General features: G+C 39.4%; 2 protein-coding genes and 2 pseudogenes across 2 annotated transcripts; 3 read left to right on the forward strand and 1 right to left on the reverse strand.

Annotated features, from left to right (window-relative positions):
• The first annotated feature begins 43,563 nt into the window (after positions 1–43,563).
• On the forward strand, positions 43,564–44,217 carry LOC130933336 (photosystem II CP47 reaction center protein-like). The gene has a single exon (XM_057862926.1). The coding sequence runs from the start codon at positions 43,663–43,665 to the stop codon at positions 44,200–44,202; it is 540 nt and encodes a 179-aa protein (XP_057718909.1). The 5' UTR covers positions 43,564–43,662; the 3' UTR covers positions 44,203–44,217.
• A 1,728-nt stretch (positions 44,218–45,945) lies between these two features.
• LOC130933333 (cytochrome b6-like) lies at positions 45,946–46,863 on the forward strand (annotated as a pseudogene).
• A 575-nt stretch (positions 46,864–47,438) lies between these two features.
• On the forward strand, positions 47,439–48,216 carry LOC130933335 (cytochrome b6-f complex subunit 4-like). Its single transcript, XM_057862925.1, has one exon. It carries the CDS (start codon positions 47,519–47,521, stop codon positions 48,041–48,043), a length of 525 nt encoding a protein of 174 aa, XP_057718908.1. The 5' UTR covers positions 47,439–47,518; the 3' UTR covers positions 48,044–48,216.
• Positions 48,217–48,601: 385 nt separating this feature from the next.
• LOC130933334 (DNA-directed RNA polymerase subunit alpha-like) lies at positions 48,602–49,277 on the reverse strand (annotated as a pseudogene).
• Between the last annotated feature and the right edge of the window lie 22,812 nt (positions 49,278–72,089).

The raw sequence follows: 72,089 nt of genomic DNA on the forward strand, positions 1-72,089 counted from the left end.
ACAAACCTTGTATTAAATTTTGAAAAATGTCATTTTATGGTAAAACAAGGGATTGCATTAGGACATGTGGTATCTAATAATGGCATTTCTGTAGACCCAGCAAAGGTGAATGTTATTTCTAGTTTACCTTACCCCTCTTCTGTGAGGGAAGTCCGTTCGTTCCTTGGCCATGCAGGTTTTTATAGGAGATTTATTAAGGACTTTAGTAAGGTAGTGATGAGCAGATAATTTGTACGCTTTTTGGCATTGTTTTTAGTATGTTTTAGTTAGTCTTTAGTATATTTTTATTAGTTTTTAGTCAAAATTCACTTTTCTGGACTTTACTATGAGTTTTTGTGTTTTTCTGTGATTTCAGGTATTTTTTGGCTGAAATTGAGGGACCTGAGCAAAAATCTGATTCAGAGACTGAAAAGGACTGCAGATGCTATTGGATTCTGATCTCCCTACACTCGAAGTGGATTTTCTAGAGCTACAGAAGCCCAATTGGCGCGATCTCAACGGTTTTCGAAAGTAGACATCCTGGGCTTTCCAGCAATGTATAATAGTCCATACTTTGCCTAAGATTTGATGGCCCAAACTGGCGTTCCAAATCAGCTCAAAACTGCCCGGCGTTAAACGCCGGAACTGGCACAGCAATGGGAGTTAAACGCCCAAACTGGCACAAAAGCTGGCGTTTAACTCCAAGAAGAGTCTCTACACGAAAATGCTTCAATGCTCAGCCCAAGCACACACCAAGTGGGCCCAGAAGTGGATTTTTCTGTCATTTACTCATCTTTGTAAACCCTAGGCTACTAGTTCTCTATAAGTAGGACCTTTTACTATTGTATTTTCATCTTTTGATCTTTATATCTTTTGATCTTTATATCTTTTGATCTTTATACCTTTGGATCATTTTCGATCTTAGGATCATCTTTGGACATCTAGTTCTTAGATCATTGGGAGGCTGGCCATTCGGCCATGCCTAGACCTTGTTCTTATGTATTTTCAACGGTGGAGTTTCTACACACCATAGATTAAGGTGTGGAGCTCTGCTGTACCTCGAGTATTAATGCAATTACTATTGTTCTTCTATTCAATTTAGCTTGTTCTTATTCCAAGATATTCATTCGCACTCAAGAACTTGATGAATGTGATGATTATGTGACGCTCATCATCATTCTCACTTATGAATGCGTGCCTGACAACCACTCCCTTTCTACAAGCAAACAAGGCTTGAATGTTTATCTCTTGGATTCTTTAACCGGAATCTTCTTGGTATAAGCTATAATTGATGGTGGCATTCAAGAGAATCCGGAAGGTCTAAACCTTGTCTGTGGTATTCTGAGTAGGATTCAATGATTGAATGACTGTGACGAGCTTCAAACTCCTGAAGGCTGGGCGTTAGTGACAGACGCAAAAGAATCAATGGATTCTATTGCATCCTGATTGAGAACCGATAGATGATTAGCCGTGCTGTGACAGGGTGCGTTGAACATTTTCACTGAGAGGACGGGATTGTAGCCACTGACAACGGTGATGCCCAACATACAACTTGCCATGGAAAGGAGTAAGAAGGATTGGATGAAGACAGTAGGAAAGCAGAGAGACGGAAGGGACAAAGCATCTCCATTCGCTTATCTGAAATTCTCACCAATGAATTACATAAGTCTCTCTATCTTTATCTTTATGTTTTATTCATATATCATCCATGACCATTTGAATCTGCCTGACTAAGATTTACAAGGTGACCATAGCTTGCTTCATACCAACAATCTCCGTGGGATCGACCCTTACTCGCGTAAGGTTTATTACTTGGACGACCTAGTGCACTTGCTGGTTAGTTGTGCGAAGTTGTGTTTATGCCATGGTATTGAGCACTAAGTTTTTGGATTCATTACCGGGGATTATTTGAGTTGTGAAAAGTAGTGATCACAATTTTGTGCACCAAGTTTTTGGCGCCGTTACCGGGGAATTAAATGTCCTAACTACGGTTTCGCATTTGTTCCCTGCAATAACAGTGCCAAGTTTTGATCCGGCAACAGCACCAAGTTTTTGGCGCCGTTGCCGGGGATTGTTTCGAGTATGGACAACTAACGGTTCATCTTGTTGCTTAGATTAGGTATTTATCTTCAGAGTTCTTAAGAATGAATTCTAGTGTTTCAAGGTGATGTTCTTATCATCACCAAAGCTGATTGATTCTCATCAATTTAGCTCTTGAATGCAATGTCTTGCTGAAGCTTGGCTAGCCATGTCTAATTCCTTTAGACTAAAGCTTTAGACTAACATTGCATGATTCCTGAAATTCTCATTAAGAATTTTGATATCTTTATTTTCTTCTTCCACTTAATTTTCGAAAAATCCAAAAAATTTACAAAATCATAAAAAAACCAAAAATATTTTATGTTTCTTGTTGAGTCTAGTGTCTCATTTTAAGTTTGGTGTCAATTGCATGTTTCTGTTCTTCTTGTATTTTTCATGTGTCTTTATCTTCAAGTTGTTCTTGATGATTTCCTTGCTTTGATCTTTAAATTCTCTTGACTTGAGTGTTTTGTTGTTTCTCATATGCATTCTCATTTTGTTAGTGTTAGTAGTATACAAACTGCTAAGTTTGGTGTCTTGCATGCATTGTTATTTGATTCTAGTTGCATTTTGATTATTCCTCATCATTAAAAATCCAAAAAAATTTTAATTTGTGTCTTTTCAAGTCAATAATACAGAGAATTGAAGATTCAGAACATACAGCAGAGGAATTACATAGAAAAAGCTGGGCGTTCAAAACGCCCAGTGAGGAAGGCAAACTGGTGTTTAAACGCCAGCTAGGGTGCCTAGCTGGGCGTTTAACGCCCAAAAGGGTAGTGCTTTGGGCGTTAAACGCCAGAATGTGCACCATTATGGGCGTTTAACGCCAGGATGGCACAAGAGGGAAGATTCTGTTTTCAATTCAGATTTTTTTTCAAGTTTTCAAAATTTTTCAAAATCAAATCTTTTTCAAATCATATCTTTTCAATCAAATCTTTTTCAAAATCAATTTCTTTCCATTTTCAAAAATACTTGCTATCAATTAATGATTTGATTCAACATTTCAAGTATGTTGCCTTTTCTGTTGAGAAAGGTTTAATGTTTGAATCATATCTTTCCTTGTTAGCCAAGTCATTATTTTTTTTAAAATCAAATCTTTTTAAATTGTTTTTCAAATCATATCTTCTCAATCACATCTTTTTAAAACCATAACTTTTCAATCATATCTTCTTAATCATATCTTTTTCATAATAGTTTTCAATCATATCTTTTTTATTTCTAATTTCAAAATCTTTTTCAAAAATCACTTGATTTTTTTTCAATCTTAGTTTTCGAAAATCAATTTGTGTTTTTCAAAATGTTTTTAAAATCTTTTACTTAATTTTCAAAAATTTCTTCCCCTCTTCTCACATCCTTCTATTTATGGACTAACACTATTCCTTAATGCACAATTCGAACTCCATCTTTCTTGATAAGTTCGAATTCTCTACTTCTTCCTTCTATTTTTCTTTTCCTCTGACACCTCAAGGAATCTCTATATTGTGACATAGAGGATTCCATATTTTCTTGTTCTCTTCTCTTTCATATGAGCAGGAGCAAAGACAAAAGCATTCTTGTTGAGGCTGACCCTGAACCTGAAAGGACCTTGAAGTGAAAGCTAAGAGAAGCTAAGGCACAACTCTCTGTAGAGGACCTAACAGAAATCTTCAAAGAAGAAGAACCCATGGCAGCCGAAAACAACAACAATGCCAACAATGCAAGGAAGTTGCTGGGTGACTTTACTGCACTTACTCCCGACTTCTATGGGAGAAGCATCTCTATCCCTGCCATTGGAGCAAACAACTTTGAGCTTAAGCCTCAATTAGTTTCTCTAATGCAACAGAATTGCAAGTTCCATGGACTTCCATTGGAAGATCCTCATCAGTTTTTAGCTGAATTCTTGCAAATCTGTGACACTGTCAAGACTAATGGGGTTGACCCTGAGGTCTACAGACTTATGCTATTCCCTTTTGCTGTAAGAGACAGAGCTAGGATATGGTTGGATTCACAGCCTAAAGAAAGCCTTAACTCTTGGGAAAAGCTAGTCAATGCCTTCTTGGCAAAGTTCTTTCCACCTCAAAAATTGAGTAAGCTTAGAGTGGAAGTCCAAACCTTCAGACAGAAGGAAGGAGAATCCCTCTATGAAGCTTGGGAAAAATACAAACAATTGATCAGAAAGTGTCCCTCTGACATGCTTTCTGAATGGAGCATCATAGGTATTTTCTGTGATGGTCTGTCTGAACTGTCCAAGATGTCTTTGGATAGCTCTGCTGGAGGATCTCTTCATCTGAAGAAGACGCCAGCAGAAGCTCAAGAACTAATTGAAATGGTTGCAAATAACCAATTCATGTACACTTCTGAAAGGAATCCTGTGAACAATGGGACAAATCAGAAGAAAGGAGTTCTTGAGATTGATACTCTGAAGGCCATATTGGCTCAGAACAAGATATTGACTCAGCAAGTCAATTTGATTTCTCAAAGTCTGTCTGGAATGCAAAATGCACCAGGCAGTACTAAGGATGCTTCATCTGAAGAAGAAGCTTATGATCCTGAGAACCCTTCAATGGAAGAGGTGAATTACATGGGAGAACCCTATGGAAACACCTATAATTCTTCATGGAGAAATCATCCAAATCTCTCATGGAAGGATCAATAGAGACCTCAACAAGGTTTCAACAACAATAATGGTGGAAGAAATAGGTTTAGCAATGGCAAGCCTTTTCCATCATCTTCTCAGCAACAGACAGAGAATTCTAAGCAGAACCACTCTGACTTAGCAACCATGGTCTCTGATCTAATCAAAACCACTCAAAGTTTCATGATTGAAACAAGGTCCTCCGTTAGAAACTTGGAGGCACAAGTGGGTCAGCTGAGCAAGAAAATTACTGAAATCCCTCCTAGTACTCTTCCAAGCAATACAGAAGAAAATCCAAAAGGAGAGTGCAAGGCCATCAACATGCCCGAATTTGGAGAGGAGGAAGAGGCAGTGAACGCCACTGAGGAAGACCTCAATGGACGTCCACTGGCCTCCAATGAGTTCCCTAATGAGGAACCATGGGAATCTGAGGCTCACATTGAGACCATAGAGATTCCAATGGATTTACTTTTGCCATTCATGAGCTCTGATGAGTATTCTTCCTCTGAAGAGGATGAGTATGTCACTGAAGAGCAAGTTGCTAAATACCTTGGAGCAATCATGAAGCTAAATGACAAGTTATTTGGTAATAAGACTTGGGAGAACGAACCTCCTTTGCTCACCAAAGTACTGGATGACTTGTCTAGGCAGAGATTACCTCAAAAGAGACAAGATCCTGGGAAGTTCTCAATACCTTGCGCCATAGGCACCATGACCTTCAAGAAGGCTCTGTGTGACCTAGGGTCAAGCATAAACCTCATGCCTCTCTCTGTAATAGAGAAGCTAGGGATCTTTGAGGTGCAAGCTGCAAGAATCTCACTAGAGATGGCAGACAATTCAAGAAAACAAGCTTATGGACTTGTAGAGGATGTTCTGGTAAAGATTAAAGACCATTACATCCCTGCTGATTTCATAGTCCTAGAGACTGGGAAGTGCATGGATGAATCCATCATCCTTGGTAAACCCTTCCTAGCCACAGCAAAGGCTGTGATTGATGTGGACAGAGGAGAATTGATCATTCAAGTGAATGAAGAATCCTTTGTGTTTACAGCTCAAGGATATCCCTCTGTCACCATGGAGAGGAAGCATGAAGAGCTTCTCTCAAAACAGAGTCAAACAGAGCCCCCACAGTCAAACTCTAAGTTTGGTGTTGGGAGGCCACAACCAAATTCTAAGTTTGGTGTTGAACCCCCACATTCAAACTCTAAGTTTGGTGTTGGGAGGTTCCAACATTGCTCTGAGCATTTGTGAGGTTCCATGAGAGCCCTCTGTCAAGCTACTGACATTAAAGAAGCGCTTGTTGGGAGGCAACCCAATATTATATTTTTTCTATTTTCCTTTGTTATTTTATGTTTTCTGTAGGTTGATGATCATAAGAAGTCACAAAATCAATTGAAAAAGCAAAAACAGAATGAAAAATAGAAAGAAAAACAGCACACCCTGGAGGAAAATTTGCTGGCGTTTAAACGCCAGTAAAGCTAGCAAATGGGCGTTTAACGCCCAGTATGGCACCATTCTGGGCGTTTAACGCCAGAAAGGGGCACCAGACTGGCGTTAAACGCCAGGAAAGGGCAAGAAGCTGGCGTTAAAAGCCAGAAATGGGCACCAGCCCGGCGTTTAACGCCAGAATTGGCACAGAGAGCAATTTTGCTCGCCACTTGGTGCAGGGATGACTTTTCCTTGACACCTCAGGATCTGTAGACCCCACAGGATCCCCACCTACCCCACCACCCTCTCTTTTCTTCTTCACCCATTCACCAATCACCTCAACACCTCTTCCCCAAAAACCCTTCACCTATCAAATCTCATCTTTCTCTTCACCACTCACATCCATCCTTCATAAAACCCCACCTACCTCACCATTCAAATTTAAACCACTTTCCCTCCCAAACTCACCCTCCCAAAGCCGAACCCCATCCCTCTCTTCACCCTATATAAACCCATCTTCACTCCTTCATTTTCACACAACCTAAACACTACTTCTCCCCCTTTGGCTGAACCACAAAGCCATCTCCATCTCCTCTATTTCTTCTTCTTCTACTCTCTTATTTATTTTTTTGCTCGAGGACGAGCAAACCTTTTAAGTTTGGTGTGGTAAAAGCATTGCTTTTTGTTTTTCCATAACCATTTATGGCATCCAAGGCCGGAGAAATCTCTAGAAAGAGGAAAGTGTGATGACAAGTCATCATATACCCATTTTTCAAGCTAATTTCACTTGTTTTATTAGTCTTTAAGCACTTTCTTGCATCCTAAGTAAGTGATTTGGAATGAAAATGCATAACTTCTTTAAATCAAGCAACTACCATTAAATTGATACTAATTCATGAGGTTTAAGCTAAATTTAATTGATTTTTAATTGATTTATAAGCCTTGTGAATTTAGTGATACTTTGAGTGGTTGTTTTGGTTTATTGTAGGTGAAGAAAGAAAGAAAAAAGGAAAAATGTGGCTTAAGAGAGCGTGGCCCAAGGAGAAAAGAGCGTGGCGCATGGAAGGGGGGAAGCAAACATTGCCCTCCACAAGGGCACACTGCCCTCTAGGAGGGCAACATAAGGAAACAAGCTTGAGAAGCAACACTGCCCTGCCCTCCTCAAGGACGGAGCACAAATTGATGCCAAGGATCAAGGAGAGCAAAAACTCTGCCCTGCCCTCCTCAAGGGCAATATCGGGCTCATCAAAGGAATAAATTCAAGGAAAAAGCTTACCAATGCTTGCCACAAGGATCGAACACGGCACCATGAGGAAGCAAGGAACTAGGCCTTAATTTGGTGCCAAGAAAACCAAGGAAAAGAAGTAGCGTGTGCATCCACCAAGTTTCGAACTTGGAACTTCACTTTTGGAAACACTGCCCTGCCCTCCGCGAGGGCAGGGTAGAATTTTGTGGTGCACAGCCAGCGCACCAGATTGGCACGCACCAAGGACTCTCGGCAGCATCCTGCAGCACCCAAACGCGCACGCAAGCACCAACACGCACCATTTTCTGCCCTACCCACCACAAGGGCAGGGCAGCCTCCTGGAAGCAATTTTTCATGGGCCAAAAATTGAATTAAAAATCCAATTTAATTCATTTCTTCACCAAATCAAAAGCCCATCCAAATCCCAAGATCCAAGAATTGAAAGTGTATAAATAGGAGCTAGTTTGATGTAATTAGGACCATTTACTTGACTTTTGAATTTTGCACTTTTGGCTTTGAGCTTTGAATATTCATTTTGCAATTTTTTTCTTTGAGAGACCTCACCGAGATTTCTGAGAATTTGGGAGGAGAATTGATCTCTCTTCTTCCTGGTTCTTGCTTGGGCATTTTCACTTTTCTTGTTTGAGTCTTGGGTGTTAAGAATTGAGGAAATTCTGTCTCAATCTCCACTCAAGAGCTCTTTAATTTCTTCTCTGCATAATTAAGTTCAAACACATTTCCTTTACTGCTTCTTCTTTAATTTCTTGCTAATTGCTTTGAGAATTTAGATCTGGGAAGGCAATTGAGATCTAGGCTTTGCTACCTAGTCTCTGGAGTCCTGAGATCACATTTTTCCTTTTGGTTCTTCTGTGAACCTCTGCTGCAATTAATTTCCTTCCTGTTTAAGTTCTAATTACTTCTAATTCAATTTCTGCTCTGTCAATTGTTGCAATTTAATTTCTCTTTGCTTAGATTCTGATATCCCAATCCTCAAATCCCTTTTTCATTCAAGCAATTTATATTCCTTGCACTTTAAGTTACTGCAATTTACATTTCTTGCACTTTAAGTTTCAGTCATTTAATTTCTTGTTCTTTAAGATTCGGTCCTTTTACTTTCAGTTCCTTTTAATTTCTGCAATTCTTCCCTTCCCCCTTTACATTTTCTGTTATTTACTTCCTGTTAAATACAAATCACTCAACCAAAACTTGATTCGCTTGACTAAATCAACCACTAAACTAAAATTGCTCAATCCTTCAATCCCTGTGGGATCGACCTCACTCATGTGAGTTATTATTACTTGATGCGACCCGGTACACTTGCCGGTGAGTTTTGTGTCGGATCGTTTTCCGCAACATCATGTTTTTGGCGCCGTTGCCGGGGATTGAATTAGATTGACAATGATTAAGTAAGGTGGTGGTCTAGATTAAGCATTTTTTTTCTTTTTAACTAAGCACATTAACTGTTTGACACATTGTTTCACCTAACCCTCTAACCACATTCTAGCATAGAATGTCCATGTTTCATTTGGTTTGTTTGTGATTCTTGCAAGTCATGGAGGCTGAGGTGTGTGAAGAGGGAGTGAGCAACAATACCCAGCCTGCAAGAAGGGTGTTGGCCTCTTACACTATCCCCAATGCAAGAAACTGCGGGAGTAGCATACTTACTCCCAACGTTCATGCAAATAATTTTGAGTTGAAGCCTCAACTTATCACTCTGGTGCAGAACAATTGCTCCTATAGAGGAAGTCCACTTGAAGATCTAAACCAACACTTATCCATCTTCCTCAAGATTTGTGAAACTGTCAAAACAAGCGGTGTGCATCCAGACATCTACAAGCTACTGTTGTTTCCATTCTCTCTGAAGGATAAGGCCCTTCAATGGCTAGAAACATTTCCAAAGGAAAGCATCAATAATTGGGAAGACTTAGTGAGCAAATTCCTTGCCAAGTTCTATCCTCCCCAAAGGATTATCAAGCTGAAAATAGAGGTGCAAACATTCATTCAAAGGGATGGAGAGTCGCTGTATGATGCATGGGAAAGATACAAAGCTTTACTCAGGAAGTGTCCACCAGAAATGTTCAAAGAATGGGATAAACTTCAAAACTTCTATGAAGGATTGACTCTGAAAGCTCAGGAAGCACTAGACCATTCAGCAGGAGGTTCTTTGCAATTAATGAAGACAGCAGAGGAAGCCCAAAACCACATAGACATGGTGTCAAACAATCAATACTTCTATGGTCATCAAAGGCAACGCCAACCAGCCCAGAGAAAGGATGTGCTGGAGCTTGAAGGTGTTGATGTTCTCTTGGCACAAAACAAACAGATGCATCAACAACTTCAGCAACAAATAGAAATGATGGCCAAGAAAATTGAAGGACTGCAAGGTGCTGCAGTAAACACACAACGCCAATCTCAAACCTCACATGGGTGGAATCAATCTGAAGAAAGTTTTAGGACATTCAATTATGAGCAACAAAGCCCTGAGCAAGTGCAATGCATGAATAACACTTCAAGTTCATTACAACACAATTTTCATGGTGATGCACACAAGACACCCTGGAAGACTCATTCTAATTTAAGGTGGGGTGAGCATCAGAATCAAGGACAAAGGGACTTCAACTCTGGCAGCCTCAGCAACACAAGCAACCATAACCATTCATCCAATAATACTAACCAATTAAAAAATTCACAAAACACATATCACCAACCCCATAATAACTCACAAAACCACCAGAATAACTTTTCCACATCCACATCCCACCCACAAAGTACCCCCACAATTAATTCAAACAACTTCCAACAATAACCCTCTCATTGCACACAACCACAACCAAATCCAGACTCTCAAAGAATCTCAAGTCTAGAGAAAATGATGGAGAAACTCATGAAAAATCAAGAGATGGCAAGACAAGATCAGGAAGCTGCAAGGAAAGATCAGACCCTGGCATTCAAAAACCAAGAGACCTCAATCAGAAACCTTGAGAGACACATGGGGCAAATGGCTAAGCAAATTTCAGAAATGGATGAGAAGAGAGCAAATGCCTTCCCCAATGTCACTGAAGAACACCCAAAAGACAAAGGAAAAGCCACAAAATGGGAGGAGTGCAAAGCAATCACAGTGGGAAGTGAGAAGATTATGAAGAAGGAAGCCATCAATCAGGACAATTACAACAGAGAAGTTCCACAAGAAGAGACAAAAGGGAAAAGTAAATAGGATCAAGAAACCAAAAATGTACAAATTTCAAAGGGATACAAGAACACCCTTGAATCACAACTACAAGAGAAGAGGAAAGGAGTGAATCCTTGTGTCCCCAAACTTCTATACCCTCAGAGGTTTAAAAAAGAAAATGAGAATAAGCAATACTCAAAATTCCTGGACATATTCAAAACACTCAGCATCAATATTCCTTTCTTGGAAGCACTTGAACAGATGCCACTATATGCCAAATTCATGAAGGAAGTGCTGACAAAGAAAAGATCCCTGAAGGAAGGACAGATTGTTGAGATGACAAAGGAATGTAGTGCTATCCTCCAAAGAGAGTTGCCAGAGAAGAAAGATGATCCTGGGACTTTTTACATACCTTGCACCATAGGAAACATAACAATTGAGAAGTCATTCTGTGACCTCGGTGCAAGCATAAACTTGATGCCTTTGTCTCTAATGAGGAAACTTCAAATTTCTGAGATGAAGTCCACACAAATAGTTCTCCGAATGGCTGACAAATCCACTAAGCAAGCACTGGGAGTTGTGGAGAATGTGTTGGTAAAAGTGGGAAAATTCTTTCTCCCTGCTGACTTTGTTATCTCAGATATAGAAGAGGACCCTGACACTCCCATCATCCTGGGAAGGCCTTTCCTAGCTACGGACAGAGCATTGATAGATGTGGAAAAAGGGGAATTATTGCTAAGAGTGCATGATGAACATCTAGCATTCCATGTTTTTAAAACCTTGTATGAACCCATTCAAGAAGAAGATTTTATGAAGGATAAGGCCAGAGATCAAAGTTTGAAGGAGGCAGTCAATGAGTTAACTCTAAGACTTCTAAATCCATGCTTGAAAGTAGTAGAAATGGTGCAACAAACCAAAGAAGTCAAGGAGGAACTAGATCCAAAACCCCCAGATGAGAAATTCAGCATCCCAGATAAAGAATCACCAAGGCAGGGAGTATCTCTTGAGAAAGAAAAGAAGAAGAGGCCAAGAGGGTGGAGAAATAAGAAGATTCCTACTGAAGGCTTTTCACCAGGGGATAAAGTGGCGTTAAACACCTAACCAATGAAGGTGTCTCCACAATTATCTGAATACTACACTATGAACCGGGTCCTTTTACTTGAACACCTAGAGATCATCAAAGAGGAGACTGGAAGGAAGTTCACAATAAGAGGTGAAAAGCTGAGGCACTATGATTTTCAGCCTCCATGATCAAAGAATGGAGGATGTCAAGCTAATGACAATAAAGAAGCGCTTGTTGGGAGGCAACCCAACCTGAGGTAGTTTCCTTTTTCTAGCTTATTTCAATAAGAAGGTTGAATAATTGGTCTGTAATGCAAGGAGCTAAGTTTGGTGTTGCACACCAAAACAATTTAAGGGAGAATGAAGCATTCTAAGTTTGGTGTTCCACCAAAATCTCATTTAAAAGAACATTCTCACTTCCTACACAATGCTAGCTCCAAGCAATCAGACAAATTATTCAACTATTTAATTTTTTTTTTAGCTTTAATTCCATAACCTTTAGCAAGGATACAAGGTTTCACATATGGTTAACATGTTGCATCAGAGGCAGTGGCAAGCAATTAAGTTTGGTGTTCCCACACCAAAATAAATCCAAAAGACACACTCAATCTATGCATACTAACCATTTATTTAAGGGCTTGAGAAGCAAGCAACTTTTGAGAATTACGCAGGAAATTAGCCAACAATTGAAGACAATTTGATTGTGACTCAAAAGGGATACAACAGAAGGAAGAATCAAAGGGCTGCAACTTCAAAGGTTGTATCTAAACTTACTCCTTGCTGCTATAAATTGCTTTGAATTTGGGAACCCTTATATATCTTGCTAAAGTGTTTATCTAGTTGCAAGTGAAGTTGTTTGTTAAGAATGCTTATTTGCATAAGAGCTTGTCATTCATCACTTAGCTTGAATTCTGTTTTGTTTCCCATCTGCTTGAAAAAAAAAAGAGAAATATTTGAATTAGAAAGTAAATATCCAATGTTGCATAAGTTAGAATGGAAGTTAATGGTGGTATATGTGTTTGATTAAATGAATAACTCATGAAATAATTGCTGCATGATGTCATTTTCATTGAAGTGTGAGCTAGCTTGCTATTATAAAGGTTCTTATCAGTAAAAAAGCCCTTGAGAACAAAAATAAAACAGAAAGAAAAGGAAGAAGAAAAAGCCAATGTGGCAAGAAAAACAAAGAATAAAGGCTGGACACCAATAGCTTGGACCCTAGGACATATGCCTGTGGTGTTCTTGTACTAGGATATGCTTGGACAAGTAAATTTTGAGGGGTATTTCAAAACCAGGTCACTTAGATCAACTGATTTGGGATGGCCAATTGAAAGTCCACAATAAAGAGCAACCTAGATACAGAACATTTAGTTATCCAAAGAGATGCTGGGCATCAATGATCCTAGGAAGAAATAGTGAGCCATGTGTCTGTGGTGGAAAGATGTTGAGTAAAAATAAAGCCAAAGGCTACTACTGCAACATTAGACACCAAGCCTCTAAAAGAATAATAAGCTTGTTAAGCAACATGAGAAAAGAAAAGTTAGCAAGGGAGCAAATAAAGAGTAAACCTTATAACAGCAAGTTTAGTAAGCCTTTGAGGAAAAATGTATATTATGTAACAGCAATAATAATTGAGTTATCATTGTCTGCATAAAAACTCCATAAATCAAGTTCTGCTATATGCCTAATAAGGATATGTTTTCTTTTCTTGTTCATTTCATTTTCTCTTAGTTTTGATGCTTGCTTGGGGACAAGCAAGATTTAACTTTGGTGTTGTGATGACAAGTCATCATATAACCATTTTTCAAGCTAATTTCACTTGTTTTATTAGTCTTTATGCACTTTCTTGCATCCTAAGTAAGTGATTTGGAATGAAAATGCATAACTTCTTTAAATCAAGCAACTACCATTAAATTGATACTAATTCATGAGGTTTAAGCTAAATTTAATTGATTTTTAATTGATTTATAAGCCTTGTGAATTTAGTGATACTTTGAGTGGTTGTTTTGGTTTATTGTAGGTGAAGAAAGAAAGAAAAAAGGAAAAACGTGGCTTAAGAGAGCGTGGCCCAAGGAGAAAAGAGCGTGGAGCATGGAAAGGGGGGAAGCAAACATTGCCCTCCACAAGGGCACACTGCCCTCTAAGAGGGCAACATAAGGAAACAAGCTTGAGAAGCAACACTGCCCTGCCCTCCTGATGAGCGGATAATTTATACGCTTTTTGGCATTGTTTTTAGATAGTTTTTAATGAGTTTAAGCTACCTTTAGGGATGTTTTCCTTAGTTTTTATGTTAAATTCACATTTCTGGACTTTACTATGAGTTTGTGTGTTTTTCTGTGATTTCAGGTAAATTCTGACTGAAATTGAAGGATTTGAGCAAAACTCTGAAAAAGGCTGACAAAAGGACTGCTGATGCTGTTGGATTCTGACCTCCCTGCACTCGAAATGGATTTTCTGGAGCTACAGAATTCCAATTGGCGCGCTCTCAACGGCGTTGGAAAGTAGACATCCAGGGCTTTCCAGCAATATATAATAGTCCATACTTTATTCGAAGAATGACGACGTAACTTGGCGTTGAACGCCAAGTACATGCTGCTGTCTGGAGTTAAACGCCAGAAAAACGTCATGATCCGGAGTTGAACGCCCAAAACACGTCATAACTCGAAGTTCAACTCCAAGAGAAGCCTCAGCTCGTGGAATGATCAAGCTCAGCCCAAACATACACCAAGTGGGCCCCGGAAGTGGATTTATGCATCAATTACTTACTCATGTAAACCCTAGTAGCTAGTCTAGTATATATAGGACACTTATCTATTGTATTAGACATCTTTGGTCTCAGTTTTGTTTTATTCTTCATCTTAGGAGATCATTGATCACGTTTTAGGGGGCTGGCCATTCGGCCATGCCTGAACCCTTTGCTTATGTATTTTCAACGGTGGAGTTTCTGCACACCATAGATTAAGGGTGTGGAGCTCTGCTGTACCTCAAGTATTAATGAAGTTCTATTTTCTTTTATTCGGTCTCTATCTTATTCTTATTCCAAGATATTCATTCGTACCCAAGAACATGATGAATCTAATGAGTTAGATAACCCTCATTATTATTCTCACTTATGAACGCGCGTGATTGACAACCACTTCCGTTCTACATGCAACCGAGCTTGAATGTGTATCTCTTAGATTCCCCAACAGAATCTTCGTGGTATAAGCTAGATAGATGGCGGCATTTATGAGGATCCGGAAAGTCCAACCTTGTCTGTGGTGTTCCGAGTAGGATCCTGGGAATCCGGAAAGTCTCACCTTGTCTGTGGTATTCCGAGTAGGATTCCGGTAATGAATGACTGTGACGTGCTTCAAACTTGCAACCTGCTGGGCGTTAGTGACAGACGCAAAAGAATCAAGGGATTCTATTCCAGTAGGAGCGGGAACCAACCGGTGATTGGCCGTACTGTGACAGAGTGCGTGAGCATTAGCTTTCACTGCGAGGATGGGATGTAGCCATCAACCATGGGTGATGCCTCCAGACTGATTAGCTGTGCGAGTGACAGCCGCATAGGATATTTTCCCGAGTGGAATGAAAGTAGCCACAGCTGATGGTGAACCCCTATACAAAGCTTGCCATGGAAAGGAGTAAGAAGGATTGAGTAGAAGCAGTGGGAGAGCAGGCGTCCTTGAGTCATACAGCATCTTCATATACTTAACTGATACCTCTACTAATGAATCTGCATAAGTATTCTATCCCTTTTTATTATTCCCTTTTTATTTATTTATTCCAATAATCACAATTCCGCTTTGATCTCCCTAACTGAGATTTACAAGGTGACCATAGCTTGCTTCATACCAACAATCTCTGTGGATTCGACCCTTACTCACGTAAGGTTTATTACTTGGACGACCCAGTACACTTGCTGGCTAGTTGAACGGAGTTGTGAAAATAAACAGTGCCCTAAGAGTAAACATCATTAAAGTATAAAGAACATGTGATCACAATTTCGTCCACCACCTCCTCAAGGGAAGAGCACAAATTGATGCCAAGGATCAAGGAGAGCAAAAACTCTGCCCTGCCCTCCTCAAGGGCAATATCAGGCTCATCAAAGGAATAAATTCAAGGAAAAAGCTTACCAATGCTTGCCACAAGGATCGAACACGGCACCATGAGGAAGCAAGGAACTAGGCCTTAATTTGGTGCCAAGAAAACTAAGGAAAAGCAGTAGCGTGTGCATCCACCAAGTTTCGAACTTGGAACTTCACTTTTGGAAACACCGCCCTGCCTTCCACGAGGGCAGGGCATCATTTTGTGGTGCACAGCCAGCGCACCAGATTGGCACGCACCAAGGACTCTCGGCAGCATCCTGCAGCACCCAAACGCGCACGCAAGCACCAACACGCACCATTTTCTGCCCTGCCCTCCACAAGGGCAGGGCAGCCTCCTGGAAGCAATTTTTCATGGGCCAAAAATTGAATTAAAAATCTAATTTAATTCATTTCTTCACCAAATCAAAAGCCCATCCAAATCCCAAGATCCAAGAATAGAAAGTGTATAAATAGGAGCTAGTTTGATGTAATTAGGACCTTTTACTTGACTTTTGAATTTTGCACTTTTGGCTTTGAGCTTTGAATATTCATTTTGCAATTTTTTTCTTTGAGAGACCTCACCGAGATTTCTGAGAATTTGGGAGGAGAATTGATCTCTCTTCTTCCTGGTTCTTGCTTGGGCATTTTCACTTTTCTTGTTTGAGTCTTGGGTGTTAAGAATTGAGGAAATTCTGTCTCAATCTCCACTCAAGAGCTCTTTAATTTCTTCTCTGCATAATTAAGTTCAAACACATTTCCTTTACTGCTTCTTCTTTAATTTCTTGCTAATTGCTTTGAGAATTTAGATCTGGGAAGGCAATTGAGATCTAGGCTTTGCTACCTAGTCTCTGGAGTCCTGAGATCACATTTTTCCTTTTGGTTCTTCTGTGAACCTCTGCTGCAATTAATTTCCTTCCTGTTTAAGTTCTAATTACTTCTAATTCAATTTCTGCTCTGTCAATTGTTGCAATTTAATTTCTCTTTGCTTAGATTCTGATATCCCAGTCCTCAAATCCCTTTTTCATTCAAGCAATTTATATTCCTTGCACTTTAAGTTACTGCAATTTACATTTCTTGCACTTTAAGTTTCAGTCATTTAATTTCTTGTTCTTTAAGATTCAGTCCTTTTTCTTTCAGTTCCTTTTAATTTCTGCAATTCTTCCCTTCCCCCTTTACATTTTCTGTTATTTACTTCCTCTTAAATACAAATCACTCAACCAAAACTTGATTCGCTTGACTAAATCAACCACTAAACTAAAATTGCTCAATCCTTCAATCCCTGTGGGATAGACCTCACTCATGTGAGTTATTATTACTTGATGCGACCTGGTACACTTGCCGGTGAGTTTTGTGTCGGATCGTTTTCCGCAACATCAAAGAGAAGGCAAAAGCTTCCACCTCCGAGTCATGGAAGATGGAGAGATTCATCTCAAGGGTGCATCAAGACCACTTCTATGAAGTTGTGGCCTTGAAGAAGGTGATCCCCGAGGTCCCTTTCAAACTCAAAAAGAGTGAATATCCGGAGATCCGACATGAGATTCAAAGAAGAGGTTGGGAAGTTCTTACCAACCCCATTCAACAAGTCGGAATCTTAATGGTTCAAGAGTTCTATGCCAATGCATGGATCACCAAGAACCATGATCAAAGTGTGAACCCGGACCCAAAGAATTGGCTTACAATGGTTCGGGGGAAATACTTAGATTTTAGTCCGGAAAATGTAAGGTTGGCATTCAACTTGCCCATGATGCAAGGAGATGAACACCCTTACACTAGAAGGGTCAACTTTGATCAAAGGTTGGACCAAGTCCTCATAGACATCTGTGAAGAGGGCGCTCAATGGAAGAGAGATTCAAGAGGGAAGCCGGTTCAATTGAGAAGGCATGACCTCAAACCCGTGGCTAGGGGATGGTTGGAGTTTATTCAATGCTCAATCATTCCCACTAGCAACCGGTCCGAAGTTACTCTAGACCGGGCCATCAAGATCCATAGCATCATGATTGGAGAAGAAGTAGAAGTCCATGAGGTCATAGCCCAAGAACTTTATAAGGTGGCGGACAAGTCCTCTACCTTGGCAAGGTTAGCCTTTCCTCATCTCATTTGTCACCTCTGTTATTCAGTTGGAGTTGACATAGAGGGAGATATCCCTATTGATGAGGACAAGCCCATCACTAAGAAAAGGATGGAGCAAATAAGAGATCCCACTCATCATGAAATCCCTGAGATGCCTCAAGGGATGCACTTTCCTCCACAAAACTATTGGGAGCAAATCAACACCTCCCTAGGAGAATTGAGTTCCAACATGGGACAACTAAGGGTGGAGCACCAAGAACATTCCATCCTCCTCCATGAAATTAGAGAAGATCAAAGAATCATGAGAGAGGAGCAACAAAGGCAAGGAAGAGACGTTGAGGAGCTCAAGCACTCCATAAGACCTTCAAGAGGAAGAACAAGCCACCATCACTAAGGTGGACCCGTTCTTTAATTTCCATGTTCTTTATTTCCCTGTTTTTCAAAATTTTATGCTTATGTTTATCTATGTTTGTGTCTTGTGATCATTAGTGTCTTAGTGTCTATGCCTTAAAGTTATGAATGTCCTATGAATCCATCACCTCTCTTAAATGAAAAATGTTCTTAATTGAAAAAGAGAAGAATTGCATGAATTTTAAATTTTATAACAGATTAATTATTTTGATGTGGTGGCATTACTTTTGTCTTCTGAATGTATGCTTAAACAGTGCATATGTCTTTTGAATTTGTGGTTCATGAATGTTGGCTCTTGAAAGAATGATGAAAAAGGAGACATGTTACTGAGAATCTGAAAAATCATAAAAATGATTCTTGAAGCAAGAAAAAGCAGTGAATACAAAAAAAAAAGAGAGAAAAAACGAAAAATAAAGGGGAGAAAGAGAAAAAGAAAGAAATAAAGTTGTGATCCAAGGCAAAAAGAGTGTGCTTAAGAACCCTGGACACCTCTAATTGGGGACTCTAGCAAAGCTGAGTCACAATCTGAAAAGGTTCACCCAATTATGTGTCTGTGGCATGTATGTATCCAGTGGTAATACTGGAAGACAGAGTGCTTTGGACCACGGCCAAGACTCATAAAGTAGCTGTGTTCAAGAATCATCATACTTAACTAGGAGAATCAATAACACTATCTGGATTCTGAGTTCCTATAGAAGCCAATTATTCTGAATTTCAAAGGATAGAGTGAGATGCCAAAACTGTTCAGAGGCAAAAAGCTAAAAGCCCAGCTCATCTAATTAATACTGATCTTCATAGATGTTTTTGGAATTCATTGCATATTCTCTTCTTTTTATCTTACTTGATTTTCAGTTGCTTGCGGACAAGCAACAATTTAAGTTTGGTGTTGTGATGAGCGGATAATTTGTACGCTTTTTGGCATTGTTTTTAGTATGTTTTCAGTATGTTTTAGTTAGTCTTTAGTATATTTTTATTAGTTTTTAGTCAAAATTCACTTTTCTGGACTTTACTATGAGTTTGTGTGTTTTTCTGTGATTTCAGGTATTTTCTGGCTGAAATTGAGGGACCTGAGCAAAAATTTGATTCAGAGACTGAAAAGGACTGCAGATGCTGTTGGATTCTGACCTCCTTGCACTCGAAGTGGATTTTCTGGAGCTACAGAAGCCCAATTGGCGCGCTCTCAACGGTTTTGGAAAGTAGACATCCTGGGCTTTCCAGCAATGTATAATAGTCCATCTTTGCCCAAGATTTGATGGCCCAAACTGGCGTTCCAAATCAGCTCAAAACTGTCAGGCGTTAAACGCCGGAACTGGCACAAGAATGGGAGTTAAACGCCCAAACTGGCACAAAAGCTGGCGTTTAACTCCAAGAAGAGTCTCTACACGAAAATGCTTCAATTCTCAGCCCAAGCACACACCAAGTGGGCTCGGAAGCGGTTTTTTCTGTCATTTACTCATCTTTGTAAACCCTAGGCTACTAGTTCTCTATAAGTAGGACCTTTTACTATTGTATTTTCATCTTTTGATCTTTATATCTTTTGATCTTTATATCATTTGATCTTTATATCTTTTGATCTTTATACCTTTAGATCATTTTCGATCTTAGGATCATCTTTGGACATCTAGTTCTTAGATCATTGGGAGGCTGGCCATTCGGCCATGCCTAGACCTTGTTCTTATGTATTTTCAACGGTGGAGTTTCTACACACCATAGATTAAGGTGTGGAGCTCTGCTGTACCTCGAGTATTAATGCAATTACTATTGTTCTTCTATTCAATTCAGCTTGTTCTTATTCCAAGATATTCATTCGCACTCAAGAACTTGATGAATGTGATGATTATGTGACGCTCATCATCATTCTCACTTATGAACGCGTGCCTGACAACCACTCCCGTTCTACAAGCAAACAAGGCTTGAATGTTTATCTCTTAGATTCTTTAACCGGAATCTTCGTGGTATAAGCTAAAATTGATGGCGGCATTCAATAGAATCCGGAAGGTCTAAACCTTATCTGTGGTATTCTGAGTAGGATTCAATGATTGAATGACTGTGACGAGCTTCAAACTCCTGAAGGCTGGGCGTTAGTGACAGACGCAAAAGAATCAATGGATTCTATTGCAACCTGATTGAGAACCGATAGATGATTAGCCGTGCCGTGACAGGGTGCGTTGAACATTTTCACTGAGAGGACGGGATTGTAGCCACTGACAACGGTGATGCCCAACATACAGCTTGCCATGGAAAGGAGTAAGAAGGATTGGATGAAGACAGTAGGAAAGCAGAGAGACGGAAGGGACAAAGCATCTCCATTCGCTTATCTGAAATTCTCACCAATGAATTACATAAGTATCTCTATCTTTATCTTTATGTTTTATTCATATATCATCCATGACCATTTGAATCTGCCTGACTAAGATTTACAAGGTGACCATAGCTTGCTTCATACCAACAATCTCCGTGGGATCGACCCTTACTCGCGTAAGGTTTATTACTTGGACGACCCAGTGCACTTGCTGGTTAGTTGTGCGAAGTTGTGTTTATGCCATGGTATTGAGCACCAAGTTTTTGGATTCATTACCGGAGATTATTTGAGTTGTGAAAAGTAGTGATCACAATTTCGTGCACCAGGTAGCACTTCCTTTATCCAGATTACAAGCGTTTGATAAGCTGAAGACTGCTCTGACTCAAGCTCCAATTGTGAGAGGACCAGACTGGAGCCAGCTGTTTGAAATCATGTGCGATGCTTCCAACCATGCAGTAGGAGTAGCGCTGGCTCAGCGTGAAGGTAAGTATCCTTTTGTTATTGCTTATGCATCTAAGACTTTAGACACTGCCCAGTCCAATTATACTACTACTGAGAAAGAGCTTCTTGCTATTGTTTTTGCTTTGGATAAATTCCGGGCTTATTTACTTGGTACTAGAGTAGTAGTGTATTCGGACCATGTAGCTTTAAAGTATCTATTAGCTAAAAAGGAGTCCAAACCAAGACTTATGCGTTGGATACTGCTGTTACAAGAATTTGATTTAGAAATAAAGAATAGGAGTGGTAATCAGAATTTAGTAGCAGACCACCTGAGTCGCCTTGAGCATATTAAGGATGATTCTACTCCTATAGATGATAATTTTCCTTTTGATAACCTGCAAGCAGTATCTGAGGTAGTCCCTTGGTATGCAGCTGTTGCTAATTATTTAGTTAGCCGCACATTTCCTCCAAATTTTTCTAAGCATCAAAGAGACAAGCTGAAAAGCGAGTCTAAATATTATATATGGGATGACCCATATTTATGGAGATGTGGCGCTGACCAAGTAATTAGATGTTGTGTGCCTGAATCAGAATTCCAGTCCATTTTAGAGGCCTGTCACTCATCCGAGAGTGGAGGACATTTTGGCCCTCAGAGAATGGCTAGAAAAATTTTAGACTGTGGATTCTGGTGGCCTACTCTTTTTAGAGACGCTGCTGAGTTTTGTAAATCCTGTCTCCCATGCCAGAAATTTGGTAATATATCCAGGAGGGATGAGATGCCTCAACAAATTATGCTTTTCTGTGAAATTTTTGATGTTTGGGGCATTGACTTCATGTGTCCATTTCTAAATTCTAATGGATATTTTTATATATTGTTAGCTGTGGATTATGTTTCCAAATGGGTGGAAGCAATTCCTACCCGTACTGATGATGCTAACACTGTTGTTTCCTTTGTGAGAAACCACATTATTTGTCGCTTTGGATCACCACGAGCAATCGTGAGCGATCAAGGCACCCATTTTTGTAACAGGAGACTAACAAGATTAATGAAGAAGCATGCGATAATTCATAAAGTTGCAACAGCTTACCATCCCCAAACTAATGGGCAAGCCGAGGTGTCAAACAGAGAAATTAAGCATATCTTGCAAAAGATAGTAAAGCCACATAGAAAAGACTAGAGCACCAGGCTACAAGATGCACTTTGGGCATATAGAACAGCTTACAAGACACCCATTGGGATGAGTCCTTTCCGCTTGGTTTATGGAAAAGCTTGTCATCTCCTAGTTGAAGTAGAACACAGAGCCTTTTGGGCAGTTAAGGAGTGCAACATGGGAATTGAGAAAGCCGGAGCTAAAAGGAAGTTGCAACTGCAAGAACTGGAGAGCCTTCGCCTAGAAGCTTATGAGAACTCAAGAATATACAAGGAAAAGATGAAGGCTGTACATGATCAAAACATCAAGAAGAAAGAGTTCCAACCTGGTCCTCCTTTACAAATCTCGACTAAGGCTCATGCCAGGTAAGTTGAGATCAAGATGGGAAGGTCCATACAGAGTAGAGAAGGCCGAACCGTACGGAGTTTATCACCTAAGCCATCCTTCAAGCTCTAAACTTATTAAGGTTAATGGACAACGTCTGAAGCTATACCATGGCGAGAAGATGCAGAGAAACAAGGAGCTTGAGATCTTCCTCTTGGAAGATCCCCACATAGCAGAAGATTGAGCTAGTGGTGCGTCCAACTTACGGACGTTAAAGCAAAGTGCTAGGTGGGAGACAACCCACCATGGTATGATCGCGTCACCCTATTTTGGCAAATAAATTAATTTAAACAGAGAGTTATGCTGGCGCGAGGCTGCACTCGCGCCAGAAGCATAACATGGGTCACGCGACCGCGTGACCGACGCGATCGCGTGACCACACTTAAAGCGCATCCACGCAAACGCGTGCCCCACGCGGCCGCGTCGCATGCGCCGCACAGCTCAACCTAAAATTGCCACATATCTCATCTTTCTCTCCTCCAAATCCTAATTTTTCTTTTCCCTCCTTATTTCTTCTTTCTCCCTTCTTCCTTCTTTCTCACCTATCACTTTCTCTCCCCCACCTCCATTACCAAGGTTCTATTTTCTTCCTCCTTCTTTTCTTTTCTATCATTATTGTTATTTTATATGTTATTTTCTTTTTCTTTTCTTCTTCTTTTCATTATTCTTATTTTCTTTTTTTTTTCTTCTTTTCCTTTTTACATGGTGTTAGAAATTTATTTGAGTCATTATTCCTCATTATATGCTTGTGGATTGTTCAAATTGTGTGACAATTATTATTATTATTTTTAAGGGATTGCTTGCATGTTCACCTTCATACTTTCTATATCTTATTTACCATGCATGCCATGTGTTTGTGAAAAAGCCCATATAGCATTATGCACTTTTCTACATTACTTTACTCTACTATTCAATGCTTGCTTTTCACAAATTCTCTTTACTATTGTTTTAATTGAATTTAATTGTCAATACAAACATTTTGGCTTGTTACAACTGATGCTTGGTCTATGCTACTCATGCCCTTTTCCGGCATGCTAATAAACACCTTGCATCCACTTATGTTTCGATGCACTCACTATTTTTCATTGATGGCTTCTCATATGTACTCGAAAGCATGTGTTAATGTCAATTACATCTTAATGTGCATCCATCACCACTCTTCCGTTCTCTTCCTTGCTATATATCTATTTGAACTTAATTTACTTTCCCCTCCCTTTTTCTGGATGGCCACCAAGAAAGGAAAGGAGAAAGCAACTCCTAAACCCCTAGCAAGAAGAGGAACTAAAAGAGCATTAGTGGCAGAGCCCCCTTCAACCGCAGTCAAGCCCTCAACAAAGAGAGTTAAGAGGATAATAAAGGTTGATGAAAAGGAGAAAGCCTTTCCAGCAAAGGACACTGCGCGATTTCCCAATCGCTAATGTGAGCAGATGTTCCCTATCCTGGCAGAAAGGAACTATAACAATGAATACCTTCTTATCCTCCCGTCCAATATTGCTACCTTTGTTGAGCCGCAAATTGAACGAAGACAATGGGGTTTTCTACGGAGACAGGTCAATCTTTCTTGGGTAGTTGAGTTCTACTCTAACTTCTACATGCCAACCCTTGGTGCACGAATTTGTGATCCGCACAACTAACCAGCAAGTGCACTGGGTCGTCCAAGTAATACCTTACGTGAGTAAGGGTCGATCCCACGGAGATTATTGGTTTGAAGCAAGCTATGTTTATCTTATTATTTTTAGTCAGGATATTAATTAAAATTATCAGTTGGAATTATTAGATTGGAGAAATAAAAGAGAATAAAAGCGTTACTTGTTGTGCAGTAATGAGAAATATGTTGGAGTTTTGGAGATGCTTTGTGCTCTGAACTTCAACTCTTCCTTGAAATCCTTTTCCACACGCAAGGTCCCTTCCATGGCAAGCTCTATGTAGGGTGTCACCGTTGTCAATGGCTACTTCCCATCCTCTCAGTAAAAACGTTCCTATGCTCTGTCACAGCACGGCTAATCATCTGTCGGTTCTCAATCAGGTTGGAATAGAATCCATTGATTCTTTTGCGTCTGTCACTAACGCCCAGCCTTCAGGAGTTTGAAGCTCGTCACAGTCATTCAATCCCAGAATCCTACTCGGAATACCACAGACAAGGTTTACACTTTCCGGATTCTCATGAATGCCGCCATCAATCCGGCTTATACCACGAAGATTCTGAGTAACGAATCTAAGAGATACTCATTCAATCTGATGTAGAACGGAGGTGGTTGTCAGGCACACGTTCATGGATTGAGGAAGGTGATGAGCGTCACGGATCATCACCTTCTCCATAATTAAGCGCGAATGAACATCTTAGATAAGAACAAGCATGTTTGAATGGAAAATAAAGGAATTGTATTAATTCATCGAGACGCTGCAGAGTTCCTCACCCCCAACAATGGAGTTTAGAGACTCATGCCGTCAAAAAGTATGTAATTCAGATCTGAAAATGTCATGAGGTACAAAATAAGTCTCTAAAAGTTGTTTAAATAGTAAACTAGTAACCTAAGTTTACAGAAAATGAGTAAACTAAGATAATTGGTGCAGAAATCCACTTCTGGGGCCCACTTGGTGTGTGCTGGGGCTGAGACTAAAGCTATCCACGAACTGAGGCTTTTCTTGGAGTTGAACTCCAAGTTATAACGTGTTTTGAGCGTTCAACTCCGGATCATGACGTGTTTCTGGCGTTTAACTCCAGACAGCAGCATGTACTTGGCCTTCAACTCCAAGTTGCTAGAAAGCCCTGGATGTCTACTTTCCAACGCCGTTGAGAGCGCGCCAATTGGACTCCTGTAGCTCCAGAAAATACGTTTCGAGTGCAGGGAGGTCAGAATCCAACAGCATCAGCAGTCCTTTTTCAGCGTAACTCAGATTTTTGCTCAGCTCCCTCAATTTCAGCCAGAAAATACCTGAAATCACAGAAAAACACACAAACTCATAGTAAAGTCCAGAAATATGATTTTTGCCTAAAAACTAATAAGATTTAACTAAAAACTAATTAAAACATGCTAAAATCTACATGAAATTACCCCCAAAAAGCGTATAAAATATCTGCTCATCACAACACCAAACTTAAACTGTTGCTTGTCCCCAAGCAATTAGATAAATAAAATAGGATGAAAGAAATTAAGAAGTAATAATATTTGAGAGTTTTAAATGGAGCTCAGATTCTTATTTAGATGAGCGGGGCTTGTAGCTTTTTTTTCTGAACAGTTTTGGCATCTCCCTTTATCCTTTGAAATTCAGAATGATTGGCATCCATAGGAACTCAGAATTCAGATAGTATTATTGATTCTCCTAGTGTAGTATGTTGATTCTTGAACACAGTTATTTTATGAGTCTTGGCCGTGGCCCTAAGCACTTTGTTTTCCAGTATTACCACCAGATACATAAATGCCACAGACACATGACTAGGTGAACCTTTTCAGATTGTGACTCAGCTTTGCTGGAGTCCCCAGTCAGAGGTGTCCAGAGCTCTTGAGCACACTCTTTTTGCCTTGGATCACGACTTTAACCACTCAGTTTCAAGTTTTTAACTTGGACCTGCATGCCACAAGCACATGGTTAGGGACAGCTTGATTTAGCCGCTTAGGCCTGGAACTATTTCCTTAGGCCCTCCTATCCACTGATGCTCAAAGCCTTGGATCCTTTTCACCCTTGCCTTTTGGTTTTAAGGGCTGTTGGCTTTTATTCCTTTTGATCAAAAAAAAATTTTTTTTTTGGACTGCTTTTTCTTGCTTCAAGAATCAATTTCATTGATTTTTCAGATCATCAATAATATTTTTCGTGTTCCTCATTCTTTCAGGAGCCAATATTCATAAAATTCAAGATAAAAATTATGCACTACTCAAGCATTCATTCAGAGAACAAAAAGTATTGCCACCACATGTAATTAATTATAATTTTTATTATTAAGAACTCGAAAAATATAAATTACTTCTTTATTCTAAAAATCTACTACTTTATTCATGCCTGATGATGATGAGAAGAATAAATTATAATTTAATTGGAAATAAAATCAAAATAGATATACTAATTACTACTACTATATATCTCCTAAGGTAAATTTCTATAATAACACTATCACAGAGTTAAAGCTAAAAAAATTGGAACTCAACAACCTGTTGTTTTGAGGAGTAGATGTTTCTCTAATCTGTGGGGTGCTTTTCAAGGATTAATTTTTGGCGCTTCAGCTCCCTTAGATCACGCCCTTGCTCTTCCTGTTCCTTAAGCAGTTTGCAAAGCATGCTACTTTGATTGTTCTGTTCTTCCTTTATTTGGTCCATAGCTTCTTGTAATTTGGAAATAGAAGCCTCAAGATGTCCCCAATATTCGAATTGAGGGAGTTCTGGGAGGGCTTCCTGTGCTCTCCTCTTGACTGAATCATCCTACAGCTGTTGTCTGTCCATTGATATTCTAGTGATTGGCCTCTCAACTGAGATATACTCTATTATTCCCATCTTCACTCCGGCATCTTTGCAGAGCATAGAAATTAAGCTTGGATAGGCCAATCTGGCATCCTTGGAATTCCTGTTTGCTATTTTGTATAGCTCACATGAGATCAGTTGATGGATTTATACTTCTTTTCCCAACATGATGCAGTGAATCATTACTGCTCTTTTAATGGTAACTTCAGAACGGTTGCTGGTGGGCAATATGGAACACCCAATGAAATCCAGCCAGCCTCTGGCTACTGGTTTTAGATCTTCTCTTTTGAGTTGATTTGGGATGCCAGTCGTGCTGGTGGTCCACCTGGCTTCAGGGATGCATATATCCTCTAGAATCTTGTCCAGACCTTTATTTACCCTCATCATTCTCCTATTAAAGGAGTCTGGGTCATCTTTCAGTTGAGGAAGCTTAAATATCTCCCTGATCTTGTCAGGATGGGTATGAACAATCTTTCCTCTGACTAAGGTCCGATGGTCATAGAGAGCAGCTCCAATTATTCTTTGCTTGTCTGTCTGCCATAGATTAGCATAGAACTCCTGAACCATGTTCCTTCCCACTTTCGTTTCAGGATTGGCCAGAATTTCCCAGTTCCTGTTTCGAATTTCCTCTTGGATCTCCGGATATTCATCTTCTTTCAGAACAAATTTGACTTCCGGGATCACTGATCTGTGACTCATTATTTTGTAGTAATGGTCTGAATGTTCTTTAGTTAAGAACTTCCCTTGATTCCAAAGTGGCTTTGGAGTATTCTCTTTCTTGCCTCTTGGGGTGGGTTGTTTTCCTTTAGGAGCCATGATCTTAATGAGTATGTTTTTGTGATCACAGATAAACACACCAAACTTAGAGCTTTACTTGTCCTCAAGCAAAAGAGAAGAAAGAAGAGGGATAGGAGGAGAGCAAGTGTGGCATGGTGATGATGAGAGGGGCACCAAATTCAATATATAGGGAGGGGGTGGGAATTTTCGAAAATAAGAAAAAGATAAGATAGAAGATATGATTTATAAAAGATAGATATGATAAGAAAAAGATATAGTTTAAAAAAGAGAAAGATATGAATAATAATTAAAAAGATAAATCTGAATTTTTAATTTTGAAAAAGATTTTAAAAAGATAATTGAGTTTTGAAAACAAACTTAAAAGAGTTGGATTGGATTGGAAAACAATTTGTCTTTATGGATTAAGATATATTTGAAATTTTTGAAAAAGGGAGTTTAGAAATTAGGGTTCTTAGAAAACTAATTTGATTTGAAGGATGACATTTTGAAACATGTTGATGCAAGAAATTATGAATTGAAACATAAAAATTTAGAAAATTTGTAAAGAAAAATGAATTTTACCTCCTCCCCACCATCCTGGCGTTAAACGCCCAAACGCTGAATGTTTTTGGGCGTTTAACGCCCAAATGTTGCTTCTCCTGGGCGTTCAACGCCCAGATGATGCATCTTTCTGGCGTTGAACGCCAGGAAGTCCTTTCTCACTAGACGTTTTTCTGAACGCCCAGGATGCTGTCAATCCGGCGTTAAACGCCCAGAAGGTGCTTCTTTCTGGCGTTTAACGCCCAGAAGATGCTCCTTTCTGGCGTTTAACGCCCAGATGGCTACCCTTACTGGCGTTGAACGCCCAGTGGGTGCTTCTTTTGGGCGTTCAATGCCCAAAATGTTTCTTACTGGCTTTTTTTCGCCAGTGAACTTCCAAATTCCCCTGTAACTCTGTGAATTCAATCAATTGCTTTTTTACCTTGAAGATATTTTGACCTATACCTGTAAAAATTAACAGAAACAAATAAAATTAAATTTTGTGATTGGCTGGGTTGCCTCCCAGCAAGTGCTTCTTTAATGTTGTTAGCTGGACTATTACTGACCTTTTAATTAAGTCTCAGTTTTGAGCATTCTTGCTCAAAATTGCCTTCAAGATAATGTTTAACTAATGTTTAACTCTTTGTCCATTAACAATGAACTTTTTGTTAGAGTCATTATCTTGAAGCTCTATGTATCCATATGGTGATACGCTTGTAATTACATATGGACCTTTCCACCGGGATTTTAATTTCCCGGGGAATAATTTGAGCCTGGAATTAAATAGCAGAACTTTCTGCCCCGGCTCAAAGACTTTGGATGACAATTTCTTATCATGCCATCTTTTTGCTTTCTCTTTGTAAATTTTTGCATTCTCGAAAGCATTGAGTCTAAATTCCTCTAGCTCATTTAACTAGAGCAATCGTTTTTCTCCAGCTAACTTGGCATCAAGGTTTAGGAATCTGGTTGCCCAGTAGGCCTTGTGTTCCAGTTCCACTGGCAAGTGACATGCCTTTCCATACACAAGCTGGTATGGAGAGGTCCCTATAGGGGTCTTGAATGCTGTTCTGTATGCCCACAAAGCATCATCCAAGCTCCTTGCCCAATCCCTTCTACGGTTAATTACAGTCCGTTCCAGGATTCTTTTGAGTTCTCTATTTGAGACTTCAGCTTGCCCATTAGTCTGTGGGTGATATGGAGTAGCTACCCTGTGGCTAACTCCATAACGAACCAAAGCAGAGTAAAGCTGTTTATTGCAGAAATGACTGCCCCCATCACTGATTAATACTCTAGGGGTACCAAATCTGCTGAAGATGTGTTTCTGGAGGAATTTTAACACTGTTTTAGTGTCATTAGTGGGTGTTGCAATAGCCTCCACCCATTTGGATACATAATCCACTGCCACCAGAATATAAGTGTTTGAGTATGATGGTGGGAAAGGTCCCATGAAGTCAATGCCCCATACATCAAACAACTCAATCTCCAAGATCCCTTGTTGAGGCATGGCATAACTGTGAGGTAGATTGCCAGATCTTTGGCAACTGTCACAATTAAGTACAAACACTCGGGAGTCTTTATAGAGAGTAGGCCAGTAGAAGCCACATTGGAGGACTCTTGTGGCTGTTCGCTCACTTCCAAAATATCCTCCATACTGTGATCCATGGCAGTGCCATAGGATCTTCTGTGCTTCTTCCTTAGGCACACATCTACGGATTACTCCGTCTGCACATCTCTTGAAGAGATATGGTTCATCCCAAAGATAGTACTTTGCATCTGTGATTAATTTCTTTGATTGCTGCCTACTGTATTCTTTGGGTATGAACCTCACTGCCTTGTAGTTTGCAATGTCTACAACCCATGGCACTTCCTAGACGGTAAAGAGTTGCTCATCCGAAAAAGTTTCAGAGATCTCAGTGAGAGGGAGGGACGCCCCTTCTACTGGTTCTATTCGGGACAGGTGATCTGCTACTTGGTTTTCTGTCCCTTTTCTGTCTCTTATTTCTATATCAAACTCTTGTAGAAGCAACACCCATCTTATAAGTCTGGGTTTTGAATCCTGCTTTGTGAGTAGATATTTGAGAGCAGCATGATCAGTGTACACAATCACTTTTGATCCTACTAAATAGGATCTGAATTTGTCAATGGCGTAAACCACTGCAAGTAGCTCTTTTTCTGTGGTTGTGTAATTCCTCTGTGCGTCATTTAGAACACGGCTGGCATAGTAAATGACGTGCAGAAGCTTGTCATGCCTTTGTCCTAACACTGCACCAATGGCATGGTCATTGGCATCACACATTAATTCAAATGGCAATGTCCAGTTTGGTGCAGTGACCAATTTAGCTTTCAGAGTCTCAAATGCCTGCAGACACTCTTTATCAAAGATAAATGGCATGTCAGCAGCTAGTAGGTTGCTCAGAGGTTTGGTGATTTTTGAAAAATCTTTTATAAACCTCCTATAGAATCTTGTATGCCCCAGAAAGCTTCTGATTGCCTTAACATTGGCAGGTGGTGGTAATTTTTCAATTACCTCTACCTTAGCTTGATCTACCTCTATCCCCTTGTTCGAGATTTTGTGCCCAAGGACAATTCCTTCAGTCACCATAAAGTGACACTTCTCCCAGTTTAAAACCAGGTTAGTCTCTTGGCATCTCTTTAGAACAAGTGCTAAATGGTTAAGGCAGGAGCTGAATGAGTCTCCAAACACTAAAAATTCATCCATGAAGACTTCCAGAAATTTTTCCACCATATCAGAGAAGATTGAAAGCATGCACCTCTGAAAGGTTGCAGGTGCATTGCACATGCCAAATGGCATCCTTCTGTATGCAAAAACTCCAGATGGACATGTGAATGCTGTTTTCTCTTGATCTTTTGGATCTACTGCAATTTGATTATAACCTGAATATCCATCCAGGAAGTAGTAGTATTCATGACCTGCGAGTCTTTCCAGCATCTGGTCTATGAATGGTAAAGGAAAATGATCCTTTCTGGTAGCTGTATTGAGCCTTCTGTAATCAATACACATACGCCACCCAGTAACTGTTCTTGTAGGAACCAGTTCATTTTTTTCATTATGAACCACTGTCATGCCACCTTTCTTAGGGACGACTTGGACAGGGCTCACCCAGGGGCTATCAAAAATAGGATAAATAATCCCAGCCTCTAGTAACTTAGTGACCTCTTTCTGCACTATTCCTTCATGGCTGGATTCAGCCGCCTTTGTGGTTGAACCACTGGCTTGGCGTCACCCTCCTGTAAGATCTTGTGCATGCATCTAGCTGGGCTAATGCCCTTAAGATCACTGATGGACCACCCAAGAGCTGTCTTGTGTGTCCTTAGCACTTGAATTAGTGCTTCCTCTTCCTGTGGCTCTAAGGTAGAGCTTATGATCACAGGAAAGGTATTACCTTCTCCCAGGAATGCATATTTTAGGGAAGGTGGTAATGGTTTGAGCTCGGGTTTAGGAGGTTTTTCCTCTTCCTGAGGGATTTTCAGAGGTTCTACTATTCTCTCTGATTCCTCTAGATCAGGTTGAACATCTTTAAAGATGTCCTCTAGCTCTGATTCGAGACTCTCAGCCATATGGACCTCTCTTACTAGAGAGTCAATAATATCAACACTCATGCAGTCATTTGGGGTGTTTGGATGTTGCATGGCTTTAACAACATTCAACTTGAACTCCTCCTCATTGACTCTCAAGGTTACTTCCCCTTTTTGGACGTCAATGAGGGTTCGGCCAGTTGCTAGGAAAGGTCTTCCTAGAATGAGAGTTGCACTCTTGTGCTCCTCCATTTCCAGCACCACAAAGTCAGTAGGAAAGGCAAATGGCTCAACCTTAACAATCATGTCCTCAATCACGCCTGATGGGTATTTAATGGAGCCATCAGCAAGTTGAAGACATATCCTGGTTGGTTTGATTTCTTCAGTTAAACCAAGCTTTCTGATAGTAGATGCAGGTATTAGATTGATACTTGCCCCAAGATCACATAAAGCTTGCTTGGTACAAGTACCCTCTAATGTGCATAGTATCATAAAGCTCCTAGGATCTTTAAGCTTCTCAGGTAAGCTTTTCAGAATGACTGCACTGCATTCTTCAGTGAGGTAAACTTTTTCAGTCTCCCTCCAATCCTTCTTATGACTTAAGATCTCTTTCATGAACTTAGCATAAGAGGGTATTTGCTCAAGTACTTCTGCAAACGGGATCTTTATTTCAAGAGTCCTGAGATAGTCTACAAAGCGGGCAAATTGCTTATCCTGTTCCGCTTGGCGGAGATTTTGAGGATAAGGCATTTTGGCCTTGTATTCCTCAACCTTAGTTGCTGCAGGTTTATTACCTACAGAAGTGGGTTGGAAAGCCTTTTTAGAAGGGTTGTTATCAGCACTTGTATGTGACTGATCCCCCACTGGCAATTGAATGCCAGGGGTGGAAGCTGGAGTGGCGTTAGACGCCACCTCCTTATTTGTTACTGGCGTCTGAACGCCAGAACTATGCTCCCTTTGGGCGTTCAACGCCGAATTCATGCTTGTTTCTGGCATTGAACGCCAGGAATGAGCATGAGCTGGGTGTTCAGCGCCAGCTTTATTCCTCTCTGGGCTCTGATTGTCCTCAGAGGGATTTTGAGTAGCCATTTGTTCATTTCTTGGCTTCCTGCTGCTTTGAAGTGAGGTATTTAATGTTTTCCCACTTCTTAATTGAACTGCTTGGCATTCTTCTGCTATCTATTTTGACAGTTGCTTTTCTGTTTGCATTAGTTGTACTTCCATATTCCTGTTAGCCATTCTTGTTTCCTGTAGTATTTCCTTGAATTCGGCTAGCTGCTGAGTTAGAAAGTCTAATTGCTGATTGAATTCATTAGCCTGATCTACAGGACTGAGTTCAGCAGTTACTGTTTTAGCTTCTTCTTTCATGGAAGATTCACTGCGTAGTTACAGATGCTGATTTCTAGCAACTGTATCAATAAGCTCTTGAGCTTCTTCAATTGTTTTTCTCATATGTATAGATCCACCAGCTGAGTGGTCTAGAGAAATCTGAGCTTTTTCTGTAAGCCTATAGTAGAAGATGTCTAATTGCACCCACTCTAAAAACATTTCAGAAGGGCATTTTCGTAGCATCTCTCTGTATCTCTCCCAAGCATCATAAAGGGATTCATTATCCCCTTGTTTGAAGCCTTGGATGCTTAGCCTTAGCTGTGTCATCCGTTTTGGAGGGAAATAGTGATTCAGGAATTTTTCTGACAGCTGTTTCCATGTTTTTATGCTGTTCTTAGGCTGGTTATTTAACCATCTCTTAGCTTGATCTTTTATAGCAAACGGAAACAGTAATAATCTGTAGACATCCTGATCTACTTCCTTATCATGTACTGTGTCAGCAATTTGTGAAAATTGTGCTAGAAACTCTGTAGGTTCTTCCTGTGGAAGACCAGAATACTGGCAGTTTTGCTGCACCATGATAATGAGCTGAGGATTCAACTCAAAGCTACTAACTCCAATGGAGGGTATACAGATACTACTCCCATATGAAGTAGTAGTGGGGTTAGCATATGACCCCAGAGTCCTCCTGGACTGTTCATTCCCACTTAATTCCATGATGGAATAAAAGAGATGATATGTATGTTGATATTATTTATTATTATTATTTTTTTTAATTAATTTTTATAAAATAAAATAAAAAAAACGAAATAAATAAAAGAAATTGGAAATATTTTAAAATTGAAATTTGAATTTTTATATAAAATTTTCGAAAAATGTAGTTCAAAATTAGTTAGAAAATATATTACTTTTGAATTTTGAATTTTATGATGAAAGAGAAAAACACACAAAAGATACAAGACTTAAAATTTTTAGATCTAATGCTCCATATTTTCGAAAATTTTGGAGGGAAAACACCAAGGAACACCAAACTTAAAAATTTTAAGATCAAGATACAAGAAAAACTCAAGAACACCTTGAAGATTCACAAGAACACCAAGAACAAAAGGAAGAACACCAAATTTAAAATTTTTAGAAAACTTTAAGAAAATTTTCGAAAATTATGAAAAGATTAACAAGAAAACACCAAACTTAAAGTTTGGCACAAGATTAAATCAAGAAAAATTATTTTTGAAAAGGATTTTAAAAAAGAAAGTGCCCAATTGCTAAGAACATAAACCCACGCTATAATCAACTGAGCTAAAAATGTAACGTGTTTTAAAGATGTATTATTTTTATGGATAAAAGTATAATTTTTGAAAGTTGATGTTTTGAAAAAGCACAAGAAAAACAAGAAAAGACACAAAACAAGAAAAACTCAAGATCAAACAAGAAAAATAGACAAGAACAACTTGAAGGTCAATGAAGAACAAAGAACACAAGTTCGAAAATTTAAAGAAAAATATAAAAGATGCAATTGACACCAAACTTAGAACAAGACACTAGACTCACGAAAAATTAACAATTAATAAAGAAAAATAATATTTTTGAAAAAAAAATTTTTGAAAAGAAACTATCCTACTAAGATTTAATGACTCTATAACAATAAAAATAAATTATTCCTAATCTAAGAAATAAAATAAACCTTTAGTTGTTCAAACTCGAATAATCCCCGGCAACAGCGCCGAAAACTTGGTGCACGAATTTGTGATCCGCACAACTAACCAGTAAGTGCACTGGGTCGTCCAAGTAATACCTTACGTGAGTAAGGGTCGATCCCACGGAGATTATTGGTTTGAAGCAAGCTATGTTTATCTTATTATTCTTAGTCAGGATATTAATTAAAATTATCAGTTGGAATTATTAGATTGGAGAAATAAAAGAGAATAAAAGCGTTACTTGTTGTGCAGTAATGAGAAATATGTTGGAGTTTTGGAGATGCTTTGTCCTCTGAACTTCAACTCTTCCTTGAAATCCTTTTCCACACGCAAGGTCCCTTCCATGGCAAGCTCTATATAGGGTGTCACCGTTGTCAATGGCTACTTCCCATCCTCTCAGTGAAAACGTTCCTATGCTCTGTCACAACACGGCTAATCATCTGTCGGTTCTCAATCAGGTTGGAATAGAATCCATTGATTCTTTTGCGTCTGTCACTAACGCCCAGCCTTCAGGAGTTTGAAGCTCGTCACAGTCATTCAATCCCAGAATCCTACTCGGAATACCACAGACAAGGTTTAGACTTTCCGGATTCTCATGAATGCCGCCATCAATCCGGCTTATACCACGAAGATTCTGAGTAATGAATCTAAGAGATACTCATTCAATCTGATGTAGAACGGAGGTGGTTGTCAGGCACACGTTCATGGATTGAGGAAGGTGATGAGTGTCACGGATCATCACCTTCTCCATAATTAAGCGCGAATGAACATCTTAGATAAGAACAAGCATGTTTGAATGGAAAATAAAGGAATTGTATTAATTCATCGAGACGCTGCAGAGCTCCTCACCCCCAACAATGGAGTTTAGAGACTCATGCCATCAAAAAGTATGTAATTCAGATCTGAAAATGTCATGAGGTACAAAATAAGTCTCTAAAAGTTGTTTAAATAGTAAACTAGTAACCTAGGTTTACAGAAAATGAGTAAACTAAGATAATTGGTGCAGAAATCCACTTCTGGGGCCCACTTGGTGTGTGCTGGGGCTGAGACTAAAGCTATCCACGAACTGAGGCTTTTCTTGGAGTTGAACTCCAAGTTATAACGTGTTTTGGGCGTTCAACTCCGGATCATGACGTGTTTCTGGCGTTTAACTCCAGACAGCAGCATGTACTTGGCGTTCAACGCCAAGTTACGTCGTCTATCTTCGCGCACAGTATAGACTATTATATATTGCTGGAAAGCCCTGGATGTCTACTTTCCAACGCCGTTGAGAGCGCGCCAATTGGACTCCTATAGCTCCAGAAAATCCGTTTCGAGTGCAGGGAGGTCAGAATCCAACAACATCAGTAGTCCTTTTTCAGCCTAACTCAGATTTTTGCTCAGCTCCCTCAATTTCAGCCAGAAAATACCTGAAATCACAGAAAAACACACAAACTCATAGTAAACTCTAGAAATATGATTTTTGCCTAAAAACTAATAAGATTTAACTAAAAACTAATTAAAACATGCTAAAATCTACATGAAATTACCCCCAAAAAGCGTATAAAATATCCGCTCATCAACCCTGCAGTCTGTTTATGTCCGGCAGAAGCAAGTCCCCATTACAGAAGAGGTCATTTAGCAAGCTCTGAGTCTTCCCCCTATTCCAGAAGGAATGGACGCCTTCTAAGAAGCCGCACTTAAGCGCCAGAGGTACCAATTTGACTGGGACTCCGTTCTCGGAGTTATCGCATTACCTGGCAGCCGTTTGATCTACGGATACCACCGTACCAGCCCTAAGGGAATCTTGGCTTCAGCACTTACTTTGGAGGCTCGCGTATGGGCACAGATCATGTCCCATTACATCTTTCCGATCATTCACGAGTCCTCCTTCACTGCGGACATGGCCGTTCTACTATGGTGCATCCTTACAGACCAACCTCTGAATCTCTCATGCCATATCCGGAATGCTATGGGACACGTACAAATTGCGGGCAATTTACCTTTTCCCGCCTTGGTCTCAGATCTTGTCTCAGCAGCCAGAGTCTCCTACAGAGCTGGGGACACCAAAGTCGTGCTTCCACGGGATGATCAGTATGTCCCTAACGGGAAATACCTCAGACTTCCAGCAGCAACTACAAGTCTTCCTACTGCTGCAGTTGAAGATAATCCTTCTTCAACCCCACAAGCACCTACAACTGATGAATTGCTCCAGCAGATAATCAAAAGGTTGGATCGGCAAGAACACAAGGCTAAGTTGAGAGAGCGCCGCAACAACCGAAGATTCAAACACCTCAGGGAGCTACTTAGAGGAGACTGCAAAGACTCGGACACCCCAGAATCCACTTCTTTTACCAGCACAGGGAGCCATGATGGTCCCGATTGTGGAGATACTGCTTCCAGCCCACCCCTGTTCCTGACAGATGGCACCGAGGACGGTGCAAAGCCTTAAGTATGGGGAGGTCGGTCAGTACCTGACTTCCGGAGGTAATTTCTCTTCTCTAGCACGAATAATTAGGATATTTTATTTAGATTTTTTTTCTTTTATAGAATAGAATAATTTGCATAGGTTAGGATAGTTGCATGCATGTTTTACTTGATTGAAAAGACAATAAAGTTTCTTCTAAGAGTCTATCTTTGGAACAAAATTTCACTAATTTTTCAAAATTTTTATGATAAAATTGCTTGAGTTGTATTTGGAACATGATGTTTGAGCTAAAAAACACACAACCTGTGAAAGATTTGAGCCTTTATGTATGGTTACGTTATTTAACCATAATTATTTCATTCTTGTGTGTTTACTTCTCTATGATTGTAATCTATATTTTATTTTATCTTATATGTTCAATATTTATTATATTTACATGCTTGCATATGATTGAGGCCAGTATTTGTTTAAACTCACTTATCCAAATTAAGCCTACCCTTTTTAATTACCTTTGTTAACCACTTTGAACCTTTAAATCCCATTTGTTCTATATTTTACCACATTACTAACCTTAAGCTGAAAAACAATTGTATATCCCAAATTGAATCTTTGGTTAGCTTAAGATAGAATTGTGTGTGCTAGTTAGGTATGGGAAATTGTGGGAACAAAAGTTGTTAAGGGAATATGTCATGAAAATTTAATGGGAATTTGGATACCTACTCATGTGAAACTATAAGAATAAAAAAATCTATGTGCATTGATAAGCTATATTTATTTTAATGTGTAAAAAAATAAATAAATAAATAAATAAATAAATAAGGGGACAAAATTACCCCAATGTTGAATTCAGAATTCAAAGATCAATGTACGTATGATAGAATCAAAATACAAAGTGATACATGAGTATGTATTGAAAAAAGGAAATTCTGGGTAGCTAAGTATGAACTTTAAGATTACATTAAAAATATATAGGTTGGGTTGAAGCTTGGGTTAATTAAAGATTCAATTTATCAGCTCACTTAACCATATGTATACCCCTACCTATACCTTGGCCCCATTACAACCTTGAAAAGACCTCATGATGTTTGCATTGGTATATTAACTGTTGTTGATTGGTTAGGAGAAAAACAAAAGTTAGAAAGCATGATTAGAGAAGGATAGAGTGATTACCCTATACACTAGAGATTAGAGCGTACATACATTATCAGTGAGGGTTCAATGCTTGAATTTTCATGTTCCCTGCTTTCATAGGCTATCCTCTTGCATTTTTATCTGTTTTACTGTATAAGGGTAAAATTAGTGGAATTTGATTTATAATTGTTTCAAAGAGCTTATTTACTTTTGATCAAGTGGGCAAGAATCATATAGTTGCATTTATTTACATATATAGGATTGGATTGCATTTCATGAGTTTCTACATGTTCATACTTGTCTACTTTATCTCCTTCAATTAAGCATGAGGACATGCTAGTGTTTAAGTGTGGGGAGGTTGATAAACCACTATTTTATGGTTTATATTGTGTTTAATTATGTGGTTTTATCATGATCCTTACCCACTTATTCATTAAATTAGCATGCATTTAGATTTCCTTCCTGAATTTATTACATGGTTGAAAACTGCTTCTTAGAGACTTTAATTATGTATTTTTAATTCTACTTTATTCTATTCGATGCCGTGATCTGTGTGTTGAGTGTTTCAGGTTTTACAGGGCATGAATGAATGGGAGATTGGAAAAGAAGCTGGCAAAAATAGAAGGAACACAAGAATTTGAGGAGATAACCAGCGAGAAGTGATGCGGTCGCATGGCTCACGCGATTGCACGAAGGGGAGCAAATCGCAGTGACGCAGCCGCATGGCTCACACGGCCGCGCGGATTGGAAAAGCTCAAGCGACGTGGTAGCGTGGACGACGCGGACGCGTGGCATGGAAAAGTGCGAGTGACGCGTCCTCATGGGTGACACGATCGCGTGACATGTGCGATCTACATAATATGTAGAATTCGTTGGAGGCAATTTTGGACCTGATTTCGACCCAGTTTTTGGCCCGGAACAGCAGACTAGAGCCAGAGAACATGCAGAAACAGAGGACAACATTCATTCTACACAGTTTTCAGTTTTAGATCTAGTTTTCACTCCTCCTCTAGGTTTTTTTTCTTTAGGTTTTAGAATTTAATTTTCAATTGGTATTAGCATTGGAACATTGAGAAGAGTTATTTCCTCATCAAGACTTCGTCATTCTAGTTCGTTCTCTTAACTTGGTTTATTTCTTCCATGTTCTTTTCTTTGTTCAATTTTGTCATTTGAATACTTTTATGATTATTTAATACAAGAATTATTTCTTTCATTTTAATCCATTTTACCTTCCAATAATCATGTCTTCTTTTAATTCCCTTTCATATGTTATGGATTTATTATTTACAATGAGCGAGTAGTTCCCCTCACTTGATGGGGAGTTGATTGAAAGAAACTCTTGAGTTGGAAGGATTGAAAGAGAATTTGTAATTGGGTTAACTGTTGGATTGCTATCTTGTCACTAACACCAATCCCTTTGAACTAAGTGGGTTGTAACTCGTGAACAGATCTATCATTCCAACTTGTTTGACTTTCCTTTACCTAGTAAAGGATAACTAAATAGAACAACCATTAATTATAAATTAATCCTAAAATCACTCCATCAATAATAGAGATTCCAACTAATCAACTCCCAGTCAAGGCTTTTATTTATATTACTCAAATTTCCTCAATTTAATTTTGCATCTACTTAACTCAACTTTTTGGAAACATCTAATTAATAAAATAGCACACTTTCCTGCAACTCGTTGGTAGACGACCTGGGACTCAAACTCCCAGTAATTTTTAATTTAAATTCTCCGTGACATATTTCTAAATTGATAGGCAGATTTTCGGTGAGTTAAGAACTATACTGGCAACGTAATTAATTTAATAATTTTTAATTCACCACTTTCTGTGTTCCATCAGGGAGCCCTTTTTGAATCAAGGCTCTGCATTCCTCAGTAAGCAGTATAGCCTCTTTCTCATCCCAACTTCTTTTCTTGTTGATAAGCTCCTTTAAGAACTTGGCATACAGGGGCATTTGCTCCAATGCCTCAGTCAAGGGAATGTTGATTTCTAGCTTTTTGAAAGTCTCAAGGAATTTATGGAAATGTTGATCCTTTGCTTCTTTGTGGAATCTTTGTGGATAAGGTAGTGGAGGTGTAAGGCTCTTCTCCACTTGCTACTGTCTTGGATTTGGTTCTTCCATGATCTGCTTTCCCTTCTTCAAATTTTGTGGTTGGTTGTTCTCTTCAGTGAGCTTTTCTGGGACATTCTTACTTGTTATGTCCTTGTTGCTAGCTCCCTCTTTCTCTGTTGGTTCTTTGTTGCTGTCCATAAACTTCTTGGTTGCCCCTTTGTTACTGTCCACCAATGTCTTTCCACTCCTTAATTGTACAGCCTTGCACTCTTCTTTCGGATTAGGAATGGTATCACTTGGTAGTGATCTTGAAGGTCTCTTAATAGAAATTTGCTTGGAGATTTGTCCAATCTGCCTTTCTAGGTTCTTCTTGGAAGCTTCATGGTTCTTTGTTGTCATTTCTTGGCTCTTCATCATTTTCTCCATGAGCATCTACAGATTAGTAATTCTCTGAGAGTCTTGTGAGATTGGTTGGTTTTGGGGTGTTGATGGATGATGGTAAGTGTTTTGGTTAGTGGGTTGATTATTGGATGGGTAATGGTTGGAGTTTGGGTAATTATTTTGAGGTTTTCTGTAAGGATTTTGGTTAGTTGGCTGCTGGTTGTAATTTTGGTTGTTTCTTGGAGTGTTTTGAGCTGAGTTCCTTTGCCATGGTTGTTGGTTTTGGTTGTGGTTATCTCCCCACCTAAGGTTTGGGTGGTTCTTCCAAGATGGATTGTAGGTGTCACCATACACCTCATTTGATCCAGAATTTTGGTTGTGCATATAGTGCACTTGCTCTTGTTGCTGTTCTTCTTGGTTCTCTTCATTCTGCCCCCAAGGAGTTGATGGTTGGCTTGTGGCACTCACTGATGCAACCTGTAGGCTATCAATTCTCTTGGCCATTTGCTCAAATTGTTGCTGAATCTGCTGCTGCATCAGTTTGTGTTGAGCCAAAATTGCATCCACTCCCTTCCTCTGTGATGGTTGGCGTTGCCTTTGGTGAGCAAAGAAGTATTGGTTTTTGGCCACCATATCAATGAGGTTTTGAGCTTCCTCTGCAGTTTTCATCAATTGCAATGATCCTCCAGCGGAATGATCAAGTGCCTCTTGAGCCTTTAGAGTGAGTCCTTCATATAAGTTCTGCAGCTTATCCCACTCAGTGAACATCTCTGGTGGACATTTCCTCAACAGAACCTTATATCTTTCCCATGCCTCATATAGATTTTCAGCATCCATTTGAGTGAATGTATGCACCTCAGTCTTCAATCTTATGATCCTTTGAGGGGGATAAAATTTGGCAAAAAACTTGCTCACCAAATCATCCCAAGTGTTGATGCTCTCCTTTGGAAATGTTTCTAGCCATTGAGTGGCTTTGTCCTTGAGAGAGAATGGGAATAATAACAACTTGTATATGTCAGGGTGCACTCCATTGCTTTTAACTGTGTCACAAATCCTCAAGAAAGTGGATGGATGTTGGTTCGGGTCCTCCAATGGCCCTCCTCCAAAAGAGCAGTTGTTTTGGACCAATGTGATGAGTTGTGGCTTCAGTTCAAAGTTATTTGCATTGACATTAGGGGTAAGAATACTACTCCCACAATGTCTAGCATTTGTAAATGTATAGGAGGCCAGTACTCTCCTCTGTTGTGGGTTATTGTTGGCCCCTCCTTCTGGATGATCTCCTTCCATCTCTTGGAATTCTTCTTCTTCTTCTGACTCCTCTTCTCCAACAACAGCCTTCCCTCTAGCTTCTCTTCTCAACCTTCAAAGAGTTCTTTGGTCAGTTTCAGAGAAAATAGGAGTAGCTCTCCCTGTACCTGACATACAAACACAGCACAAGAAACACACAGAACCAGAAAACCAGTGAAACTTCAATCTATTGATAGAATGAAGTTTTGGTTAGCTTAGGCAACTAGTCAAACAGTTAATATGTTAGTTGAGAACAAAAGAAAAAAAATGCTTAATCTAGATCTCCACTTCACTTAATCATTGTCAATCTATTTCAATCCCCGGCAATGGCGCCAAAAACTTGATGTGTGGAAAATGATCCAACACAAAACTCACTGGCAAGTGTATCGGGTTGCATCAAGTAATAATAACTCACATGAGTGAGGTCGATCCCACAGGGATTGAAGGATTGAGCAATTTTAGTTTAGTGGTTGATTTAGTCAAGCAAACAAAGATTGATTGAGTGATTCGTAGCAGACAGATGGTAAATTTCAGGAAATGTAAAGGGAAAGGGATGATTTGCAGAAATTAAAGAGAATTGAAAGTAAAGGTACTGAATCTTAAAGAACAAGAAATTAAATGACTGAAACTTAAAGTGCGAGAAATGTAAATTGCGGTAACTTAAAGTGCAAGAAATATAAATTACTTGAATGAAAAAGGGATTGAGGGACTGGGAATTCAGAATTTAAGCAAGAGAAGTAAATTGCAACAATTAACAAATCAAGAGGTGAACTGAAATTAACTAGAGCTCAAACAGAAAATGAAAATTTGATTGCAGTAGTGGTTCAGCAGAAGAACCAAAAAGAAAATCAGATCTCAGGACTCCAGAGACTAGATAGCAGAGTCTAGATCTTAATTGCCTTCCTAGATCCAAGTTCACAAAGCAATTAAAGAGAAATTATAGATTGCAGCAGTAAAGGAAATGGAATTTAACTCAATTATGCAGTAGGAAAATCAAGGAGATCTTAAATGGAGATTGAGACAGAAGTTCCTCAATTCTTCACATTCAAGACTCAAACAAAACCCAGTAAAGAAAACAAAAAGATCAGAGGAAGAAGAAGTGAATTCTCTCCTCCAATTCTCAAGCTAATTGTAGTCCGAAAATAAAAATTGAAAATCAGAAGTTCTAAAGCAGAAAAATGGAAAGTGAGCTCTCAAGTTGACTAAGAATGAAAATTTAAAAATGAAAGTAAGCTCCCTTCTAATTCTAACTAAACCTATTTATACACTTTCTATTTTGGATCTAAGAATTTTGAGTGGGCTTGAAAGATGGGTGAAGAATTGAATTAAATTGGATTTTTAAGTGAATTTTAACCCATGTTGCTCCCAGGAGACTGCTCTGCTCTTGTGGAGAGCAGAGCAGTGAAGCTTTGTGTGGGGATCCATGTTGCGCCAAGGCTTGGAGAGGCATCAGGAAATTTCCCTGCTTTTGTGGAGAGCGGAGCAGTGGCTTGTGTGGGTCTTGCGCGCTCCAAGTCCGTGCTGGCTGAGTCAATGTGCCCGCTCAAATCAAAGCTTATCAGAAGCTTGGTCTAAAATTCCCGAAAAATTAGCTTTTTATGATTACATCGGCAATAATCCGGCAAAAGGGGGCTTATTTAGAGCGGGCTCAATGGATAATGGAGATGGAATAACCGTCGGTTGGTTAGGACATCCTATCTTTAGAGATAAAGAGGGGCGTGAACTTTTTGTAAGGCGTATGCCTACTTTTTTTGAGACATTTCCAGTTGTTTTGATAGACGGAGACGGAATTGTTAGAGCCGATGTTCCTTTTCGAAGAGCAGAATCGAAGTATAGTGTTGAACAAGTAGGTGTAACTGTTGAGTTCTATGGTGGCGAACTCAACGGAGTCAGTTATAGTGATCCCGCTACTGTGAAAAAATATGCTAGACGTGCTCAATTGGGTGAAATTTTTGAATTAGATCGTGCCACTTTGAAATCAGATGGTGTTTTTCGTAGCAGTCCAAGGGGTTGGTTTACTTTTGGACATGCTTCGTTTGCGCTTCTCTTCTTTTTCGGGCACATTTGGCATGGTGCTAGAACTTTGTTCCGAGATGTTTTTGCTGGCATCGACCCCGATTTGGATGCTCAAGTAGAATTTGGAGCATTCCAAAAACTGGGCGATCCAACTACAAGAAGGCAAATAGTCTAATTCGGATAGAACGTTATTTTTTTTTGTTGTTTCTTTTTTACTATACTTTTGTTTGGGGTGATTTAAATTAAATCATAGGGAATTTGATTAATCTTGATTTGAATGATTGTATTTTTTTACTCTAATCTAATAAACAGGTATGAAAGCTATAATTGTAAACCAGGATGAAATCTATGGAAGCATTGGTTATACATTCCTCTTAGTCTCGACTTTAGGAATAATTTTTTTTGCTATCTTTTTTAGAGAACCCCCTAAAGTTCCAACTAAAAAGACGAAATGATTTTTCATTATCTCGATTGAAGTAATGAGCCCCAATATTGGTATATTGGGAGCTCATTACTTCAACTAGTCTCCGTGTTCTTCGAATGGATCTCTTAGTTGTTGAGAGGGTTGCCCAAAAGCATTATATAAAGCATACCCAGTAAAACTTACAAGTAAACCAGATATAGAGATAGCAACTAGGGTTGCTGTTTCCATTTTTCTCAAATTTCAAGACCACAATGAATCTATAGGATAAAATCCTATATTTACAGTGAAATGGTATACAAAGTCAATAGATCTCAATGAATAAAAAATAGGATTTATGGCTACACAAACCGTTGAGAGTAGTTCTAGATCTGGTCCAAGACGAACTACTGTAGGGGCTTTATTGAAACCGTTGAATTCAGAATATGGTAAAGTAGCTTCGGGGTGGGGAACTACTCCTTTAATGGGTGTTGCAATGGCTTTATTTGCTATATTTCTATCTATTATTTTAGAAATTTATAATTCGTCCATTTTACTGGACGGAATCTCTATGAATTAGATTCATAAGAACCGACTAACTATCTTTTTTATTTATATATTTTTTTAAATAAAAGGGGTAAATTTACCCATTTTGGTTTTTTATTTCTAGACCAGTTCATTTTGAATTTGGTAGTTTGACCGTGGAATTTCGTTCTTTCTTTATTTCCGGAATATGAGTGTGTGACTTGTTCTAATTGATCTTATTGCAAATACAGAACAAAAATAAAGGATCTGTCATCTTGATAGAGATGGTTTTACCCCGTCAAATATTATTTTCTAGTATCTGGAGCACAGAATATATAAAATAGATTTTAAAAAGTATTAGAACTATGATTCATACTTAATATTTCGACCTCGCAACCGGACTTTAATAAATTTTTATTAGAAGATACGTAAGTTAGAATAAATAAAAAAATTTTGATTCTTTCAAATAAAATTGCCACTGTTTGTCTTTTTTTTATCAAAGCAAAAAAATGTCTTTTGATTTCTTTTTTCATTCTATCCTATCTTTTTCTTGAATAAGTGATAATCCAGTAGTTCTTACTCAGGGAATTTTTGGACATTAAAGGTTTTTTTGAATCATTGTGGTTCTGGTATGAATCTGAGGTTTTGTTTAATTGTTCATAGGGTCTTAACAAGAGAATTCTTATCAATACTAATAATAAAGAAGACGGCACTAAAAAGTCGCATTCTACAAAAAATCAAAGAAAAAATGAAGTAAATAGAATATTCAAGAGGCCTGTAAAGATCAAGATAAAGACGAGTGCGCCGACTTGAGATTTTGGCATTATAACCCTGCACAGATCAATTTAAGGATTTATATATTTTTCTTATCTTCAAATAAGATTTGGAATAATAGGATTAAATTAAGAAGTTTAAAACTTTTTTATTATTTAAATTTAACATATCCGTTTCCGTTACAACCAGTATTGGGTTTTTCTGTTTGAGCCGTACGAGATGAAATTCTCATATACGATTCTCAGAGGGGGAGTTCCTTTGGTTTACCTATCTCAATAAAGTCTATGATTGGTTCGAAGAACGTCTTGAGATTCAGGCGATTGCCGATGATATAACGTCTTGAGATTCATGTCAACATATTCTATTGTTTAGGAGGAATTACACTTACTTGCTTTTTAGTCCAAGTAGCAACGGGGTTTGCTATGACCTTTTATTATCGTCCGACCGCTACTGAGGCTTTTGCTTCGGTTCAATATATAATGACTAAGGCTAACTTTGGTTGGTTAATCTGATCTGTTCATCGATGGTCGGCAAGTATGATGGTTTTAATGATGATCCTGCACGTATTTCGTGTGTATCTTACCGGCGGTTTTAAAAAACCTCATGAATTGACGTGGGTTACGGGCGTTGTTTTGGCTGTATTGACCGCATCTTTTGGTGTAACTGGTTATTCCTTACCTTGGGACCAAATTGGTTATTGGGCAGTCAAAATTGTAACAGGAGTACCCGAAGCTATTCCCGGAATAGGATCGTCTGTCGTGGAATTATTAAGGGGAAGTGCTAGTGTAGGACAATCTACCTTGACTCGTTTTTATAGTTTACATACTTTTGTATTACCTCTTCTTACTGCTGTATTTATGTTAATGCACTTTCCAATGATACGTAAGCATGGCATCTCCGGTCCTTTATAGAGAATATGGATCCTAGATATTTCTAATCAATCATTTTTTATTTTGGGGAGGAACAAAAGTATTTCATTGCTACAAATATGGATTATTAAAAAAAATAAGACATGTATTTGGATATTTCCCTGCAACTTAAGACTTAACAAAATTAGCGTCTTATTTTTTTATTTGACATACACGAATAGTTGATAGTTGAGGGGGATTCTCCGAAGAAAAAACGGATTATGGGAGTGTGTGACTTGAACTATTGATTGGATCGCGCAGATGGATGACTTTTTCATATCTGCCACATTTTAATTTGCAATAAAATGTGTCTCTTTGTTCCAACCACCGCGCAAGCCCCCTACAGAGGATAGGCCGGTTCACTTGAAGAGATTCTTTTTTATGATCAGACTTGATCATATCCTGGATGACCGGGCTTCGTAAGATCCACTAAAACTAAAATAAGTGAAGTGGTTTAATACGGATTCCGTCTTATCGATTTCACTTAACTTAATAGTATTGAAATGCATTCATTTCCTATGCATTGACTCGATTTATGATACTATCGGAGTGAAAACAAGTAGATCTAAAGAAGAACAGGGGTTAGATTCCATTAGTAACAAGTAAATCCTTTAATTTAATATGTAAATGTATGTTAAAAAGTCCCGATATCTTTTTTTGAGGGGGGCAAAAATATCAAGGTCTGAGATGACCTAGAAAGCACTATAAATTTAAGAAAGCCTACTTGGGTATTGAGCATTTACAAATAAGAAATGAGTTTTTCACAATAGATAGTTGTGTAACTCCGTAAAACAAAACCGAGTCCATTTTCTTACATATAAACTTTTCTATAGGTATACTCGGTTCGTTTGATTGATGCTCGAGCCGGATGATGCAAAATTATCATGTCCGGTTCTTTCGGAGGATGGATCAATAAGAATTCACCTATCCCAATAACAAAAAAACCTGACTTGAATGATCCTGTATTAAGAGCGAAATTGGCTAAAGGAATGGGTCATAATTATTATGGAGAACCCGCATGGCCAAACGATCTTTTATATATTTTTCCCGTAGTTATTCTAGGTACTATTGCTTGTAACGTAGGTTTAGCAGTTTTAGAACCATCAATGATTGGGGAACCCACGGATCCATTTGCAACTCCTTTGGAAATATTGCCGGAATGGTATTTCTTTCCTGTATTTCAAATACTTCGTACAGTGCCCAATAAGTTATTGGGCGTTCTTTTAATGGTTTCGGTACCCGCGGGATTATTAACAGTACCCTTTTTGGAGAATGTTAATAAATTCCAAAACCCATTTCGTCGTCCAGTATCAACAACCATCTTTTTGATTGGTACTGCAGTAGCCCTTTGGTTGGGTGTTGGAGCAACATTACCTATTGAGAAATCCCTAACTTTAGGTCTCTTTTAAATTGATTCACTTGTGAATTAAAATCTCATATATATTGGGTATCTAGGGAGAATTCACTTTGAAAGGACTACTCTCTAGATACATCTTTGAACCTACTCTCAGTATGTAGATTTTTTCTAAATTTTTCTAAAGATAAAGATTCAAACTCCATATTTTCATCTTTTTTTCTTTCTTTTTTATAAAAAAGAAAGAAAAAAAAGATGAAAAAAACCTAATGGATTTCCAATTTATGCAAAATGCTTTTCTTTCAATTTCAAATTTCTAAAATGACCAAGATATGTTTTACATCTTCTATCCGAAAATCTTCTATTTTCATAAGGTTTTCGTGACTGGTATTAAAAAGGTCCAATAATGTATGTATATTGGACCTTTTGAGACAATTATAGATCATGGGAGGCAATTCTAATTGGTCAATAAAAAAAGATTTTGATTCTATCTCTTTTTTGTTTTTTCTTAGTTTAGCCAATGTATCATGAAAAGTGAAATCGGGTAAAGTAACTTTGTGTTGATTTTTTTCTAATTTCAAGTTTTCTGCTCCCACATGTAAAAAAGGAATAAATAGGTCAATCAAATTACGGGAGGCTTCATAAAGCGCTTCTTTAGGAGTTAAACTCCCATTTGTCCATATTTCGAGAAAGAGTATTTCTTGTTTTTCATTCCCATTCACATAAGAATGAATACTATGATTTGCGTTTCGAACAGGCATGAATACTGCATCTATAGGATAACTTCCGTCTTGAAAGTTTTTTAGTCTTTTTATACAATATCCGCGATTCCTCTCGATTTGTAATCTAATACACAAATTAATGGGTTCTATTAGGTTAGCTATATGTTGCGTATTATCAACAATTTCCACAGAAGGTGGTAAAATGATGTCTTGAGCGGTTACATATCCGGGACCGTTGATACAAATAGATGCGTCTCGAGTCCCATACAGATTACTTCTCAATACTATTTCGTTCAAATTCATTAAAATTTCATGTACTGATTCTTGAATACCTACTATGGTCGAATATTCATGTGGTATTTTCTCAGATTTTGCACGTGTGATACATGTTCCCTCTATTTCTCCAAGCAAAACTCTTCGCATCGCAATGCCTATTGTATCAGCTTGGCCTTTCATAAGTGGAGACAGAATAAAGCGTCCATAATAAAGGCGCTTACTGTCTACTCTTGATTCAACACACTTCCATTGTAGTGTTCGAGTAGATACTCTAATTTTCTCTCGAACCATAGTAATCAATTCTTTTTTTCAAATCCTTGAATTGTTATTTCTCTTGTCTTGAAATTTATTCTATGTTTTCTATTTTTATCTTTTGTTTTACATTACACACGTCGTTTTTTAGGGGACCTACATCCATTATGTGGCATAGGGGTTACATCCCGTATAAAATTTAAGAGTATGCCACTTCTACGAATAGCTCTTAATTGTAAAACCCGGTTAATTAACGGCTAATTAACCCATAAATAAGAATTTATTCTAGAAAGCCTAAAATGTGATTTTTATGGCTAAATGTGATAGAGGAGATTGAGACGAGAATTTCAGTACCAATTTTATAGGATTCGGACCAAGATTGGACCGAACGGGCCAAACCGGGCCAACCGGACTCAAAGTGGGCCCTTGGCCCAACTAAACTAAACCAAAACCCTAGTTTTCAGCACTCTCTCTCCTCACAATACACTAAAACACGCTGAACTTAGGGAGAAGGGGAGGAAGAACACTCTCTCAAGTTCTCTCCCTTGGTTGATCTTCAAATCACCATAACTTTTGATCTAGAGCTCCGATTGCTGCTCCGTTTGCGGCCACGCGTTCACCGCGGAGAGCTCTACAAAACCCATACAATTAATCTTGAGGTTAGTGGTGCACGAAATTGCAATAACACTTTTGCAATCCCGCACAACTAACCAGCAAGTGCACTGGGTCGTCCAAGTAATACCTTGCGTGAGCAAGGGTCGATCCCACGGAGATTGTCGGCTTGAAGCAAGCTATGGTTATCTTGTAAATCTTAGTCAGGAGATCAGAAATTATCAGGATTGATTGTGAAAAGCAAAAGAACATGAAATGGTTACTTGTTTTGCAGTAATGGAGAATAGGTTGGGGTTTTGGAGATGCTCCATCTTCTGAATCTCTGCTTTCCTACTGTCTTCTTCATCAAACACGCAAGTCTCCTTCCATGGCAAGCTCGTGTAGGGTTTCACCGTTGTCAATGGCTACCTCCCATCCTCGCAGTGAAAGCTAATGCACGCACTCTGTCACAGTACTGCCAATCACCGGTTTGGTTCCCTCCCCTACCGGAATAGAATCCCTCTTTTGCGTCTGTCACTAACGCCCAGTAGGTTACAGGTTTGAAGCACGTCACAGTCATTCAATCATTGAATCCTACTCAGAATACCACAGACAAGGTTTAGACCTTCCGGATTCTCTTGAATGCTGTCATCAGGTCCTGCCTATACCACGAAGATTCCGATTAAAGAACCCAAGAGATAACTACTCAATCTAAGATAGAACAGAGGTGGTTGTCAGGAACGCGTTCATAGTTGAGAATGATGATGATTGTCACGGATCATCACATTCATCCGGATTAAGAACAAGTGTTATCTTAGAATCGAAGCGAGCATGATTGAATAGGAAACAGTAGTAATTGCATTAATCCATCAAGACACAGCAGAGCTCCTCACCCCCAACCATGGGGTTTAGAGGCTCATACTGTGGAAAGAAACGTGTACAAAATGTTATGAGGTCATGAGGTAAAGTTACAATGTCAAAAGGTCCTATTAATAGTAAACTAGTATCCTAAGGTTTACAGAAATGAGTAAATGACAGAAAAATCCACTTCCGGGCCCACTTGGTGTGTGCTTGGGCTGAGCATTGAAGTTTTTATGTGTAGAGACGTTTTCTGGAGTTAAACGCCAGTTCTCATGCCAGTTTGGGCGTTTAACTCCAAGTTTTATGCCAGTTCCAGCGTTTAACGCTGGAATTTCTGAGGCCGGATTGCTACGCAGGTTTGGGCCATCAAATCTTGGGCAAAGTATGGACTATTATATATTGCTGGAAAGCCCTGGATGTCTACTTTCCAATGCCGTTGAGAGCGCGCCAATTGGGCTTCTGTAGCTCCAGAAAATCCACTTCGAGTGCAGGGAGGTCAGAATCCAACAGCATCTGCAGTCCTTTTCAGTCTCTGGATCAGATTTTTGCTCAGAACCTTCAATTTCAGTCAGAAAATACCTGAAATCACAGAAAACACACAAACTCATAGTAAAGTCCAGAAAAGTGAATTTTAACTAAAACTAAAAATATAATAAAAACTCAACTAAAACTACCAAAACATACTAAAAAACAATGCCAAAAAGCATATAAATATCCGCTCATCACAACACCAAACTTAATTGTTGCTTGTCCCAAGCAACTGAAAATCAAAATAGGATAAAAAGAAGAGAATATACTATAGACTCCAAAATATCAAAGAAACATAGTTCCAATTAGATGAGCGGGACTAGTAGCTTTTTGCCTCCGAACAGTTTTGGCATCTCACTCTATCCTTTGAAGTTCAGAATGATTGGCATCTATGAGAACTCAGAACTCAGATAGTGTTATTGATTCTCCTAGTTAAGAATGATGATCTTGAACATAGCTTATGTATGAGTCTTGGCTGTGGCCCAAAGCACTCTGTCTTCCAGTATTACCACCGGATACATACATGCCACAGACACATAATTGGGTGAACCTTTTCAGATTGTGACTTAGCTTTGCTAAAGTCCCCAATTAGAGGTGTCCAGGGTTCTTAAGCACACTCTTGTTGCCTTGGATCACAACTTTATTTCTTTTCTTTTTCTTTTTCTTTTTCTTTTCTCCCCTTTTTTTTCGAAATTTTTTTTTTTTCGAATTTTTTTTTTTTTGTATTCACTGCTTTTTCTTGCTTCAAGAATCAATTTGATGATTTTTCAGATCCTCACTAACAGTTCTCTTTCTCCTCATTCTTTCAAGAGCCAACAAATTTAACATTCTTAAAAACAACAAATTCAAGAGACATATGCACTGTTCAAGCATTCATTCAGAAAACAAAAAGTATTGTCACCACATCAAACTAATTCAACTAGTTTCAGAGATAAATTTCGAAATCCTGTACTTCTTGTTCTTTTGTGATTAAAGCATTTTTTCTTTTAAGAGAGGTGATGGATTCATAGGACATTCATAGCATTAAGGCATAAACTTAAATTTTATTAATTATAAACTAAGAACAAGACTCCAATATAGATATAAGATGAGACTAAAAATAAAAATAGAAAATAAGACAAGAAAAACGAAAAAAAAATAGGCTCCTAATGATAGAGGTTTTCACAGAGTTAGGACTCAACAACCTTGATTTTGAGAAGTGGATGCTCCCTCATCTTGGGAGGAGAGCTTTTGGCGTTTCATCTCTTGAATTTCACGCCCCTGCTTCTATTGTTCCTTCAGCAATTTGCAGAGCATGCAATTCTGATTCTGCTGTTCTTCCTTCAGTTGCTCCATAGTCTCTTGCAGCTTGTTAATAGATGCTTCTAGGCTGGACCAGTAGTCAATTCTTGGGAATTCAGGGAGGAATTCCTGCGCCCTCCTCTTGATGGAGTTGTCTTGCACTTGTCCTTCCATTGACTTCTTGGTGATTGGGTGCTCAATGGGTATGAACTCATCTACTCCCATCTTCACCCCAGCCTCTTTACAGAGCAAGGAAATCAAGCTTGGGTAAGCCAGTTTGGCCTCAGTGGAATTCTTATTTGCAATGGTGTAGATCTCACAAGCAATCACATGATGAACCTCCACTTCTTTTCCAAGCATAATGCAGTGAATCATCACTGCTCTCTTGATGGTGACCTCAGAACGGTTGCTAGTGGGCAATATGGAGCGCCCAATGAAGTCTAGCCAACCTCTTGCAATTGGTTTGAGGTCTCCCCTCCTGAGTTGGTTTGGGACACCCTTTGAATTGGTTATCCACTTAGTCCCAGGGAGGCAGATGTCCTCTAGAACTTGATCCAACCCTTTATCTACTCTCACCATCCTCCTATTGAAGGAATCAGGATCATCTTGTAGTTGAGGTAGTTTGAAGATTTCTCTTATTTTGTCCAGATGGAAGTACATAACTTTCCCTCTGACCATGGTTCTGTGGGTATGGTAAGCGGTTCCAGTCATTCTTTGCTTATCTGTTAGCCACAGATTTGAGTAGAATTCCTGAACCATGTTCCTTCCAACCTTTGTCTCAGGATTGGTCAGAACTTCCCATCCTCTGTTTCGAATTTGCTCTTGGATCCCCGGATATTCATCTTCTTTCAGATCAAATTTAACTTCCGGGATCACTGACCTCAGACCCATTATTTTATGATAATGGTCTTCATGTTCTTTGGTTAAGAACTTCTCTTCATTCCAAAGATTCTTTGGATTATTCTCTTTCTTGCCTCTTAAATTGGTTTGTTTTCCCTTAGGAGCCATGATATTGGTGAATCTTGGCTTAGTGATCACGGAAAAGCACACCAAACTTAGAGGTTTGCTTGTCCTCAAGCAAAATAAAAGAGAGAAGAGAGGGGGAGGAAGAGGAAATTCGAATGGTGTGGTGGAATGAGGGAGCCAAACGTGTATTTATAAGGTGGGGAGGTGAGTTTTCGAAAAAAGGAGAGAGAGATTTGAAAGGATATGGAAAGAAATTGAGAAAAGGGTGAGTTTTTGAAGAAGATTTGAGATTAATTTGAAATAGATTTGAAGAATGGTTTTGATTTGTGAAGATTTGAAAGTGAATGATGGAAGGTTGAAGTGCATTTATGTAGAAGAGTATGGTTAAAAAGAGGAAAGTTTGAAAAAAGTTGAGTTGAAAACAAAAATGGTCCCCCCCTTTCTGGCGTTAAACGCCCAGAATGGCACCCATGGCGTTTAACGCCCAATTGCTACCCTTTTGGGCGTTTAACGCCCGCTTTGAAAACTGGGCGTTGAAAGTGATGCGCACACCTGGCATTAAACGCCCTTCCTCACTGGGCGTGAACGCCCCCATTCTGGCGTTTAAACGCCCAGAATGGTACCCATTCTGGCGTTTAACGCCCAGAATGGTGCCCATTCTGGCGTTTAACGCCCAGAATGGTGCCCTGGCGTTCTTTTCGCCAGTAACGCTCATTTCTCTGCTTTTTGAGCTGAATCCTTCTGTAACTCTGTGAATTCCTTCATTTTTTTGATATTTCTCCTTAACAATGAACTTCTTATCAAATCCTCCTGAAGCTCAAATATCCATATGGTGACACTCCTAATCACATATGGACCCCCCAACGGGATTTGAGTTTTCCTGGAAACAGTTTGAGCCTAGAGTTGAAGAGCAGAACTTTTGTCCTGGCTCAAAGACTCTGGTTGACAATTTCCTGTCATGCCATTTCTTTGCCTTTTCCTTATAAATTTTTGCATTTTCAAAGGCATTGAGTCTGAACTCCTCTAGCTCATTCAGCTGTAGCAGTCTTTTTTCACCAGCTAACTGTGCATGTTTAGGAATCTGGTTGCCCAGTAGGCTTTATGTTCCAGTTCCACAGGCAAATGGCAGGCCTTCCCATACACCAACTGGTATGGAGAGGTATAGGAGTCTTGAATGCTGTTCTGTATGCCCACAGAGCATCATCCAAGCTCTTTGCCCAATCCTTTCTCGGGCCATTACAGTCCGTTCTAGGATTCTTTTTAGTTCTCTGTTAGAGACCTTTGCTTGCCCATTTGTCTGTGGATGATACGGAGTTGCCACTTTGTGGCTAATTCCATATCTGACCATAGCAGAGTATAGTTGTTTATTGCAGAAATGAGTGCCCCCATCATGATTAGCACTCTGGGAACGCCAAATCTGCTGAAATGTTTTTCTGGAGGAATTTCAGTACGGTCTTAGTATCATTAGTGGGTGTAGCAATTGCTTCTACCCACTTAGATACATAGTCCACTGCCACCAGAATGTAAGTGTTTGAGTATGATGGTGGGAATGGCCCATGAAGTCAATTCCCCATACATCAACAGCTCTATCTCTAATATCCCTTGTTGAGGCATGGCATATCCATGAGGCAGGTTTACCAGCTCTTTGGCAACTGTCACAGTTACGCACAAACTCTCGGGAATCTTTATAGAGAGTAGGCCAGTAGAAGCCACATTGGAGGACTTTAGTGGCTGTTCGCTCACTTCCAAATGTCCTCCATACTGTGATCCATGGCAGTGCCATAGGATCCTCTGTGCTTCTTCTCTGGGTACACACCTGCGGATCACTCCGTCAGCACATCTCTTAAAGAGATATGGTTCATCCAAAGGTAGTACTTGGCATCTGAAATTAATTTCTTTTCTGCATGTAACTGTACTCTTTGGGTATGAACCTCACAGCTTTATAGTTTGCAATGTCTGCAAACCATGGAGCTTCCTGAATGGCAAAGAGTTGCTCACTGGGAAAGTCTCAGAGATCTCAGTAGAAGGGAGGGACGCCCCAGCTACTGGTTCTATCCGGGACAGATGATCCGCCACTTGGTTCTCGTCCCTTTTCTGTCTTATTTCTATATCAAACTCTGCAGAAGCAACACCCATCTTATAAGTCTGGGTTTTGAATCCTGCTTTGTGAGTAAGTATTTAAGAGTAGCATGGTCAGTGTACACAATCACCTTGATCCTATAGGTAGGATCTAAACTTGTCAATGGCATAAACCCTGCAAGTACTCTTTCTCTGTGGTTGTGTAATTCTTCTGTGCATCATTTAGAACACGGCTAGCATAATAAATGACATGCAGAAGTTGTTATGCTCTGTCCCAACACTGCACCAATCACTGGCATCACACATTAGTTCAAATGGTATGTCCAATCTAGTGCAGAGATAATGGTGCTGTGACCAGCTTAGCTTTCAGGGTTCTCAATGCCTGCAGACTATTATCAAAGATAAATAGTGTCAGCAGCTAGCAGATTACTCAGAGGTTTGGCAATTTTCGAAAAATCCTTGATAAACCTTCTGTAAAATCCTGCATGTCCCAGAAAGCTTCTGATTGCCTTAACATTGGCAGGTGGTGGTAATTTTTCAATTACCTCTACCTTTGCCTTATCCACTCTATTCCCTGCTTGAAATTTTGTGCCCAAGGCAATTCCTTCATCACCATAAAGTGACATTTCTCCCAGTTTAAAACCAGGTTAGTCTCTTGGCATCTTTTCAGGACAAGTGATAGGTGGTTAAGACAGGAGCTAAATGAGTCTCCATATACTGAGAAGTCATCCATGAAGACTTCCAGAAATTTCTCTACCTATCTGAGAAGATAGAGAGCATGCACCTTTGGAAGGTTGCAGGTGCATTGCACAGCCAAAAGGCATTCTCCTATAGGCAAACACGCCTGAAGGGCAGGTGAATGCTGTTTTCTCTTGGTCCTGAGGGTCTACTGCAATTTGGTTGTAGCCTGAATAGCCATCCAAAAAGCAGTAATAATCATGGCCAGCTAGTCTTTCTAGCATTTGGTCTGAATGGTAAAGGAAAATGATCTTTCTGGTGGCTGTATTGAGCCTTCTGTAGTCAATACACATGCGCCACCCTGTGACTGTCCTTGTGGGAACCAGTTCATTTTTTTCATTATGAACCACTGTCATGCCTCCCTTTTTGGGAACAACTTGGACAGGGCTCACCCAGGGGCTATCAGAATAGGATAAATGATCCCAGCCTCTAGTAATTTAGTGACCTCTTCTGCACCACCTCCTTCATGGCTGGATTTAGCTCCTCTGTGGTTGAACACTGGTTTGGCATTATCCTCCAACAGGATTTGTGCATGCATCTAGCTGGGCTAATGCCCTTAAGATCACTTATGGACCACCCAAGAGCTGTCTTGTGTGTCCTTAGCACTTGAATCAGTGCTTCCTCTTCCTGAATTTAAAGCAGAGCTTATAATCACTGGAAAGTGTCACCCTCTCCTAGAAATGCATATTTCACGGATGATGGTAATGGTTTGAGTTCAGGCTTGGAGGCTTTCTCCTCCTGAGGAATTTTCGAAAATTCCTTTACTTCCTCTAGTTCTTCTTGATCAGGTTGAGCATCTTTGAAGATGTCCTCAAGTTCGATTCTAGGCTTTCAGCCATTGATCTCTTCTACCAGAGAATCAATAATGTCAACGTCCATGCAGTCTTCTGGTGTGTCTGGATGCTGCATAGCTTTCACAGCATTCAACTTGAACTCATCCTCATTGACTCTCAGGGTTACTTCCCTTTATGTACATCAATGAGAGTTCGTCCAGTTGCTAGGAAAGGTCTTCCTAGAATGAGAGTTGCACTTTGTGCTCAATTTCCAGCACCACAAAGTCAGTTGGAAGGCAATGGCCAACCTTGACAATCATGTCCTCTATTATGCCTGATGGGTGTTTATGGAACCATCAGCAAGTTGGAGGCATATCCTGTTGGTTTGACTTCTCCAGTCAACCCAAGCTTTCTGAAGTGGATGCAGGTATTAGATTTATGCTGCTCCAAGATCACATAAGGCTATCTTGGTGCAGGCACCTTTAATGTGGGTATCATAAAGCTTCCATGATCTTGAAGCTTTTCTGGTAAGCTTTTCAAAATGACTGCACTGCATTCTTCAGTGAGAAACACTTTTTCAGTTCTCTCCAATCCTTCTTATGGCTTAAGATCTCTTTCATGAACTTAGCATAAGAGGGTATTTGCTCAAGTGCCTCTGCAAACGGAATCTTTATTTCAAGAGTCCTTAGATAGTCTGCAAAGCGGGCAAATTGCTTATCCTTCCGCTTTGCGGAGTTTCTGAGGATAAGGCATCTTGGCTTGATATTCTTCAACCTTAGATGCAGGTTTATTCCTTACAGAGATGGTTGAAGAGGCCTTGTTAGGGGATAATCATCAGAACTCTCAGGTGCCTGATTCTCCTTGGGCGTTTGAACGCCCGGAGTGGATGAAGTTTGGGCGTTAAACGCCAACTTCTCCCCCTTTTCTGGCGTTTGAACGCCAAAACTGGGCAGGGAATGGGGCGTTTAACGCCAGCTTTCCGCCTGTTCTGGCGTTTGAACGCCAGTATTAGGCAAGGAATGGGCGTTTAACGCCAACTTCCTCCCTTTCTGGCGTTTGAACGCCATAATATTCCTCTCTGGGCTCTTACTGTCCTCAGAGGGATTTTGAACAGTGCTTGGTGATCCTCTGTCAACTGTTCCTAATTGACTTCTTGCTCTTTTGAGCAGTGGCATTCAGTTTTCCCACTCCTCAGTGAACTGCTTGACATTCTTCTGTTATTTGTTTAGATATTTGCTGTTTTGCTTGATTCAACTGCAGTTCTATGCTCTTGTTAGCAACCTTAGTATCATGGAGCATTTCTTTAAATTCTGCTAACTGTTCTGTCATCAGGAGCAATTGTTGATTAAGCTCATCTGTTCTTGAGGATCAGGATCAGTGACTACTGCCATGACCTCTTCTTGTGGAACGAATTCCTTGCTAGAATATAAGTATTGGTTTCTAGCAACAATGTCTATAAGCTCTTGAGCTTCTTCAATTGTCTTTCCATGTGTATAGATCCACCAGCTGAGTGGTCTAAAGACATCTGAGCTTTTCTTAAGCCCATAGTAGAAGATGTTAACTGTACCCACTCTGAAAACATTTCAGAGGGGCATTTTCTGAGCATACCTCTATACCTATCCCAAGCATTATAAAGGGATTCATTATCCTCTTGTTTAAAGCTTGGATGTCCAGCCTTAGCTGTGTCATCCTTTTGGAGGGTTAAAAATGATTCAGGAATTTTTCTGATAACTGTTTCCATGTCTTTATGCTTGCTGTAGGTTGGTTATTCAACCACCTTTTTGCTTGATCTTACAGCAAATGGAAACAGTAACAGTCTGTAGACATCCTGATCTACCTCTTTATATGTATTTTGTCAGCAATTTGTAAGAACTGTGCCAGAAACTCAGTAGGTTCTTCCTCTGGAAGACCGGAATACTGGCAATTTTGCTGCACTATGATAATGAGTTGAGGGTTTAGCTCAAAGCTGCTTGCTTTGATGGGAGGTACACAGATGCTACTCCCATATGCAGCTGTACTGGGGTTGGCATAGGACCCCAGAGTCCTTCTGGACTGGTTAATTCCACTTAAGTCCATAATGGACAAAAGGGAAATGATAATAATTGCAAAGAGATAATTTTGTTTGTTTTTTTTTTTTGAAATAACCGAAAAATAAAATAAAACAAAAGGAAAATAAAATAAAATTTCGAAAATCAAAAAGAAAATAAGATCAAAACAAATTGAGAACTGAATCAATTAGTAAAAAAAAAGATTTTGAAAGCAGCAAATAAAAAGATATGATTGAGAAAATTTTATGAAAAAGATTTGATTCTTAAAAAGAGGAAAGAGAAAACACCAAAAGACACCAAACTTAAAATTTAGAAAATCAAACACTAATTTTTTTCGAAATTTTAAAGGAAAAACACAAAGGGGACACCAAACTTAGAACTTTTATGAATCAAAAGGGACTAAGAGCATGCAAAAATCGAAAATCAAAAGAAAAACAAAAGCTGCAAATGACACCAAACTTAAAATATGAAACTAGACTCAACTAAAGACTCTAAACCAACAAAATAAAACAGTCCTAATCTAAGCACAAGCAAGCCGTCAGTTGTCCAAACTCGAACAATCCCCGGCAACGGCGCCAAAAACTTGGTGCACGAAATGCAATAACACTTTTGCAATCCCGCACAACTAACCAGCAAGTGCACTGGGTCGTCCAAGTAATACCTTGCGTGAGCAAGGTCGATCCCACGGAGATTGTCGGCTGAAGCAAGCTATGTTATCTTGTAAATCTTAGTCAGGAGATCAAAATTATCAGGATTGATTGTGAAAAGCAAAGAACATGAAATGGTTACTTGTTTTTGCAGTAATGGAGAATAGGTTGGGTTTTGGAGATGCTCCATCTTCTGAATCTCTGCTTTCCTACTGTCTCTTCATCAAACACGCAAGTCTCCTTCCATGGCAAGCTCGTGTAGGTTTCACCGTTGTCAATGGCTACCTCCCATCCTCGCAGTGAAAGCTAATGCACGCACTCTGTCACAGTACTGCCAATCACCGGTTTGTTCCCTCCCCTACCGGAATAGAATCCCTCTTTTGCGTCTGTCACTAACGCCCAGTAGGTTACAGGTTGAAGCACGTCACAGTCATTCAATCATTGAATCCTACTCAGAATACCACAGACAAGGTTTAGACCTTCCGGATTCTCTTGAATGCTGCCATCAGGTCCTGCCTATACCACGAAGATTCCGATTAAAGAACCCAAGAGATAACTACTCAATCTAAGATAGAACAGAGGTGGTTGTCAGGCAGTGTTCATAGTTGAGAATGATGATGATTGTCAGGATCATCACATTCATCCGGATTAAGACAAGTGTTATCTTAGAATCGAAGCGAGCATGATTGAATAGGAAACAGTAGTAATTGCATTAATCCATCAAGACACAGCGAGCTCCTCCCCCAACCATGGGGTTTAGAGGCTCATACTGTGGAAAGAAACGTGTACAAAATGTTATGAGGTATGAGGTAAAGTTACAATGTCAAAAGGTCCTATTAATAGTAAACTAGTATCCTAAGGTTTACAGAAATGAGTAAATGACAGAAAAATCCACTTCCGGGCCCACTTGGTGTGCTTGGGCTGAGCATTGAAGTTTTATGTGTAGAGACGTTTTTCTGGAGTTAAACGCCAGTTCTCATGCCAGTTTGGGCGTTTTAACTCCAAGTTTTATGCCAGTTCCGGCGTTTAACGCTGGAATTTCTGAGGCCGGATTGCTACGCAGTTTGGGCCATCAAATCTTGGGCAAAGTATGGACTATTATATATTGCTGGAAAGCCCTGGATGTCTACTTTCCAATGCCGTTGAGAGCGCGCCAATTGGGCTTCTGTAGCTCCAGAAAATCCACTTCGAGTGCAGGGAGGTCAGAATCCAAGCATCTGCAGTCCTTTTCATCTCTGGATCAGATTTTTGCTCAGAACCTTCATTTCAGTCAGAAATACCTGAAATCAGAAAAACACACAAACTCATAGTAAAGTCCAGAAAAGTGAATTTTAACTAAAAAATAATAAAAATATAATAAAAACTCAACTAAAACTACCAAAAACATACTAAAAAACAATGCCAAAAAGCATATAAATTATCCGCTCATCAGTTAGCCACGTTTTGCTCTTTGAAATTCCAGCCCTTATTTTCGAGTTTTATGAGCAAAAATATTGAGATTTTGGGTTCTTTGATGTTATAGGACCCAACTCTCTTGAAGGAGAAGGTTAATCTTGTCTCCTTGGACCTTGGGCGTGGTAAGATTCTCAACCCTAGTGTAATTTGTGATTTTATGATGTTTGGGTTTTGGGATGTTGTGTATGGGTATGATGGTTGTGGCTTACGTTGTGTATGTGTGGATATTGGAGCTTGATTGGTGACTTTGAAAAGCTTGGAAAGGGTTTGGTGGTGAAAAATCTGTTCTTGGAGGTGTTGAGGCCTTGAGAGCTTGTAGATAAGTGGTTTGGAAGTGCTCCGGTGGAGCTTGGGAAATTCGGCTAAGGTATGGTTTCGGTTTCCCGTATCTAATATGTAATGTGGTAGGAAATACTTAGGCTAGAGGCCCTAAGATAGGCATTGAATTGTTGATGTTGTTGAATGATTGAGATATATGATGTGGTCATATATGTGATGATGATTATTGATGCCTTGGTGGTATGATGTATGAGAAATATGCATGTTGTGATATATGCTTGATGATTGGTTATGGTTGAATTGTGGGTTGAACCATGTTGATGGTGAATATGATGTTGATTGTGTACAATAATGATTTATTGGAATTGGTGTTGTTGAGAATTGGCATGAGGAATAGTATATGATATGTCATATGTTTGAGTTTGAGCCACTTGGGTGAAGTGGCTAAAATGATGAGATAGTGATTTTGGTAAATTGTGGTAATGTGTCAATGTGTGAGTTGAGGAGGCTTGATGTTGAATTTGATACATTTGATTGATTTCAAAGAAAAGGGATGAAATGGCATGTTTTGGTTGATTTTGAAAAGAGTTGAAAAATGGCTTGTTTTGAAAATGGCAGTTGGTGGTTTTGTATGAAAATATGGTTTTTGGGCATACTTTGGCGGAACATAACTTGGACTACGGATCTCCGTTTTGTACCAAATCTGTTTAGAAATGAAATTGGGTCCGGGATGTCCATGCCGTTCGAAGAACGGGTGAAAAATGATTTAAAATGAGGAAGTTATGTCCGTTGGAAGATTGGGGTTTAAATCTGTGAATTCTGCAGCTTTTAACTTGGAAAATTTTTAGCAGAATGACCCCTTGCGCGTGGGCGCACCTGGCGCGTACGCGCCGATCTTCCGAAAAGTGCCATCCACGCGTACGCGTGATGTGCGCGGGCGCGCCGATTGTGCTGCACCCAATGCCAAGCCATTTTCCAGAGAGTTATGCCAGAACTGTGCCAGTGTTGTGCCTGGGGCATGAGAACACCCACGCGTACGCGTGGTTGACGCGTCCGCGTCGATTGGCAAATTTTGAATCCACGCGTTAGCGTGCATGACGCTTACGCGTCGATGAGTTTTTAAGGCCATCCACGCGTGCGCGTGGAGTGCGCGTACGCGTGGCCCTGTTTTCATCCCAAAGTTGATTTTTGAGTTTTAAAAGCCAAATCTCATACTTCTAAGCCTCCGATCTCACCATTTATGTCTTAAATCTTTATGGCATGCCTAGCTATTAAAAAGGGGCTAGTGAATGAGGTAACTTGCGAGTGAAGCAAGGGAAATATGAATGATCAATGAGGATCAAGATGATTATGTGAGATGCGGAGGATGGTGATGGAAGTGCTTGTTATGCCATTGGCCGAAGGGCCGTGATTATTTGTGAATTGGCTGGTTCTAGATTGAACCATGAGCTGGAATAGCTGTGTATGCTATGAATATTGGCTGGTTCTGGATTGAACCATGAGCCGGAATAGCTGTGTATGCTATGAATATTGGCTGGTTATGGATTTAACCGTGAGCCGGAATGGCTGATATGGATGTTGATCCATGGATGAGGATTCATGCATGTTTATGCTGAATCATTGATAATTGTGATTTGCACTTCCACTATCAGAGATACGAGTTTCCCTGGGTAGTAGCAGTGGCTAGCCACCACGTGCTCCAGGTTGAGACTTGATACTCTGTTGACCCTATGTCGTAAGTGTGGCCGGGCACTGTGAAAGACCCGGATGAGCTCGCCCCCGAAATATTCACCAGTGAGGGTGATGGATATGGATCATGTTTATGATCAAGTTTATAACGAGTAAAACTCGAGTTGGGGATGCGCGACAGAGGGACAGTCCAATGGTTAGCGACCAGGACTTGTCGGGTTGGCTCTATAACTGACAAGATGATATCATCGGCCACTAGGGACAGGCATTCATCATATGCATACTATGTGAATTGTTTGAGATTGCCTATTTGACTGCATATTACTTGCTAATTGTCTAAATGTCTTAACTGCTCCTATTTGTATATTCTTTGTCTGATATAACTGTGCTTGCTATAATATACTCTTGCTGGTGGTTGGGAGGTGATGAGCGGATAATTTATACGCTTTTTGGCATTGTTTTTATATAGTTTTTAGTAAGTTTAAGCTACTTTTAGGGATGTTTTCATTAGTTTTTATGTTAAATTCACATTTTTGGACTTTACTATGAGTTTGTGTGTTTTTCTGTGATTTCAGGTAAATTCTGACTGAAATTGAGGGATTTGAGCAAAACTCTGAAGAAGGCTGACAAAAGGACTGCTGATGTTGTTGGATTCTGACCTCCCTGCACTCGAAATGGATTTTCTAGAGCTACAGAACTCCAAATGGCGCGCTCTCAACGGCGTTGGAAAGTAGACATCCAGGGCTTTCCAGCAATATATAATAGTCCATGCTTTATTCGAAGAATGACGACGTAACTTGGCGTTAAACGCCAAGTACATGCTGCTGTCTGGAGTTAAACGCCAGAAAAACGTCATGATCCGGAGTTAAACGCCCAAAACACGTCATAACCTGAAGTTTGACGCCAAGAAATGCCTCTACACGTGGATTGATCAAGCTCAGCCCAAACACACACCAAGTGGGCCCCGGAAGTGGATTTAAGCATCAATTACTTACTCATGTAAACCCTAGTAGCTAGTCTAGTATATATAGGACCTTTTACTATTGTATTAGACATCCTGGATTGTATTTTCTATCCTGTGATCACGTTTAGGGGGCTGGCCATTCGGCCATGCCTGGACCTCTTGCTTATGTATTTTCAACAGTGGAGTTTCTGCACACCATAGATAAAGGGTGTGGAGCTCTGCTGCACCTCAAAGATTAATGAAGTTCTATTCTCTTTTATTCAATTCCTCTTTTATTCTTATTCCAAGATATTCATTCGTACCCAAGAACATGATGAATGTGATGAGTTAATAACCCTCATTAACGTTCTCACTCATGAACGCACGTGATTGACAACCACTTACGTTCTACATGCAACACAAGCTTGAATGTGTATCTCTTAGATTCCCCAACAGAATCTTCGTGGTATAAGCTAGATAGATGGCGGCATTTATCTGGATCCGGAAAGTCCAACCTTGTCTGTGGTGTTCCGAGTAGGATCCTGGGAATCCGGAAAGTCTCACCTTGTCTGTGGTATTCCGTTTAGGATTCCGTTCATGAATGACTGTGACGTGCTTCAAACTTTAACCTGCTGGGCGTTAGTGACAAACGCAAAAGAGGGATTCTATTCCAGTAGGAGCGGGAACCAACCGGTGATTGGCCGCACTGTGACAGAGTGCGTGCATTAGCTTTCATTGCGAGGATGGGATGTAGCTATCAACCATGGGTGATGCCTCCAGACTGGTTAGCTGTGCAAGTGACAGCCGCACAGGTTATTTCCCCGAGAGGAATGAAAGTAGCCACAGCTGATAGTGAACCCCTGTACAAAGCTTGCCATGGAAAGGAGTAAGAAGGATTGAGTAGAAGGAATAGGAAAGCAGGCGTCCGTGAGCTCTACAGCACCTCCATTCCACTTATCTGAAATTCCTACCAATGAACCTGCATAAGTATTCTATCCCTTTTTATTATTTATTTTATTATTAATATTCGAACTCACCATAAACAGATTTAATCTGCCTAACTGAGATTTGCAAGGTGACCATAGCTTGCTTCATACCAACAATCTCTGTGGATTCGACCCTTACTCACGTAAGGTATTACTTGGACGACCCAGTACACTTGCTGGTTAGTTGAACGGGATTGTGACTTCAAATAAGGACAATTATTGAATAAATCCAATTACAATGAATCAGAGCTAAGAATAAGAATCACCATTTCGTCCACCAAGTTTTTGGCGCCGTTGTCGGGGAACAATTAATTTCGAACAACAATTCAAACAATTGTTTCCAACCCCAATGGTGCCAAGTTTTATCCGGCAACAACACCAAGTTTTTGGCGCCGTTGCCGGGGATTGTTCGAGTATGGACAACTGACGGTTCATCTTGTTGCTCAGATTAGGTACTTTTCTTTTCAAAAATCTTTTTCAAAAATTTTCTTTTATTCTTCGTTTTTCAAAACTTTATTTTCGAAAATAATTAATAAAAATACAAAAAAAAATTAGAAAATCATAAAAATCAAAAAATATTTTATGTTTCTTGTTTGAGTATTGAGTTAATTTTTAAGTTTGGTGTCAATTGCATGCGTTTAAAATTTTTCTTGCATTTTTTTTTTATTTTGAAAATCCCATGCATTCATAGTGTTCTTCATGATCTTCAAGTTGTTCTTGATAAGTCTTCTTGTTTGATCTTGATGATTTCTTGTTTTATGTCTTTTCTTGTTTTTCATGTGCATTTTTGCATTCATATTTTCCATGCATTAAAAATTTCTAAGTTTGGTGTCTTGCATGTTTTCTTTGCATCAAAAATTTTTCAAAATTATGTTCTTGATGTTCATCATGATCTTCAAAGTGTTCTTGGTGTTCATCTTGACATTCATAGCATTCTTGCATGCATCTTGTGTCTTGATCCAAAATTTTCATGTTTTGGGTCATTTTTGTGTTTTTCCTTAAAATTTTAAAAATAAAAAAAATATCTTTTCCTTATTTCCCTCCAATTTTCGAAATTTTGGGTTGACTTGGTCAAAAATTTTTAAAATTAGTTGTTTCTTACAAGTCAAGTCAAAAATTCAATTTTAAAAATCTTATCTTTTCAAAATCTTTTTCAAAAATCATATCTTTTTCATTTTTTCTTAATTTTCGAAAATTTCAAAAGTCTTTTTCAAATTATTTTCAAAATCTTCTTCTTATCTTTATATGTGATTTTCGAAATTCACTAATAATTAATGTGATTGGTTCAAAAAATTTGAAGTTTGTTACTTTCTTGTTAAGAAAGGTTCAATCTTTAAGTTCTAGAATCTTATCTTGTAGTTTCTTGTTAGTGAAGTAAATAATTTTAAAATTTTTGAATTAAATCTTTTTATCTTTTATTTTTTCTTTTTCAAAAAAAAAAATTTTATTTTTCAAAATTTGATTTCAAAATATCTTATCTAACTTTTTATCTTCTTATCTTTTTAAATTTTGATTTCAAATCTTTTTCAATCAACTAAGTAACTTTTTTTTCATTTCTTATCTTTTTCAAAACCACCTAACTACCTTTCTCTCTTCTATTTTCGAAAATATCTCCCTCCTTTTTCAAAAAAAAAAAAAATTCTTTTTAATTAATTAATTGTTTCATGTTTAAATTTTAATTATAATTTTCGAAAACACTAACCTTTTTTTTTCAAAAATTATTTTCGAATTCTTTCTTCTCTTTCCTTCTTCTATTTAATTATTTATTTATTAACACTTCTCTTCACCCCTCTTCCTCTAAAAACCGAACCTCTTCTTCATTCCTCTACCCCTTCTTTTTTCTACTAACATAAAGGAATCTCTATACTGTGACATAGAGGATTCCTTTTTCTTTTCTTGTTTTCTTCTCTTTCATATGAGCAGGAACAAGGATAAAGGCACTCTTGTTGAAATTGATCCAGAACCTGAAAGGACTCTGAAGAGAAAATTAAGAGAAGCTAAATTACAACAATCCAGAAACAACCTTTCAGAAACATTAGAACAAGAGGTGATGGCCGAAATAATAATAATGCAAGGAGAATGCTTGGGGACTTTACAAAGCCAACGTCCAAGTTTGATGGAAGAAGCATCTCCATTCCTGCCATTGGAGCCAATAACTTTGAGCTTAAGCCTCAACTAGTTGCTCTAATGCAACAAAACTGCAAGTTTTATGGACTTCCATCTGAAGATCCTTACCAGTTTTTAACTGAGTTCTTGCAGATCTGTGACACTGTAAAGACAAATGGAGTTAATCCTGAAGTCTACAGACTCTTGCTTTTCCCTTTTGCTGTAAGAGACAGAGTTAGAGTATGGTTGGATTCACAACCCAAGGATAGCCTGGACTCATGGGATAAGCTTGTCACTGCATTCTTGGATAATTCTTTCCTCCTCAAAAGCTGAGCAAGCTGAGAGTGGATGTTCAAACCTTCAAACAAAAAGATGGTGAATCCCTCTATGAAGCTTGGGAAAGATACAAGCAGCTGACCAAGAGATGTCCATCTGACATGTTTTCAGAATGGACCATATTAGATATATTCTATTATGGTCTCTCTGAATTTTCGAAAATGTCACTGGATCATTCTGCAGGTGGATCTATTCACCTGAAGAAAACGCCTGAAGAGGCTCAAGAACTCATTGACATGGTTGCAAACAACCAGTTTATGTACACCTCTGAGAGGAATTCCGTGAATAATGGGGTACCTCAGAAGAAAGGAGTTCTTGAAATTGATGCTCTGAATGCCATATTGGCTCAGAACAAAGTGTTGACTCAACAGGTCAACATGATCTCTCAAAATCTGAATGGATTGCAACATGCATCCAATAGCACTAGAGAGGCAGCTTCTGAAGAAGCTTATGATCCTGAGAACCCTGCCATGGCAGAGGTTAATTACTTAGGTGAACCCTATGGAAACACCTATAACTCATCATGGAGAAATCATCCAAATTTCTCCTGGAATGATCCACAAAAACCTCAACAAGGTTTTAACAATGGTGGACGCAACAGGCTGAACAATAGTAAGCCATATCCACCATCTTCTCAGCAACAGACAGAGAATTCTGAACAAAACATTTCTAATTTAGCCAATATAGTCTCTGATATGTCAAAGGCCACCTTCAGTTTCATGAATGAAACAAGATCCTCTATTAGAAATCTGGAGGCACAAGTGGGCCAGCTGAGTAAGAAAGTCATTGAAACTCCTCCCAGTACTCTCCCAAGCAATACAGAAGAAAATCCAAAAGGAGAGTGCAAGGCCATTGATTTAATCAAAGTGGCCGAATGCACCAAGGAGGAGGAGGACGAAAATCCCAGTGAGGAAGACCTCCTGGGACGTTCCTCAAGCAAGAAGGAGTTTTCTATTAAGGATCCTGAGGAATTTGAGGCTCATCTAGAGACCATAGAGATTCCTTTAAATCTCCTTCTGCCATTCATGAGCTCTGAAGAATATTCATCCTCTGAAGAGAATGAAGATGTGACTGGAGAGCAAGTTGCTCAATACTTAGGAGCTATCATGAAGCTGAATGCCAAGCTGTTTGGTAATGAGACCTGGGAAAGTGAACCTCCCTTGCTCATTAGTGAACTAGATACTTGGATTCAGAGAACTCTACCTCAAAAGAAACAAGATCCTGGCAAGTTCTTAATACCTTGCACCATTGGCACTATGAGCTTTGAAAAAGCTCTATGTGATCTGGGGTCAGGAATAAACCTTATGCCACTCTCTGTAATGGAGAAGCTGGGAATCATTGAGGTACAACCTGCTTTGTTTTCATTACAATTGGCAGATAAGTCCATAAGACAAGCTTATGGGATGGTAGAGGACGTGCTAGTAAAGGTTGAAGGCCTTTACATCCCTACTGATTTCATTATCCTAGACACTAGGAAGGAAGATGATGAATGCATCATCCTACGAAGACCTTTCCTAGCCACAGCAGGAGCTGTGATAGATGTCAACAGAGGTGAGTTAGTCCTTCAATTGAATGGGGACTACCTTGTGTTTCAGGCACATGGCCATCCCTCTGTGACAAAAGAGAGTAAGCATGAAGAGCTTCTCTCAGTTCAGAGTCAAGAAGAACCCACACAGTCAAACTCTAAGTTTGGTGTTGTGAAGCCACAACCAAACTCTAAGTTTGGTGTTCAAACCCCATATCCAAACTCTAAGTTTGGTGTTGGGACTACACTAACATTGACCTAATCACCTTGCGGAGCACTGTCAAGCTAATGACATTAAAGAAGCGCTTGTTGGGAGGCAACCCAATTTTATTTATCTAATTTTATTTTGGTGTTATTTTTGTGTTGAATTAGGTACATGATCATGAGGAGTCACGAAAAAATCAAAAAAATTAAAAACAGAGTCAAAAACAGAAGAAAAAAAATTTTTCACCCTGGAGGACGCACGGGCTGGCGTTCAGCACCCAGAAGGAGCATCTGGCTGGCGTTCAACGCCAGAACAGAGCATCTTTCTGGCGCTGAACGCCCAAAACAAGATACATCCTGGCGTTTAACGCCAGAATGCGCAGACAGAGGACAATCTGGCGCTGAACGCCAGAAACAAGCTTGAAACTGGCGTTCAACGCCAGAAACAAGCATCACATGGGTGTTTAACGCCCAGAATGTGCATCAATGGGCGTTTAAACGCCAGAATGATACATGAAGGCATGTTACATGCCTATAGGGAGAAGGAATGGTATTTCTTTTCACCTCAGGATCTGTGGACCCCACAGGATCCTCACCTCAGGATCTGTGGACCCCACAGGATCCTCACCTAACATATTCCCACCTTACTTCCCAATCCTAGTTTTTGTGATGTGATTCCCCATGTCACAATTCCCAACATCTTCTTCATCAATCACCTCAATTCCTCCTCCCAATTTACCCATTCACCATTCACATCAACCTCCTCTTCCCCATACACCCCACCTACCTCCATAAAATTTCAAATTCAATTTCCCACCCATTCCCACCCAAAATGGCCGAACCTATACCCTCCCCCCTCCCTATAAATACCCTTCTTTTCTTTTCCATTTTCACAAAACACAACCCCACATTCTCCCACATAGCCGAACCCTCTCTTCTCCCTCTCTACCATATTTTCTTCTTCTTCTTCTACTCTTCTTTTCTTTTCTTGCTTGGGGACAAGCAAATTTTAAGTTTGGTGTGGTAAAAAGCCTAAGCTTTTTGTTTTTCATTCACCATCAATGGCACCCAAGACCGGAGTTTCCTCAAGAAAAGGGAAAGGGAGAGCAAAAGCTTCCACTTCCGAGTCATGGGAGAAGGAGAGATTCATCTCCAAAAGCCATCAAGACCACTTCTATGATGTTGTGGCAAAGAAGAAAGTGATCCCTGAGGTCCCTTTCAAACTCAAGAAAAATGAGTATCCGGAGATCCGACATGAAATTCAAAGAAGAGGTTGGGAAGTCTTAGCCAACCCCATGCAACAAGTCGGAATTCTCATGGTTCAAGAGTTCTATGCCAATGCATGGATCACTAGGAACCATGACCAAAGTATGAACCCAAGCCCAAAGAATTATCTCACAATGGTTAGGGGGAAATACTTGGATTTCAGTCCGGAAAATGTGAGGTTGGCGTTTCCTTTGCCTATGATGCAAGGTGATGAACGCCCCTACACAAGAAGGGTCAACTTTAACCAAAGGTTGGACCAAGTCCTTAGGGACATATGTGTGGAAGGCGCCCAATGGAGAGTAGACTCCAAAGGCAAGCCAGTCCAACTAAGAAGACTGGACCTCAAGCCTGTAGCTAGAGGATGGTTGGAGTTCATTCAAAGATCCATCATCCCTACAAGCAACCGATCTGAAGTTACTGTGGATCGGGCCATCATGGTTCATAGCATCATGATTGGTGAAGAAGTAGAGGTTCATGAAGTCATCTCCAATGAACTCTACAAAATAGCTGACAAGCCTTCATACATGGCACGGTTAGCCTTCCCCCACCTTATATGCCATCTATGTTACTCAGCTGGAGTTATCATAGAAGGAGATGTCTCCATTGAAGAAGACAAGCCCATTACCAAGAGAAAGATGGAGCAAACAAGGGAAGCTCCTCACGGCCTCCAAGAAGAACATGAGGAAGTGCATCATCAACAAATGCCTCAAGGAATGCACTTTCCTCCTAACAACTATTGGGAGCAACTCAACACCTCCTTAGAGGATTTGAGCCATAATGTTGAACAACTAAGGGTGGAACATCATGAACACGCCCTCACTCTCCAAGAAATAAGAGAAGATCAAAGAGCAATGAGGGAGGAGCAACAAAGGCAAGGAAGGGACATAGAAGAGTTGAAGAACATCATTGGTCCTTCAAGAAGAAGACGCCACTAAGGTGGATTCATTCCTTGTTCTTTATTTATTTCTGTTTTCGGTTTTTAATGCTATGTTTATTTATGTTTTTTGTGTCTCTACTTCATGATCATTAGTATGTAAACCATGCCTTAAAGCTATGAAATAAAATCCATTAGTCCTTCACCTCTCTTAAAAGAAAAATGTTTTAATTCAAAGAACAAGAAGTACATAATTTTCGAAATTATTAGTGAATTTAGTTTAATTATATTGATGTGGTGGCAATAATTTTTGTTTTCTGAATGAATGATTGAACAGTGCATATGTCTTTTGATCTTGTTGTTTATGAGTGTTTAAAATTGTTGGTTCTTGAAAGAATGAGGAACAAAGAGAAATGTTATTGATGATCTGAAAAATATCATGAAATTGATTCTTGAAGCAAGAAAAAGCAGTGAAAAAAAAAAAAAAAAAAGAGGCGAAAATTCCAAAGCAAGGATCCAAGGCTTTGAGCATCAATGGATAGGAGGGCCCAAGGAAATTTAATCCGGGCCTAAGCGGCTAAATCAAGCTGTCCCTAACCATGTGCTTGTGTCATGAAGGTCCAAGTGAAAAGCTTGAGACTGAGTGGTTAAAGTCGTGATCTAAAGCAAAGAGTGT

This window comes from Arachis stenosperma, chromosome 6 (genome assembly GCF_014773155.1).
Source record: "Arachis stenosperma cultivar V10309 chromosome 6, arast.V10309.gnm1.PFL2, whole genome shotgun sequence".
In the NCBI taxonomy this organism is placed as follows: Eukaryota; Viridiplantae; Streptophyta; class Magnoliopsida; order Fabales; family Fabaceae; genus Arachis; species Arachis stenosperma.

What these genes read in the sequence shown, in the direction of transcription:
- LOC130933336 (XM_057862926.1), top strand. Translation starts at nt 43,663, where the DNA reads ATGGATAATGGAGATGGAATAACCGTCGGTTGGTTAGGACATCCTATC.
- LOC130933335 (XM_057862925.1), top strand. Translation starts at nt 47,519, where the DNA reads ATGTCCGGTTCTTTCGGAGGATGGATCAATAAGAATTCACCTATCCCA.